Source organism: Molossus molossus, unplaced genomic scaffold (genome assembly GCF_014108415.1).
Source record: "Molossus molossus isolate mMolMol1 unplaced genomic scaffold, mMolMol1.p scaffold_m16_p_13, whole genome shotgun sequence".
Lineage (NCBI taxonomy): Eukaryota > Metazoa > Chordata > Mammalia > Chiroptera > Molossidae > Molossus > Molossus molossus.
The window spans coordinates 44,600,264-44,672,352 of NW_023425348.1; the positions used below are offsets into that span (position 1 = coordinate 44,600,264).

At 39.7% G+C, this 72,089-nt stretch overlaps 1 protein-coding gene and 1 pseudogene across 3 annotated transcripts; one reads left to right on the forward strand and one right to left on the reverse strand.

The window, feature by feature from the left end:
• Nucleotides 1–1,193: 1,193 nt before the first annotated feature.
• On the reverse strand, nt 1,194–57,678 carry POLD3 (DNA polymerase delta 3, accessory subunit). Of its 3 annotated transcripts, none has more exons than XM_036258848.1 (12): nt 57,544–57,678; nt 56,207–56,262; nt 45,704–45,806; nt 39,604–39,643; nt 37,999–38,131; nt 32,505–32,769; nt 31,677–31,749; nt 27,298–27,463; nt 24,418–24,524; nt 9,013–9,125; nt 7,039–7,117; nt 1,194–1,738 (listed from the first exon to the last, which is right to left on the reverse strand). In XM_036258848.1, the coding sequence occupies exons 1-12, from the start codon at nt 57,601–57,603 to the stop codon at nt 1,536–1,538; spliced, it is 1,398 nt and encodes a 465-aa protein (XP_036114741.1). In that variant the 5' UTR covers nt 57,604–57,678; the 3' UTR covers nt 1,194–1,535. The 3 variants fall into 3 exon arrangements, with proteins under 3 accessions (XP_036114741.1, XP_036114742.1, XP_036114744.1); XM_036258849.1 differs by having other exon boundaries at nt 1,501–1,738; nt 32,514–32,769; nt 57,544–57,635; XM_036258851.1 differs by lacking the exons at nt 45,704–45,806; nt 56,207–56,262; nt 57,544–57,678 and adding an exon at nt 41,601–41,673 and having other exon boundaries at nt 1,520–1,738.
• LOC118628112 lies at nt 17,355–18,323 on the forward strand (annotated as a pseudogene).
• Nucleotides 57,679–72,089: the final 14,411 nt, after the last annotated feature.

Below are 72,089 nucleotides of genomic sequence, written 5' to 3' on the forward strand. Positions count from 1 at the left end.
GCTTGCTACACAAAACCTCTGCCTTTGTAAGTCCTAGATGTAATGCCTAGACTTATCCCCAAACCTCTGGGCTTAATCAAGCCCATGGGTGCCTGGCCAGAGAGCCCTAGGTGACAGCTGCTCTTAATTCAAGGTCTGTCACAGTACTAACTTTAAACGGTAGATGGCTGACCGTATCACTTAGGACATACACCAGGCTAAGATGGAAAGAAGTCAGGCATCCTTTATCTGTTCATAGTGAATCACACCAGCAGCCAAGCCTGTGCTCCTTTCCCCAGAGCTCACTGTGCAGATCACTGCCTCACCACCTCCATCCACTCACTGAGCTCACTGTCCAGCCATAATGGAAGTTGCTTAAAAGTTATCACTGGGATAGATGATTTTCCTTAAATAGCGAATGAAAGTATTTTATTTAATAGCAGTTTAGACCTACTAACATCTGTCTCCATCTCTTCTTGGGGAGTCTATACTTTCAGGCAAATGGGAGGACTAAAAATACAGAGGAGCATTATCTGCATTGTAGATGTGCGCTCTGCTCTCTTCCTCATGGCCTTCTTGGAAAATTGCAGTTTCTGAATGTTCAGTTTCCTTAAGAAGTTTTACGTAACCGTTACATACTACATGTAGGAAAATATTTCTCTTTCTGGCATTCATTTCATTGTCTGGGTTTCACTCTCTAGGTACAGAAAGCAGGAAAGGGAGAGAGGGGAGGAGACAGAAATCACCACGAGCAGCGTAAAGCACGCCCTGTGTCAGCAACATGACAAGTCCTCTAATACTGTCAATGCTGACTCTAAGTAATTTCTGGTGGAACTGAATACATCATTACATTTCTATTTGTGCACCGCCTGAGGCTTTTCCTAACCACTAATTGCGAGTGAAGGTCTAGAGAGCTTTTGTGAAAGGAGTAAAACACAAGTAACGTGCTGGTATGCAGCCAGGTGTCAGTGTACTTTATAATGGAGGAAAAGAGGATTACAGGGAGATTTTTTGTTTCAGCCTTAGTCCAACCAAGACTTAAAAGCCTTATAGAAAACAGCTTTACACAGAACTGTGTTAGTGGGGAAGGGAATGATAAGGGGAGTGTAAACACAGCCAGTATAATTCAGGGATAAAAAAAAATACCCACACAAGTCCATAGAATACAAAGGAACAAGGAAGAATACTCCCTGAGCCTCAAAGTGTATCAGGGCACAGGGCAGGTAGGGTGCAGCGGATTAGCCACTAAATGGCTTCAGTGATAATTCTGAAACCTGTTCCAATTTTTTTGGATAAATTCTTCTGGGACAGGTCAAAGATTGTGCTTTAAAAATGTCATTTGAAGGTAACAGTTTTTCAAATATTCTTTTGCCTCTTGCTTCCAGGTGATTTCTTTTTGGTTAAAAACCGGTAGTATAAACCTTACAAGATGGAAGAACAGTCTTCTGATATGGGTGAGGTGAGGCGCTGGATGAACTTACACAGTAAGTGAGAGTCTGTATGTCCTGGTCTTCTCCTTGACCACTCCACATCTCTGACCTAACAGAGATGGCAGTTCATTTCCTCTGGAAGAAGCCAGTAATGGACACTTGTCTATTGGCTTTGCCCAGAGCAGCAGTCCCTTTCTTGGGGCCCTTTCGTTCCTCTTTTGGTTCTTTTTTCACAGTCATTGCTGGGGGCCTGTGTATGGAAGATGTCTTCATCTTAGGTTCTTCTTCGCTATCTGTGCAGGATTCACTCTCATAGACTTTTTCGGTCACTGGTAGAATAAGGAGAAAAATGGAACATGAGTGGGTTGAGTCATTTAGAATACTATTCTATCAAGAGAATGAGATGTCTTGTTCACCCAGTTCCCCTCAGACCCTCTGATCAAGGACAGCATGCTCATCCACTACCAGAGTTTTCTCCCATTGGGAGATCATATCCAGCCTCAGGTAGAGGGTATGTGGTATCTTGAGCTCATAGTCCTAGTTGGGGCTCAGAATCAACATGCACCTTTATTTCCTCACTGCTATGTCCCATGCCTTTAAATGGGCCTTTATCATTTGACTGCCCAAATCCTGCATTTGGGTCTTGATCTATGCTAACCAATTTTCTGAGCTCTGATTGGTGCCTGCCTATTTCTACTGCTCGTTTCCCGGGTCTTAATTTCTGCTCTATTTGCCAGTTTCAATCCTGTGTAGCCAGGCTCACTGCCATGGACTCTGACTAGTTCTATCCTGATGTCACTCACTCTCTGCACATCCTAAGTACAGAGATTTGGAGATTACTCACTCAGTTGTTCAGTTCTTAGTTTTGAATGATTGCTAATTAACCCAAGATCTACTAGTGGTCTACATCATAAAGTTAACTGTCCCAAGCAAACTCTATCAGATGATAAGCAGATAATTTTAAGGAAGGACCATGACACAATGAAAAACAGTTACCAATTCTCTTACTCCCTATCAGACAAAGGCATATTTTACTTTTTCCAGACAATAAAACTCACTGAAACCTGCCTAATGAAACCTTTGAAAAGCATTATACTAGTGAGCAGTCATTATAAGGAAGCCTCAAAGGACACAGACAATAGCTCCCAACAACGTCACAGAACTGATGAGGACGAGGATGTCTCCCCAGAAATACTACAATGCATATACCAACCACAAGAAACAGAACAATGCCACCTTCCTGTAACTCTAGAGAGCAGAAGCAGGCTGTATAACCAATGGCATCTAAATTCTTTCTCAGCCTTCCTGGTTGCAGTAAATGATGGAGAAACAGTAAAGAAAAACATCTTTTCCTAGCTGAATAGAATAACCCAATATGCATAATAAATGCTCAGATGATTAAAGTGAAAGGTATTTTTTCCCCATTTAAGAACAATGATAGTTTTAAGCTCTTATTAATCATTTCTGTCTAATAAAGTATATTAGCCAAATTGTTCTAGAGGCATAGGCACTGGAATCAAATATATCTATGTCCTAAGACCTAGTCTGCCATTTATACAATCTCAAACTTTAACATACACCAGAATCACCTGGAGGGCCTGTTAAAACACAGATTGTTGGGCTCTATTTTCAGACTTTCAAATTCAGTAGGTGTGGGTGAACCTGAGCATTTGCTTTTCTAACAAGCCTGGGGACCTCCTCTTGAGAATCACTTCTCCCTGCCTTCCATAAAATGGGGATAACACTGCCTCACAGAACGTAAAGATGTTCCTAGTAATCTTTGGCAAGCACCCTTCAATAACTGGCTACTGCCATTGGAGCATTCCTTTACCTTATTCCTTCCAATGCTATTAAAGTTGCATAATTAACAGTCCCCTCCCTAAGATTTCCCAGGATCTCTCATTACTTTCAAGAAACTAGAATTTACTTGCTGACGCCTGCCAACTTAGAGGCTAAAAACACTGATAAGCGTTAAATATATATTAAGTCTCCTCAAAGGCGTTCCTAGTCAACTTTGCTCCACAGACCAGAGGGCATTAGACTCTCCCATGAGCTCATTAAAAATGCAGAACCTCAGGTTCTACTGCAACAGAACCTGAATTTTAGCAAGATCTTCAAGTAATGCATATACTCAGCAAAGTTTGAGAAATGTTGCTCTAAAATATTTAGGGGATTTCCTTGATATACCTATTAGTTCAGCAATTACGATCCCATAACACCATCCCCATCTTGTGTGCAACTTCAAAAGCATTATGGAACTGGATTACTGCAACAAAATTATGGGCTGTTATTTACCCAGCATCTCAAAGTCTGAGAGAAGTGTAAAGAGCCAACTATAGACAGAAAAAGAAGACTGACTACTAACTAGTGGTATAGACTTGCTCCTTCATAAGCTATATTCTGTATTCAAATGGCAGCATGTCTATAATATTAAACTCCAGCATCAATTAGCTCATTATTTCATCACTTATTAATGAAACCACTGGTTGTCTCATTGCCAGTTTTGTGCAATGCATTGCAGGGGGTGGGGGTGGGGAGTAGTTAAAAACCAGTCAGGGCAGCACCAACAAAATGTCTTAAGCTGAAAAACATGCCACTTTTCTTGGAGGCCATTTAAAAACTCCCAGTTTGAAAAAAATAAAATAATAAAAAGGCCCAGTTTGCATGGGCAACATCAGAATTCTTTTCCATCCACTATTTTGCTTTAGAAATCCACCTTGTCCAGAAGTCCACTACTAACTCATCTCAGGGGCCCAGCTCCCCAGTCCCTGTAGCAAACTCACAGAAAGGAAAAGACCAGCTTTTTTTCATCCTCACCCGAGGACATTTTTCCATTTTTTGTTCAGGTAGAGTGGGAGGGAGAGAGAGGAACAGAGAGAAAGAGATAAACATCGATGTGAAAGGGACACAGAGAGTGGCTGCCACCCGCACGACTGACCAGGGCCAGGGACAAACTGCAACCGAGGTACATGCCCTTAGCGGGAACCGAACCCGGGTCTCTCCGGACCGCAGGCCGACGCTCTAACTGCTGAGCCAAACCGGCCAGGGCAAGACCAGCTTTTTAAAGCCACAGACCAACTCTGATCTAGCACAGGACAGGGCAAGACCGCTGTGCCGGTACATCTGGAACAGTCTGAGACAGGGGAAAGCAGAACTCCTTTGTTGGTAACGGGAGCCAAGATTCATTAGGTTGAGCTTGGACTAAAAACTTAAAAAAAAAAAAAAACTATGTGAGCACAGTTTTCATTGTTGCGTCCAAGGCTCTTACGAGTCCTGTCTGGAGACAGGACTACGAAAAGGTCCATGTCCCACACCTGGCCAAAACCGGAGTGCTGCGTTTTGAATAAAACAATAGGTAATTAGCCACAAATTCCCAATGAACTCTCACAAAGATATATTTGACATTTTTCTTTTGGGGTATAAGAGAAAATAACTAGCACTGATGCTTTTATCCTCTTATAGTTAAAAGAAAAACAGAATAAGAAATCCAACAGAAAATACATTATTTACCACCAACAGTCAAACTAAGAGGCTTGAAAATGCACTATTAGAAGACTCAAAACAAAACAGACTACTCCAAGTCCAGAATTCATAGGCTCACAATAAATTTGGCACTGAAAATACAGAATTTCCACATGTAAGAAATTTTATTCCCCAATCACATGCTACAATTAAAATGTCAGAGGCCTTTTCAGAGGAGTGGGAGGTAGAGAATAATGGGATAAGGCTCACAACTAATAAGATGTCTTCACTAGTTTTAATAACCACAATGCCTAGGAAAACCTGATTCTTCAGTCAATCAATATTTTTAAGACAAAAATTTGAGTAAGAAATGGAATGTCAAGAAAGGGGGAAAAATACTTCTCTAGGAGAGCCAAGCTGTGACAGGTATCACAGAAAAGGAGAAAAAATTATTATGGGCTGGCTAATCCAACTAACAAGAAGTTTAATAGGCTAAACTCACAACTCCTTCAAATATAGAAATATAGTACCAGGATCTGAGCATCCCATCAGGCCTCCAGGCCAAAGCCAAAAAGCCCCACAGAAGTCTGGTTCAATTCTGGAAAAGGTACAACAACCTAAAACGTGGCTGAAGAAGCAGCCAATGACTCAAAGCCTGAATTTATTTATTTATTTTAATCCTCACCAGAGGATATTTTTTTGTTGATTTTTAGAGAAAGTAGGAGGGAGGGGACGGGGGGAGAGAGAGAGAGAAACATCAATGTGAGAAAGACACATCAATTGGTTGCCTCCCGCACAACCCCAACCAGGACCAGAGACTGAACCCACAACCCAGCTACATGCTCTTGACCGAGAATCGGACCCATAACACTTTGGTCCACGGACCAATGCTCTAACCGCTGAGCCAAACAGGCTAGGGCCTGAATTCTTTTTTTTAGATGTTAAATATATTTTTCCAGTTTTATTGAGATATAATTGAAGTACACCACTGTCTAAGTTTAAGGTATATGGCATAATGGTTTGACTTAGATATATTGTGAAATGATAACCACTATAAGTTTAGTTAGTAGGTAGCATCCATAGCTGTAAAGAAAAAAATTTTCTTTGTGAACTCTTCAGATACACTCTTTACTTTCATATGTATCATACAACAGTGTTAACTATAGTCAACATGCTGTACATACATCTATAGCACTTATTTATCTTGTAAGTAGAGGCTTGTACCTTTTGGCCACATTTTTCCTATTTTCCTGCCTCTGGTAATCACAACTCTGATCCATTTGTCTATGAGTTGTTGTTGGTTTTTGGCAGCGGGTTCCACACGTAAAAGAGATCATACAGTATTTCTCTTTCTCTGTCTGACTTATTTCATTTAGCACAATACCCTCAAGGTCCATCCATGTTGTCACATATGGCAGGATTTTTTTTTTTTTTAATGACTGAATAATATTCTGTGTACATACACATGTACACACACCCCCACAACTTTATTTATTCATTCATCTGTCAATGGATACTTAGTTTGTTTCAAAGCCTAAATTCTGTTCTTCTAAGGCATCCGTTAAAAAAAGCACCTACTTTTACCTAATATGGTTTACAAAGAGGAAACATTAAGGAAGTAATTTGGAAGAGTCAACCCTCTCTGAAGAACAAAGGGGACAAAATATCAAAGACTCATGACACTTTCTTCAGTCTAATCATCTGTAGAAGGTCCCTTTCCACTATTCATATGTATAAAATGATCATTCTAAAAAAAACGTTTCTCAACATCTATAACATCTTAAGTTGGTATTGTGATATCCATCTTGAAAGTGTTTTTTAGATATATTACCTCACCTGAATCTTCACAACATCCCCACATGTAAACAAAATAAAAATTTTACTTCCATTCCATAGATCAACAAATTCCCCACCAGAGGTGGCAACTTTCATCCAAGATCTCAAAGCTTATATTTATAGTGGATGGCCCCAACAATAACCAGGTGTTCTAACTTTAGTTGTTCTATACTGTGCTGCTCAGAGTGTGGGCCACAGACAAGCAGCAAGGCATCACTTGGGGGTGAGTCACCGGCACAATAAAGGCTGAGGCACGCTGCTCTTTAAGGGATTATGGTATCTCTCTATGGTAGTAACTATTTCTGGATTTGGAGCCCCCAATTTTTCTTACCCATGCAGCCTTCATCATCCACAAAGGTTTTCGATTTCAACACGCGCTTTCGTTTTCTTTTGTTTTCTCCACTTAAGCTCTAAAAGATCAAAGAAAGATCAGAGGTTATAACATTAAGGTGACTAATAAAACTACAGAAAAAAAGAAAGCTTTTTAATTTATAACAATCAACCTCCAATATTCCATGATGATATAAACTGAATGAAGAATTCTACACATTTCCTGTTAGAGGGCCAGCCCTACTACAGAGATAAATTATGCTCATTGTATGTGTAGGCTTGACATTTCATTGTTTATGAAAAGAAAAATAACATGTTGAGCCCTGGCTGGTTTGGCTCAGCGGTTAGAGCGTCGGCCTGCGGTCCAGAGAGACCCGGGTTCGGTTCCCGCTAAGGGCACGTACCTCGGTTGCAGTTTGTCCCCGGCCCTGGTCGGTCATGCGTGTGGCAGCCACTCGATGTGTTCCTTTCACGTCGATGTTTCTCTCTCTCTCTCAGTTCCTCTCTCTCCCTTCCACTCTACCTGAACAAAAAATGGAAAAATGTCCTCGGGTGAGGATAAAAAAAAAAAGAAAAATAACATGTTGAGCAAAAATCTGTGTTCAGCCCGGCCAGTGTGGCTCAATGGTTGAGCATCAACCTATGCACCAAGAGGCTGCTGGTTCGATTCCTGGTCAGAGCACTTGCCCAGGTTGTGGGCCCAATCCCCAGTCAGGAGGCATGCTGGAGGCGGCCAGTCGATGTTCTCTCTCATTGATGTTTCTATCTCTCTCTCTCTTCCTCTCTCTCTAAAATCAATAAAGAAAAAAAAAAATCTGTGTTCATTCAGCAACATACTTTCATTGAGCAGCACAGGCACCAAGGGTTTTATTTATTTATTTTATTTTTTTATCCTCACCCAAGGACATTTTTGCATTTATCTTCAGATAGAGCGGGAGGGGGAGAGAGAGAAACACCAAGTGGTTGCCACCCACACAACCCCAACCGGGGCTGGGGACAAAATGCAACTGAGGTACATGCCCTTAGCGGGAACCAAACCTGGGACTCGCCGGTCCATGGGCCAACGCTCTAACCGCTGAGCCAAACAGGCCAGGGCAGGCACCAAGGGTTTTAAAGATCAACAGGACAAGAACCTTAGTGGAGAAGACAGAAAGGAAAACAGACCATTTAGATAACGGCTTTACTGAAGGGCCGAGGCAGGTATTATGGGAGCACACAGAGAAGGCCCTGAAACAGATCAGAAGTTTCCACGACATCTGCCCTTGCTGTAGATACTTGCTATTTCAGCCTCAACACTGCAACATATGTCCATCTAATAATTTAGTCCCAGACTGGTATTACTTTCCTTTTATCCCCACTGGTCTTTAATCCCATTTGCTGTTCAGCTAATGAAGATATCAATGCAAAATTTAAATGACAGTCTTTTAATACAATGAATTAAGGAAAAATGATAGTCATAAAGGAAAAAGAAACTTGTCAGCACCTCTCTTCTCAACACTTCATTATCTACACTAACAGATGTAGACAAGATGCAGCTAGAGATCACTCAAAAAAAACATTTCCCCATTTGTTGCCAGCTCTTCTCATCCACCCTTTTCCGGAAGAGTAACCAACATGCATAAGTTGTTTGTCCTCTTTCATACACTTTGCTCTGATGCAGGCACGACTTCATTTTTCATAATTCAAATGGGAGTTGGGCAGCACAGCAGCTCTGATGCTGGAGGTCATGGAAAACAAGAGCTCCCAGACTCCACCTCTGTAACCTTCCTGGAACTTGGACCTACAGCTGAAATCTCACTTCAGGTGAGAAGACAGGGAATGTCCATTCTTACCACCTATAGAAGAGCAGAATGAGACAAGAGCCATCTACTGGCATTTGTGAAGTATACAGCAGAGAATGGATTCAACATAGCAGTTTTCGGTCCTTAGGTGAAAAAGAACACACAGCAAGGGAACCATCCCAGCAAAGCTGTACCTTGACAGGAGGTGGCTCTGGCTCAGTCTTCAGCGCTGGTTCAGGAGGTGGAGACGCAGGAGGAGGTGGGGATGGTGACTCAGCTTCATAAACCCCAGGAGAATCTGGTATGACTGAAATTATGAAACAAGCTTAGATAAGAGAACTATGGCACTATCTGGTACATCGCCTTCTCCACTGGCTGAGTTTCCATGTCCAGTAAAGGACATTCTGCAGGCAGTAATTCATGACAACCAAGGACTCTGCAGCTATATATCTCTATACATATATATCTTTAAAATATACATCATATTTATTTTATGCAATGAAGATAGAGAAGCAAGAATTATTAGAGCTGGCATGTACTTTAGAGATTACCTTTTATTTTATAGATAAGTCAGGGTATGAAGTTGTTTTATAAATATCCACTGATCACCTAATGAGTCATGTATATCACTTACACTGTCTCACTTCATCCTCACAACAACCCTGAGAGACAAATATTATTATTCATATACTAGAATTGAGTAAACAGAGGCTAACTTGACAAGGTCACAGAGCTTGCCACAAGGCAGAAGGTTTTAAACCCAAGTCAGTCTGATTCCTCAGCCTTACTACTAAACTACCCATGCTGCCTTACCATTCAAGACCAGACATTTTCTCTTAAGATCAAGTAAGTGAAGATAATCTCAGGTTATACCAAATGTTCCATGCCAGAGTCTTTATGACTGTGGTCTGAGGATTAAATTAAAGTATTTACAATCACCTGAGATATTTGTTAGACTGAAACTTTCCAGCTGATATTAAGAGCATGAACTTTGGGGTGGGGGAGATCATCTTTGAAATGATCATAATTATAGTTCTAACAACTAAGACGTGCTTAATATGTTGTATGGGAACTGTTTCTAGTGACTGCCCCACTGATGAGGCTTGTTTTGCTACAGTGAGAACACTTTTGGGAAAGAAACATTGCTATAGAAGTGATATCACCCGAGAAGAGAGCACCACCAGAGGGACCCCATCGACTCTGAATAGTTTAGGAAATAGTGGTCTTAGTATAAGGCCCATGAGAGGGGAAGTACAAATCCTCAGCTGACCTACTGCTTAATCACCACAAAGAAACTGCTGGTCAAAGACTGGGTAGCTGCTTAGCCACACCTGCTCCTTGAATCTCTTGGCTGTATTCAAATTCTTAGCACAAGTCTTGGATCTGAAATCCTCCCAACTGATTAGGTCAGTGCTAAAAATTATGACAGTGGAGAGAGGGTTCAAGGCCAAATGACCTAAAGAGGTGAAGCAGAACAAAAGCCAGAACGAAACAGTAAATTATACATTTCAAGTATGAAATGAGCCCCAAAACTTTATAAGCTCTGGGACACAAGAGACAGACACATAAAAAGAAAGTTGTCCAGCTATTAACCTAGCTCTGAGAGGCTAGAACCTGATATGTACTCAAGCAAGCAAAAGAAAAGTTAAACCACAGAACCACGCACCCATTTTTCTGATAGTATAGCTATTAAGAAAGCTGTGTCCTAATGTGTTACAGTGGTAGGAGGAAGGCTTATGCAGCAAGGAAGCCAAAGAAGGAATTCTGAGTATTCACAGTAATAAACTCAAGAGTACTTCTCTATTTCCAGTTCTGTAACCACCTGACTTAACCAAGGAAAACACTCAATCCTGGTGGCACCCTCTAAGACCTCCTTTTCCACAGCACTATATGAAACTATTTATCTAGGTCCCCCCTCCAGACTCTAAGCACCACAGAGGTATAGTTACCATGATTTACCTGGCACTGAACACATAGTACTTTTCTTTTTAAATAAAGGAAAACATGGCCCTGGCCAGGTAGCTCAGTTGGTTAGAGTGTTGTCCTGATATGCCAAGGTTGCAGGTTTGATCCCTGGTCAGGGCACACACAAGAATCAACCAATGAATGCATTAATAAGTGGAACAACAAGTTGATGTTTCTCCTTCTCTCTCTCTAAAATAAATAAATAAATAAAAAAGAAAGACAATTATTTTCTGAACTAAATTTGGGATGAGGGGCTTCTTGGTCAAGGAAGATTCAGCATATACCTCCCTCTCCACACACCCCCAGAGAGAAACATTATAATGATAAAGGAGTGAAATTAAATCCTCGGCTCCCACATGCCAAGGAAGAGAACAGAAGAGGGGCCAAGGGCTCTTAATGAATAAGCAATTTCAACAACTCCCCAGAAGACGGAAGGCAGATGGGAGAAAGCTGACAACAGAAGCACCGATCAATTAGATGAGTCGGATAGGAGAGGTCACTATCTATTATAAAACTTCTGTTTTATCTGATTTTTGAAATTGTACATAAGTACTACTTTGTTTCAAATAAAACATTTTAAGAAAGAATGGATAGGGAAAACAACTAGAATTTCCTGGACTTCACAAACCTTAACCATTCATTCTCATAATAATCCCACGAAGTCATTATTACTACACTATTATTTCTGTTTTAAACAACTGAAGTTCATTAATAGACATTTTAAAAAAAACAAATATGCCCACAATTCATATGCTAGAATCCATGTCTATCTGCCTTAGTCTTTATTATCAATGCATGCACTCTTCTCTCTATATATACTTTTAGTGGCATAAGCATATGGAATGTTTGATGCACTAGTATACTTTATCTATTTTAAAAATATTTATTTATGTATCTATTTATTTATAATCCTCACCCGAGGGAATTCTCTTACAGATTTTAGAGAGAGAGAAAGAGAATCATCGAACAGCTGCCTCCAGTACACACCCCAACCAGATCAAACCCGCAACATGGGTATGTGCCCTGACCAGGAATCAAATCCTTGACCTTTCAGTGTACAGGACGACGCTCCAACTAACTGAGCCACACCAGCCAGTTGTGGTATAATTTAAATACAGGGTGGGGCAAAAGTAGGTTTACAGTTGTGAGTACTTGAAACACAGAGTTTATTCTTGTATTATTTATTACTGTATTATTTTCCATACAAACAACTCTAACCTACTTTTGCTAACAAATTTGCAGGTTTTCAGAAGAAAAACACTCAAGCAGTGAATCATCACTTACCCCAGGATAACACCCTTTGTTGAGAGAATAAGACCGTGGCAAAACTAATTTCAGGGATCCAGCAAGGTAACCACTGTTTATCAGAGTTTTCTGATAAACTCTGCATTGCATAGATTGGCAATTAGAATTCCTGGAAATCATAGCTTCCTAGGAAATTTTTTTTACTACCTATCTTAACCTTTCAAAAGGGTCATTTGCTTAACATTCTCCATAAGCAATCTGCAAGGGCTGAAAATGTTAGCAAAAGGCCCTGGCCAGTTTGGCTCAGCAGTTAGAGCATCGGCCTGCGGTCCAGAGAGACCTGGGTTCAGTTCCCGCTAAGGGTATGTACCTCAGCTGCAGTTTGTCCTCAGCCCTGGTTGGGTCGTGTGGGTGACAGCCACTTGATGTGTCCCTTTCACGTCGATGTTTCTCCCTCTCTCCCTCCCACTCTACCTGGACAAAAAATGTCCTCAGGTGAGGATTAAAAAAAAAAAAAGTTAGCAAAAGACAAACATATTGGTTAAAACTATTTCTTCATAGCAACGCAGATCTTAATGTTACTTCTTTCTGGGTTCAGCCTTTTCTTGCTTTACAAAGAGAGTATCTAGAATTGTTAAAGATGCTTATGACTCGGCCAGGGAGAGAAGAAAGGAATAGTCCCTTAAATAGAGTTAAAAATATGAAGTTGAGGGGAATTTTCTGAGAGAAGGCACTACTAATATATTTACTACTGTTACTTATTGAACACCTCAACAAGAAAAGAGGAGGGATAATAAAAAAATCTAGTCTGTGTTAAGCTCTGTCCTGCAGGCACTTTTGACATATCGTCATATTTGATGTTCATAAAAAGTTTACACAGTTTCTAATAACATCCCCATTTCAGAGATGAGAAAACAAGGAATTGATGAAGTAATCTGTCTAAAGTGTCACACAGTAAGTGGTGGAGGTAAGATTTAAGCTCAGTCTGTCTGACTCCGAAGTCTCTGCCATTAAGTCCACTCCTGCTGCTCATTTGCTAACTTCAAGCTTAAAACGGTATACTAAACTAAACGCACACAGTCAGTGTAACAGAAATAAAATAATAGGTTAGAGACTGTGGAAAGGTTTAAAATAAAATCCCACTGGCTTTGAGACAAAGAAATTTAGAAGTAAAATGGCCAAGGTTTATAAATTTAGTCAGATGCCAAAAATTATCTTTGCCAGAGAAAAAATCTGAGAGCCTCTGCTTTATATCATCTGTTACTATAGGTTGTCCATCTCTATCACATTTTTTCTCCTTTCCAAACTAAATAACCCCACTCACATGTCTAATCACCCATGGGTAAATTTTTGTGGGCTAAGGGTCAGAATCACAGAGATTATTTCAAAGGTATGTAATGAGTGCTCAATCAACCACAGTAATTCCCTGACTTAGAGCTGACTCCTTCACTAACACTAGAGTATCTAGTTTCCATTTTTAATGTACATTAGGCTCATGGCTTCAAAGACTTTTCCAGAATCTTCCCCAAGTTTTTTTGATTGGAAATAGGGAAGACTGTTCCAATTAACACATATTCCTAAGCTACTTCCTAATTATTTTCCCATGTGTTTGCATAGAGGTACCTCTATTTTCTCAACTCTTAACTGGTCAGAATGTTCTTTGATGGTTGTTTCAACACACTTGAGAATTTTCCTTTAAGTACCTGTGGTCAAAGCATTTTGACAAATGACATGGAATGATATATAGCAACTGCCATTCCAAGGAGTCATTTAAAACTATGGCTCTGGTGGGCACCGTACCTCTCACAGGGTATCAGAGGCCATAAACTTGAACATGTAAGCATGACAGGGAGGACCTAAATCCATGGAAGAGTCAAAGATGTACTTTTGTCATAAGCAGATTCAACCTCTTGTACAATTTCTTAGTTCTATTCCTTTCTTTTGCATTATAGTCATCAATATATAAAATTTTTCACTCAAGAACAGGGGGTATGTTTGAGCTAATACCACCCTTTGAAGAACTTCTGTTACCATTTTCAGTTCATATAGGTGTTTCTGGTAAAGGTAGTCTAACTAGTTTTGTCCTTCAACAGCATAGAAGGTTCTTCATCTCTGATTTTCACTTATTCTTCTTTAATCTCTCTTAGGATCAATTTGTTTGTTTTTGTCTATGTACTTTTATGTGATACTGAATTCTTTTGGACTAGTGCTCCTCCCTCCCCTCCTATTACTTAAAATGTTTTATACCCATTATGGCATGAACTCATGGAGAATCAATTACAGCAACATAAGCTTTTCACCATTGGTTCTCAAAGCAGGCTTTTTTTTTTATCCTCACCCGAAAACATTTTTCCATTTTTTGTTCAGACAGAATGGGAGAGAGAGAGAGCGAGCAAGAAAGAGACAGAGTGAAACATCGATGCGAAAGGGACACATCAAGTGGCTGCCACTCACACGACCCAACCAGAGCTGGGGACAAACTGCAACCAAGGTACATGTCCTTAGTGGGAACTGAACCCGGATCTCTCTGGACCGCAGGCCAATGCTCTAACCACTGAGCCAAACTGGCCAGGGCTCAAAGCAGGTTTTTCAAGGTAGAAGTCATCTGGCATATCAGTTCAAACCAAGGATCTTTCTCTTAAGCCTCCTTCTCATTCTATACACTTTCCTTTACACAATTTGGAAAGAGATTTTGGCTTTTAGAATATTTAATATTCCTTTAAAAGGCACATTAATTTTCTATGTGAGAATCTTGCCCTTATTCTGTTTATCTTACAACAGTGCCCACAACCTAAAAATAGAAGGGCCCATGATGGCATCCTCTTTCAATGATGACACTAGATTCTTCATCTTAGCCTACAATATAACCTGTTTGTTTGTTTGTTTATTGTTGAAAGTATTACAGATGTCCCCCCCTTTCTTCCCCATTGACCCCCTCCTGTTTTTATAGATGCACAAAAACGGAACATCTCTGGTTTATTTCTTGAAAAGAAAAGCTCTTTGGCTGGTCTTGGTGTACCCTGAGACTTTTGCTGAGTGGCCTCAGACCTAGCACTCATACCAAGTTTGAATATTTACCATCCTGCCTGGTGTGAACACCACATATCCCTATCTTGTGTGACTGAGAACATGCCTCACATAACTTGTGCCCCGCCAGGTAGAACAGGACCACAGGGTACACTGGGCCTTTTTCTGACCTGCCCCAGTCCTCAGTATGAAGTCTGGACCCTCCCACATGCACCTAGGCCCAGCAGAGGATCACTTTGTAGCTCCTAACAGGTAGTCCAGGGCCATTCACAGGCAGTGTCTGACATTGACCTGCACTGGAGTCCCTCCCAAGAAGCCTCAGAACCAACACATATAGTGGCTGGCTTCAGAAAACATCAGAGCACTACCCAGTTTGTTTCACAAGCATCATACTGTTAAGGAGATCTCAGCAAGCCCTGATGAGGCATATTCTACTTCATGGGGTCAGTCCCCAAACACCTGCTCATACACTGTGGTCAGGGTCAATCCTCACAGCCAGCCAGCCAGCCAGCCAGCCTGAAGGCCAACCCCACCCACAGACAAGCAAACAGCAATCAAAACTAAATTGCAACAGAAGGGTTCACATAACCTACACAAGGGACATTCCTGGAGCACCTAGCTCAGGTGATTAGGGAGACTGCAAAAATGAGCCCCACAGGACACCTACTACATGAGGTCACCCTACTAAGACTGGGAGGCATAACAGATCTACCTAACACACAACACAAATACATAGAAGCAGCTAAAATACATAAAGCAGCTAAAATGGGAAAGAAGCATGCCCCAAATGAAAGAATAGGGGAAATCCCCAGAAAAAGAACTAAATAAAATGGAAGCAAGCAATAACTTTACAATGGTTATTAGCATGCTCAAAGATCTTAGGGAACAAATAGATGAACACAGTGAGAACTTTAACAAAGAGATAGTAAGCATAAAAAAGGACATAGAAACCATAAAAAAAAGAAAAAAAAGAGCAAGTCAGAATTGCAGAACGCAATGAACTGAAATGAAGACTACATAGAAGTAATCGACAGCAGATTAGTTGAAGCAGAGGATCAAATCAGCAATTTGGAAGACATGGTAGCAGAAAACACAATCAGAGCAGGGGGAAAAAAATTTTTTTAAATGAGTTTAAGGAACCTCCAGGACAACATCAAGCATAACAACATCTGCATCATAGAGGTACCAGAGGAGAAGAGAGACAAAGGAATTGAGAACCTATTTGAAGAAATAATCACTGAAAACTTTCCTAATGTGGTGAAAAAAAAAGGCACCCAAATCTAGGAAGTCCAGAGTCCAAACAAAAAGAACCCAAAGAGACCCACACCAAGACACATCATAATTAAAATGGCAAAGGTTAAAGACAAAGAGAAATCTTAAAAACTGCAAGAGAAAGACAGTTACCTACAAGTGAGCTCCCATAAGTCTGTCAGCTGATTTCTCAACAGAAGCACTACAGGCCAAAAGGTAATGGCATAAAAAGCATTCAAAGTAATGAAAAGCAAGACCTGCATCCAAGACTACTCTATCCATCAAGGCTATCATTTAAAATTTAAGGTGAAATAAAAAGATTCGCAAACAACAACAACAAAAGGTTAAAGAAGTTTATTACTACCAACCCAATATTACAAGAATTGTTAAAGAGACATCTTTAAGGAAAAGAAAGAAACATATGAATAATAAAATGGCAATAAATATACACCTATAATCACTTTAAATATAAATAGATGAAATGATATAATCAAAAGACACAGCCCTGGCCGGTTTGGCTCAGCGGTTAGAGCGTCGGCCTGCGGTCTGGAGAGACCCGGGTTCGGTTCCCGCTAAGGGCACGTACTTCGGTTGCAGTTTGTCCCCGGCCCTGGTTGGTCGTGCGGGTGGCAGCCACTCGATGTGTCCCTTCACGTCGATGTTTCTCTCTCTCTCTCCCTCCCATTCTATCTGTACAAAAAATGGAAAAATATCCTTGGGTGAGGATTAAAAAAAAAAAAAAAGACACAGGGTAACTGAATGGATAATAAAACAAGGCACATATATATGCTGTCTACAAGAGACTCATTTCAGATCAAAAGACACACACACACTGAAAGTAAAGGAACAGAAAAAGATATTTCATGCAAATAAAAAAAAAAAAAAAGCTGGTGTAGCAATACTTATATCAGACAAAATAGACTTTATACAAAAGGCTATAGGGGCGGGCCAAGGTGTCCTGCAGGGTCAGCAGTATGCTGAGGCTGAGGCGCTTCCTGGTCTTCTCCCACTCGGGCTGCAGCTCCTGCCTTGCCTACCCAGCCCGACCATGGCTTCAGCAGTGGAGGAGTTACAGAAAGATCTAGAAGAGGTTAAAGTGCTGCTGGAAAAAGCCACTAGAAAGAGAATACAGCTGAAAAATCCAAGATTGAGCCAGAAATGAAGAACAAGATGCAGCAGAAATCATCAAGGAAAGCAGAACCTCTTAACAACGAAAAGCCAACTGCCATGGTTTCCCCCATATGACAAGATACACAGTGAAAATCAGTAATTATGGATGGGATCAGTCAGATAAGTTTGTGAAGATCTATATTACCTTAACTGGAGTTCATCAGGTCCCCATGGAAAACGTGCAGGTGCACTTCACAGACAGGTCATTTGACCTTCTGGTAAAGAATCTAAATGGGGCCCTGGCCGGTTTGGCTCAGCGGTTAGAGCGTCGGCCTGCGGTCCAGAGAGACCCGGGTTCGGTTCCCGCTAAGGGCGCGTACCTCGGTTGCAGTTTGTCCCCGGCCCTGGTCGGTTGTGCAGGTGGCAGCCACTCGATGTGTTCCTTTCGCATCGATGTTTCTCTCTCTCTCTCTGTTCCTCTCTCTCCCTCTCACTCTACCTGAACAAAAAATGGAAAAATGTCCTCGGGTGAGGATTAAAAAAAAACAAACAAAAACAAACAAACAAAAAAAGAATCTAAATGGGAAGAATCACTCCACGTTTGTGAACAATCTTTTGAAACCCATCTCTGTGGAAGGCAGTTCAAAAAAAGTCAAGACAAATACAGTAATTATCTTATGGTAGAAAGAAAGCAGAAAACACACGGTGGGACCACCTGACTCAGGTGGAGAAAGAGTGCAAAGAGAAAGAAAAGCCCTCCTATGACACTGAGACAGACCCCAGTGAGGGCCTGATGAACGTTCTGAAGAAGATCTATGAAGATGGAGATGATGATATGAAGCGAACCATCAATAAAGCCTGGGTACAGTCAAGAGAGAAGCAAGCCAAAGGAGAGACAGAATTTTGAGACTTGAAAGTCCTTTTGGGAACTGTGATGTGAAAATAGTGATGTTTCCAAGAACATGGTGAGCTGCACATATGATTTTAACAATAATTTTACAGAGCCTTCTCCTCAGTAAAGGCAACGAATTCTCCTATTGGAGGATTTACTTAAATAAAATATGCTTATTGAACACTTCTTCTAAAGATGGTTTCCTCAGTAAACTAGTCATTTTGTTCAAGGAAGGGTAACATTGCATTGTCATGTTTAATGTCAAGCAGCAAGTCTTGCCTAATGAAAAAGCCATATTGTGTGTATTTTTGTTCAGCTAAGAGGTAGAAAAAAATGTTATTGCTTGTTAAGTTCATAATATTAGTTCTCAAAAATGTAACATACAAGTAAATAAAACTTGAATTTTTACAGAAAAAAAAAAAGGCTATAGTTAGAGACAAAGAAGAATATTCCATAATGATAAAAGGATCAATCCAACAAGAGGATATAACCCTTGTAAACATTTATGCATTCAACATAGGAGCACCTAAATATATATAAAGCAAATATTGGACATAAAGGGAAAGACTGACAGTAATAGAAGGGGACTTTAACACCCCATTGACATCAAGGAATAGATCTTCCAGACAGAAAATCAACAAAGAAACAGCAGCCTTAAATGACACAGTAGACCAGATGGACTTAATTGATATTTTTCAGAGCATTTCACACCAAAGCAGTAAAGCATACATTCTTTTTTTTGGTACGTGCCCCTAGCGAGAACCAAACCCGGGACTCTCTGGTCCGCAGGCCGATGCTCCAACCGCTGAGTCAAACTGGCCAGGGCAAGCATACATTCTTTTAAAATGCACACGAAACATTTCCAGGATAGACCACATGTTAGGACACAAAACAAATCTCAGTAAATTTAAGAAGACTGAAATCATATCAGTTGTTTCCTCCATGACCATGATGGTATGAAACTAGAAAGCAATTACAAGGAAAAAAACCCTGAAAAACACACAAACATGTGGAAGCTAAATAAGAAGTGACTAAATGATGAATGGGTTAACAATGAGATTAAGGAAAAAATCAAAAGAAACCATGAGACTAAATGAAAATGAAAACACAACCACCCTAAGTCTATGGGACACAGTGAAAGTAGTCCTAAGAAGGAAAGTCATAGCACTACAGGCCTACCTCAAGAAACATGAAAAACCTCAAGTAAACAATTTTACCTTCTACCTAAAGGGGCCAGAAAAAGAACAGCAAAGCCCAAAGTAGGTAGAAGGAAGGAAATAATAAAGATCCAAGTGAAAATAAACAAAATAGAGTCTGAAAAAGCAATACAAAATATCAATGAAACCAAATGCTGGTTCTTTGAAAAGATAAACAAGGCTGATAAACCTTTAACTAGATTTATCAAGAAAACAAGAGAGAGGGCCCCAAAAATGAAATCAGAAATGAACGAAGAGAAGTAACAACTGACACCATAAGGATTATGAGAAAATATTATAAACTATATGCCAACAAATTGGACAATCTAGAAGAAATAAATTCCCAGAAAAACACAATCTTCCAACATTGAATCAAGAAGAAACAGAAGCCCTGGCCAGTTTGGCTCAGCGGTAGAGCGTCGGCCTGCGGTCCAGAGAGACCCGGGTTCGGTTCCCGCTAAGGGCATGTACCTCGGTTGCAGTTTGTCCCCGGCCCTGGTTGGTCGTGCGGGTGGCAGCCACTCGATGTGTCCCTTTCACGTCGATGTTTCTCTCTCTCTCTTCCTCTCTCTCTCTCTCCCTCCCCACTCTATCTGAACAAAAAATAGAAAAATGTCCTCGGGTGAGGATTTAAAAAAAAAAAAAAAAAAAAAGAAGAAACAGAAAATCTAAACAGACTAATTTTAACCAGTGCAATAGAAACATAAAAAAAACACACACACACAAAAAAACTCCAAAGCAAACAAAGTCCTGGACCAGATAATTTCACAGGTAAATTTTACCAAACGTTCAAAGAACTAATACCTATCCTTCTCAAATTATTTCAGAAAATTCAAGAGGAGGAAAACTCCCAACCTCGTTTTATTAGACCCATTATCTTAATTCCAAAACTAGAAAAAGACACTAAAAGAAAGAAAATTACAGGCTAATATCACTAATGAACATAGATGCAAAAAATACTCTACAAAATATCAGCAATCTGAAGTCAGCAATAATTAAAAAGATCGTACAGTGAAATTTATTTCTGGGATGCAAGGTTGGTACAATATCCACAAATCAATTAACGTGATACACCACATAAACAAACTGAAGAATAAAAATCACATGATGGTATCAATCACGCAGAAAATGCATTTGGCAAAATCCAGCATCCACTTATGATAAAAACTCTCAGCAAAGTGAAAATAGAGGAACATACCTCAACATAATAAAGGCCATATATGACAAACCCACAGCTAAAATCGCACTCAGTGGGGAAAAACTAAGTGTTTCCCTTAAGATCAGGAATAAGACACCACTTTTATTCAGCATAGTACTGGAGGTCACAGCAATCAGGCAAGAACAAGAAATAAAAGGCATCCAAATTGGAAAGGAAGACGGTTAAAACTGACATTATTTGCAGGTGACATGATACTATAAATAGAGAATACTAAAAATTCCACCAAAAAACTAGAACTGATAAATAAATTCAGTAAAACAGCAGGATACAAATAAATATTCAGAATCAGTAGCATTTTTATATACCAATAATAAACCATCACAGCAATTTTCAACTGACATGCCACAGATTTTTAAAATATGCAATACCTGACTATTTAGTAAGCGTCACTGAACTCTTTTTCCCTTAGATTGTCAAATTAAAAAAATGACAACAGCCAACACAACAAAAGCTGCCCATTGTGAATGAATAAAAATTACACTTTTTTTTGTCAGATTGGCAAAAAATATATTTTTTGCTGTGCTGCTGAATTTTAATAATTAGTTAATGTGTGTCATGAGATGAAAAAGATGAAAATTGCCAAACTATCAGAAAGGAAACCGAAGAAAACAATCCCATTTACAATTGCATCAAAATAAAATAAAATACCTAGCAATAAATTTAACCAAGGTGGTAAAAGACCTGTACTCAGAAAATTATAAGACACTAAAGAAAGAAACTGAAGAAGATACAAATAGATGGAAACATATACCATGCTCGTAGATAGGAAGAATTAACATAGTTAATATGCCCATAATACCTAAAACAATCTAAAGATTCTACACAATCCTTATCAAAATACCAATGGCATTTTTCACAGAACTAGAAATAATAATCCAACAATTTATATAAAAGAACAAAAGACACTGAATAGCCAGAGCAATCTTGAGAAAGAACATTGCTGATATCAAACAATACTACAAGGCTATAATAATCAAAATGGCATGATTCTGGTATAAAAACAAACACACAGATTAATGGAACAGAATAGAGAAACAGAAAAAAACTCATGCCTATATGGTCAATTATTGTAACAAGAACATACAATGGGGTAAAGACAGTCTATTCAATAGATTGTGTTGGGAAAATTGGACAGATATGTACAATGAATAAAACTAGACCACCTTCTTACATCATGACAAGAATAAACCCAAAATGGATTAAGTACTTTAATGTAAAACTCCTAGAAGAAACAGAGGCAATAAAATCTCTGATATTTCTCTTAGCAATATATATTTTTTTCTGATATATCTCCTAAGGCAAGGAAAACAAACAAACAAAAACAAACAAATGGAGCCCTGGCCGGTTTGGCTCAGCAGTTACAACATCGGTCTGTGGTCCAGAGAGACCTGGGTTCGGTTCCCGCTGGGGGCACGTGCCTTGGTTGCAGTTTGTCCCCAGCTCTGGCTGGGTTGTGCGGGTGGCAACTACTCGATGTGTCCCTTTCACGTCAATGTTTCTCTCTCTCTCTCCCCCTCCCACTCTATCTGAACAAGAAATGGAAAAATGTCCTTGGATGAGGATAAAAACAAAAAACAAAACAAACAAAAAAAAAACAAATGGAACTACATGAAACTAAAAAGTTTTTGCACAGTGAAGAAAACCATCAACAAGATGAAGAGACAACCTATTGAATGGGAGAAGTTATTCACCAATTATATATCCAATAAGAGGTTAATATCTAAAATTTATAAAAAACTCATACAACTCAACACCAAAAATACCCCCAAATAATCCAATAAAAAATATGGGTAGAGGACCTGAATAGACACTTCTCAAAAAAAGGACATACAGATGGCCAATAGACATAGGAAAAGATGCTCAGCATCATTAATCATTAGAGAAATGCAAATTAAAACCACAATGAAATATCACCTCACACCTGGTAAGAAAGGCTATCATCATAAATCAACAAACAAGTGTTGGCGAAGATGTGGATTAAAAAAACCCTCTTGCCCTGGCCAGTTTGGCTCAGCGGTTAGAGTGTCGGCCTGTGGTCTAGAGAGACCCGGGTTCAGTTCCTGCTAAGGGCACATGCCTCATTTGCAGTTTGTTCCCAGCGCTGGTTGGGTCGTGTAGGCAGCAGCCACTCAATGTGTCCCTTTCACGTTGATGTTTCCCTCTCTCTCTCCCTCCCACTCTATCTGAACAACAAATGGAAAAATGTCCTCGAGTGAGGATAAAAAAAAAAGGGAGAGAACCCTCTTAACACTATCGGTGGGAATGCAGATTGGTGCAGCCACTATGGAAACAGTAAGGAGGTTCTTCGAAAAATTAAAAATGGAACTGCCTTATGACCCAGAGACTCCACTCTGGATTATACATACAAAGAAATCCAAAATACTAATTTGAAAGAATACGTGCACCCCTATGTTCACTGCAGCGTTATTTACAATAGCCAAGATATGGAAGCAACCCAAGTGCTCATCAACAGACAAGTGGGTAAAATAGGTTACGATATATGTATGTATGTATGTATGTATGTATGTATGTATGTATGTGTGTGTGTGTGTGTGTGTGTGTATATATATATATAATGGAATATTACTTGGCCATAAAAAAGAATGAAATCTTACCATTTGCAATAGCATGGGTGGACCTGGAGGGTATTATCTAAGTTAAATAAGTCAGACAGAGAAAGACAAATACCATATGATTTCACTTATATGTGGAACCTAAAGAGCAAAATAAACAAACAAAATAGAAATAGACTCATAGATACAGAGAACAAAAAGATGGCTGGGGGTTGGGGGTGGCATCAGGGGCAGTGGTGGCATCGGGGATGGTGGTGGTGTGTTTGTGGAGCTGGGTGAAAAAGGTGAAGGGATTAATAGCTACAAATTGGTAGTCACAAAATTGTCCCGGGGATGTAAAGTTCAGTATAGGGAATATAGTCAACATTGTAATAACTATGTACAGTGTCAGGTGGGTACTTGGAAATATCGAGGGACCACTTTGTAAACTATATTGTTGTCTAACCACTATACTGTACATCTAAAACTAATACAAAGTAATACTGAACGTAAACTGTAATTGAAAAATAAAATTTAAAAACAAATAAAAAGTCTTTGATATATATCTTAATAATCCTTATTCTCTTTACCATTGTATCTGTTATTTTGGCAAATTACAAGAAAATGATAGTTCTGGTCAAAAGGCTAAAGTATACTTTAAACAGAAATAGGTACTACATATGTCTCAACCTTAGGATTACTAGTGTAGTTATGACCCACAATAAAGTACTATTTAGCTCTATGAGCATCAAAAGAATAGACACCTGCTGTGGACTAAATGTTTCCCCCAAATTCATATGTTGAAGCTCCAATCCCCAATGTGATAGTCCTTGGAAGTGGAGATTTTGGGAAGTAATTGAGTCAAGAGACTGGAGCCCTAATGAATGAAATTAGTGCCTTCATTAGAAAGACGCTTTCTCTTCCTGCCATGTGAGGATAAAGCAAAAAAGGTGTTCTTCTCCAAACCAGGAAGAGAGCTCTCATCAGGAAATCAGCCAATGCCTTGATTTTGGAGTTCTCAGTCTTCAAAACTGTGAGGAATAAATTTCTGTTGTGTAAGCCACCCAGTCTATGGTATTTTTGCTATAGCAGCCTGAAGTGACAGACAGTCCCACTAGCCAAAAATTAATAGCAATGCCCACCTTCATCTTCACTGCTATCAGACTCAGGAAGTTTGAGTCTTCTCCTCTTTTTCTTCATGTTTATAGTTTCTTTTGTCTCATCATCAGAGAACTCCACTCGCTTCCCCCTGTGGCCATCCAGGAAAAATTTAAGCATGTTACACAAAATAAAATTATAAGTACTCATATGTTACTATGAGTCTTGCTTTATAACTCATGGTCTTAATTCTAGAGGTCAGAAAAGTCAAAAGAGACTAAGAAGGATTCTTTTTAACGTTAACTGACCACAAATAGGTTACTTCATGGGGTGACCAGAATAAAAATTTTCTCTAGCTCTCTAAAGACCACTGGAAATTACTACCAGACTATTGAGAATCTTCCTAAATCCTTACTTCCCCTATTGGCCTTTTAATAGTTCAATAGGCATTAAATAAGCAGCTATTATCTACATATACGAGGCTCTTTGCTAAACTATGAAGATGTAAGATTAATAAAACACTGTTCTCAAGAAGCTTTGACTGGAAAAACAGATATAAACACTAACTATAATACGATGTGATCATTTTACTGGACAAACGTTATGGAACACGAGTCTTACTAAAAGCTAAGTAGAAGTTCGTCAGATAGAAAAGGGATACATATTTTACTTTATTTTTTTTGTTAATCCTCACCTGGGGATATTTTTTCCATTGACTTTTAGAGAGAGTAGAAGAGTGGGAGGGAAGGGGAGAGAGAAATGGAGGGGGGGAGACAGAGAGAGAGAGAGAGAGAGAGAGAAAAGAGAGAGAGAGAGAGAGAGAGAGAAACATCGATATGACAGAGACACATCGATTAGTTGCCTCCCACATGAGCCTTAATCAGGGCCAGGGAACGGACCTGCAATCCAGGTACGCGCCCTTGACCCGAAATCAAATCCATGACCCTTCAGTGCATGGGCCAACACTCTAACCACTGAGCAACACCAGTCAGGGCTAAAAAGGGATACATATTTTAAAGAGAAAAAAAACCCCAATATAATCAAAGGCATAGACATAAGACCTCAAGGTGATTCTAATGACATAATAAAAAACCTACACTCCATCTTGACATTTATTTAGCTCCTCTGGATACTCCATCACACTACTCATTCGATCAACAATATATCAATGGTCAACAGTGTGTTAGAGACATAATTTTTATCTTCAAGTATTTTATTTCTTATGTTACTTTAAGTATCAACTTATTTTTCTACCTTAAGCCACAAAAAGACAAATTCAACCCAAAATAAGCAGAAGGAAATAATAAAGATAAGAACAGAAATCAATGAAGAAAATTAACAAAGTTATTATTTTGAGGGAAAATATTAATAAAATTAATAAGCCTTGTTAAGACTGAGTAAAAAAAGACAAAAAAAATATGTTACCAATATTAGGAATGAAAGAATGAAGGAATTTACAGTGGTAACTACAGATACTCAGAGAATAAGACTATGGTATGCATAACTTTAAGCCAATAAACTCAACAACTTAGATGAAGTAGATAAGTTCCTTTAAAAACACAACCAAATTGACCCAAAAAGAACAAGAAAATGTGAACAGATTTATTTAAAGAAATAAAATTCATAAAAAAAAAAAAACCTTTCCCACAAAGAAAACTCCAGGCCCAGATTCACTTGTGAATTTTATCAAACGTTTAAGAAAGAAATAATACATATCATACACAAACAGAAAACAGAGGAGTAAACTTTTCCCAACTAATTTTAAGAAGTCAGCATAACTCTAACACTGAAATCTGATTAATATGATACTAGAAAAGAAAAAAAAAATTGATCCATAGCCCTTGTAAATGTAGAGGCAAAAAAATATTTATAATATTAACAAATAGAATCCAGCAATATATAAAAAGGATAATACATCCCAACCAAGTGGGGGTTTATCCCAAGAATGCAAGGTTGGTTTAACATTTGAAAACTAATCAGTATAATTCACTACATTAACAGAAACACTGTCTGATCATTTCAATAAATGCAGAAAAAGCATTTATCAAAATTCAACACCCACTGATAATAAAACCTCTCAGCAAACTAGGAATAGAACTTCCTCCATCTGGTAAAGGGCATCTACTAAACTATATAGTTAATATTATACTTGGTGCTGAAATACTGAATGCATTCCTAGCAATAACCATCAACAATGAGTGTTGTACCCATGGTTGGGACATTTTAATCCATCCATATCACATGTTCCTAGGAGATGAGGCCCACTGGACATTGCCTTGACCCTCTGAGACTTCAGCATTTTGTTGATGTTTTCTATTAGAGTATCCCCAACCTTGCCACAAAAGTGAAGTATTTCTGGGCCTATCAGTGCTGACAGTGTCCTTTAGAATTTCTTTCAACAGACTAATTCCTACCAACTATGAGGTAGTGTCTCAAATTCCTGGATCCATTTTTAACAGCTTGTGTGCTTTTTATTTTCTTTTCTAATTACATTTTACCACTTGAAAAATAAACTCATTGATATAAAAAGAAAACAAAGAACTTTTTCTCTTAAATTTGTCTGGGAAGAGTAACCTTTCATTTGCGATCTGAAGTGAAAAACAGACACACAATCAGGCACACTTATGCCATGTCCACAAATTCAAAATAAAGGAGAAAAGACAATTGATTTAGATCAATGGGACCCAAAAAATAGACTCTGGGCTTTAAATGATCTAAAATGCAGATTCCAGGTCCACTTCACTATATGAGATATTGAGCTTCTCTCCTCACTTTGGTTTATATAGCTATATATAGCTATATATTGAAAGCATTAAGTAGAATTTAGTGCTCAACCAAAAACTGCCTGCTGTCAATAAGCCCAAACAGACCTTCTCAATCCCAGCAGAAACACTCTTCCCCAACAAGTGACAAAATTTTCCTACCTTTTTTTCTCCTGCTGCTGCATCTTAACAGGCTCTGCTTTTTTGCTGGATTTCTTCAGGACTGCAGGGGCTGCCAGCTTTGGTTCAGTGACAGACAGTAGAGGTTGTTCCACTACTTTTTCTTCTTTCACTGCTTGCTCCGAATCCAAATTGCCTTTAAGTTTATCTACAAATAAAGCATAACAGACCATGCATAATCCCATCATGCAGTATTAATCTATCATTTCTTTGACCATTCCTTTGACGGTCTACTAAGTGCCAGGTAATGTAAGTATCAGGGACTAAAGAGGTTAAAAACACACACACAAAAACAGTTCTTGTCCTAACAGAGCTCATGGTCTAGTCAGAGAACATCCCTCCTGTCCAACTACCACCCTAGCTATAACTGTTTTCATTTCTGCCTCCTGTTAATCCCTCATAATATTACACCCCCAGGGCAAATGATAATAAATGCAAGGCTCAGAAAAAAACAAATACAATTTTATGAGGTATCACCATTCTCATTTGCTAGATAAGGAAACTAAGAGCCAGAGGGATTAAAAGATGTTTCCCAAGAGTACACAGCTTACAAATAGTGACAACAGAAATTTGTACTAAGATCTTATTTTCTATTATATTCTATCTTTTTAAGCCTGGATACTTTTATATACTACTACCTTAATGATGTAATTGAAAGACTATTTTGAATCAGAAAAGTTTGGTTCAAATCTTGCATCATTCTGGGCAATTTATCTAAACATCAGTCTTTTCTGTAAAAACTGGAGTAATATTTACAAGATTATCATAAACATTAAAAGAGATCAGTATGTGAGGTTAAGTGATTTACTTCAAGGTAACACTGATGGAAAAGGAAGAGCCAGGATCTGAACTTCAATCAGTTTAATTCCTCGAAGTCTTTACCCCTTTCCCTACATCAGGCTGAAAAACACAAAAACAACTACAGGGTAGTGCAAAGGACTAAGAATTTTAAGCAGGATGGGCCTTGCCATCTGAGAAATTATACAAAGAATATATAGAAATTATATGCTATACCTAGTGATAGTTTTTGTTTAGTTTTTTTCAAGAAGTCACACAATACTCTTAGAAAGTTGCAAACAGCATGAAGCACTTCAATAAGTAGTTTTGGCTATATGTCATAAAATAGCTTAAACCATCTACAGTACAGGAAAAAAAATGACTGCTATCTTAGTTTTTGGCTGTTACACATAGTTTAGTAAAACAGTTTATAAATAAAGTATATTATTTGAAAGAACAGATGATGGATAAAAGTGTAACATACAATCTGTTTATGCTTTATTTTTTGAAAACTTAAATGGGAAATCTGAATGGTTGAATCCACCAGCCCTATGGTGGCATTCTCTCTTGCATTTTCACTACTGCTGTTCTCAATTATCAGTACTTCTCAAACTTTCCCACCTAACTATATAGGAGAGTAAACATGTATCTCCAAGGGGTCCAAGAGTCAGTGACTGATGCAAAAAAAAAAAAGTTTCCTGAAGTTGCATGTGTATCCTTAAAGTTTTTGCAAATTCTGCATTCTGTTACATAATTTACATCATTTTGTTAGCATCTATTTCAAAATTACATCATTAGGAAGAAAACCTCCAAATATTTCCAACCTACCTCATGGGTTAAGGAAAGAGAGACTACATATCTAGTCTATCAATTTCAGAAAACTGATCTAAATTAAAATACCACTGATCAATCAGATTTAACATCCAGAGTTGTAGTCTCTGCCTTGGTTTCACAGCATTTTGGGAACCCCAATTTATACATATATGAAATTACAATTGGCCTATCAGCTGGTAAAGAGGTAGTTTATTTTAACAATTTCAGGCAACTGTTAAGGAAAATTTAACATGATGACTTTAATTGTCACTAATGTTGCAATTTTTTTAACATAAAAAAGCATTGCCCTGGCAGGTTTGGCTCAACGATTAGAGCATTGCCCCACGGACTGAATAGTAACAGGTTCAGTGCCTTGGTTCCTGGGTCTCCAGCCCCAGTAGGGGTTGTGCAGGAGCCAACCAATTGATGTATTTCTCTCACACTGATGTTTCTCTCTCTCTCTCTGTCCCTCCCACACTATCTAAAACTCAATGAAAAATATCCTCCTTGGGTGAGGAAGAAAAAAAAAAAGCAAGGTTTCTGTTATTGAGATATAATTCACACATCATAAAATACTTTTTGTCTCTATATATTTGCCTATTGTGGACATTTTGTATAAATGTAAATCAAACAATACTTGGCCTTTTGTTCTGGGCTTCTTTCATTTCTATGTTTCAAGGTTCTTCTTTATTGTAGCATGTATCAGTACTTCATTCTTTTAATTTATTTATTTTCTTTTATTGATTGAGAGAGAAAGGAAGGGAGAGAGACAGAGAGATAGAAACATTGACGAGACAGAACATCGATTGGCAGCCTCCTGCATGCCCCACACTGGGAATGGGCCCACAAGTTGGGAATGTGCCCTGACTGGGAATTGAACTGGTGACCTCTTGGTGCATGGGTCAATGCTCAACCACTGAGCCACACTGGCCGGGCATGTCATTCTTTTTAGATTGAATAATATTGCATTATGTGGATATACCACATTTGCTTATTATATTCATCAGATGATGGAACTTTTTAGCTGCTATTAACATTTTTGTATAAGTTTTGTGTGTACATACAGTTTTAATACTTTTTTTGGTAAAGAAAAATTTTATTTTTATTTATTTATTTTTAAATTTAATTTAATTTATTTATTTACAGTTTTAATTCTTGAGTAGATACCTGGGAATGGAACTGCAAGGTACCTCTAGATTTAACTTTTTGTAGTATTACCACTTTTATTTTTTAAGTGGGCATATCATTTTCATTCCCTACAGAAATATATAAAAGTTCAACTTTTCCACATTCTTGCCAATGCATTAAAAAAATAATAAAATACACACACACAAACACACACCTGTGAACCTCACTGAAGTTGCCAAGAAACCACACAATTTGATTGGGTACAGTGGAGCAGAGCAGTACCAGCCACATAGGCCAGTAATATTAGCACAATCTATTTTCACAGAAGTAGGAAGCTGTCCTTGTTCACTGTACTTGCAAGAATTGTGGCCCTGGCCAGTTTGGCTCAGCGGTTAGAGCGTCAGCTTGTGGTCCAGAGAGACCCGGGTTCAGTGCCCGCTGAGAGCACGTACCTCAGTTGCAGTTTGTCCCTGGCCCTCCTTGGGTTGTGCGGGTGGCAACCACTCAATGTGTCCCTTTCACATCGATGTTTCTCTCTCCCTCCCTCCCACTCTATCTGAACAAAAAATGAAAAGGTGTCCTCGAGTGAGGATAAAAAAAAGAATGCAATTGTGTTTCCCAACAACCTGAAAGTATCAAATTTTCCATATGCTTTCAGAACAAAAATATGTCCTCTGATAGCTTTTATGGCAAATAAAAAACTATCACCCAACCTCTCTCCCAACCACCAATTTGACCATCACAGAGAAGCAGAATTCTGACTATTTTGCTTGCATAGGCATGCAATAAAGTGCCTCCCCACAAAATCTTTATAAAACTGATGCTCCAAAAAAGTGTGCTATAATTATCCTGTGGCTCTACATTCTTCCTGGTATTCTGCCACATACCCTCAGGGGATGTTTATTTGATATGAGAAGTATGAAAATATGTGACTATTGGTTCCTTCCATATGAAAGAATTCTTATTTAAATTTTATTTTTTTAAAAAGGAGGTATTTTTTAAATGGCCAGTACTATCTGGGCACATCTAATTCACACTGAGGTCTAGTTCATTACTATGAGTAATCTGCAAGAATAACTGAAGAAAGGCAAGAGCTTTGTTTTTGCACCTCCTTGGGAAATGGGGTAATAACGGTCACACCAGACAAACTGACCCCAGCATCCAAGATATTAACCTCTGAGAGGGGTGGGAGTGGGTCAATGGGGGAAAAAGGAGGGACATCTGTTATACTTTCAACAATAAAGATAAAAAAATAAAAATTAAAAAGAAAATAAAATTAAGAGCTAACAAAAAAAGATATTAAACTCAACACTGTACTGCTTTAACCAGGCAGCCTCCCTTTTGTTTTAATCCCCATTTTCAAGAGTTCTACAAAACAAATATTTCTCTTTTCAAGGCAAGGGGTAAAATAGGAATAGTAAACTTATACTCCAAGGGATCTGAACTGAACCCAGCTCACCCATAAAATCCACTGTTCCAGTTGGGTTACTTTCATCAATATACTAAAAATCGATGTTAAGATTCAGGACCGCTACATGGTAGTGTCCTAGATGGGTAAAATAGGCTTTCACCTCAGGTATATAATAAGTTATTATAATAACATTCATGTATTAGTAAACAAAAGAAGGTAAGAACATGCTTACTCATAGCAGCTTTTCCAAAAAAATTGCTCATCACATTCCCTTTCCCTGGTGCCTTGTTGCCTGCTGAAGATGCCTAAAAGCATAGAAAAGAGATGTCATGATGGTTCAGTATTTATATAATCATGCCAAAATGTGTATGCATCAGATATAAGAACAAATCCAGACCTGCCAGCATCGGGTGTTAATCTCCAAAGCTTAGATTCTCAGAGTTCTTATAAAATTATTATCCATAAATATGTTTAAACTTTTCTTGTATTTAAAAACTACTTAGTTTGACAGAATTAAAATAGATCAGAGGCAGTATGATACACGATGGGGAAAAACCTCCAAAACATTACATTTGCAATCATCAGAAGTGGATTTGATGCTGGTTCCACCACCTAACAGCTCAAGGCTTGGTGAGGAGCACTATCAAAAGAAAAAGGCCTATTTCAGATAAAAGCATCAAGTTAAATTAAAGAATTCAAACTGAAGTATAAAAATTAGAACTAAATATCAGAACATTATATAATTAAACTACTTCCACTGGTACTATTAATGCTTTTCTAGTTACCCATTCTGAGTTAAAAAAGCTTATCTTTATTCATTTATTTTTAAATCCTCACCCAAGGATATTTTCCCATTTATCTTCAGATAGAATGGGAGGTGGGAGAGAGAGAAACATTGATGTGAGACAGACACATCAATTGGTTGCCACCTGCATAACCCCGATCAGGGCTAGGGACTGCAACCAAGATACATGACCTTGGCTGGAACTGCAGACCGACGCTCTAACTGCTGAGCCAAACTGGCCAGAGCATGAAAGGCGTATCTTTAAAGCAAACTTACATTTGTTACCTCTTTAGCTTCTGTTTTGGTTTCTTTGTTGGTATCTTGGGTTTTAGAAGCAGCTTTAGAGGCAAACATTCCCATAATTCCTTTAGGTTGGTGGGAAATCTGTTTGGAGATAGGAGGGCCATGACCATTGGTGGTCAACTCATTATTGGCTTGTGACTCATTTGACACCTGAAGATTTGACTGCTCAAACTTTTCAGAAGATGAGGTTTCAGCAGAAGATCTAGGGACTGCAGCTGCACACTGTATGGCACTAAACCTGAGACAGAAATGTTAATGTCAGTATCAAACCTTACTTTCAAACTCTTGCTCTTCAATATAATACTTTCTAAGTCTAATACTATAAAAGGAGAACATTTAGAACTAGAATGAATTTTAGAAATTAATCTGTACACAACTCTCATTCAGATAAACAAGTATTGGAGAGAAGTAGGTTAGTAAAAAAAAGACTAGGATTGGAATCAAAACTAGGATATGGAGAGCATTTGAGATCTTGATCCCAGAATGTCATCAATTTGGCTCAAATAAATTCTTATAAAAATTAAGAAAAAAGAACCTATGATATGGAATCTACCATACCATGTTGAATATTGTTTTGAATAAAGCATCCTAATTCTAAATAGTAAGAATTCACCAAACAATAATAAAAGATCAGTTATTTCATCATACTTGGGAAACCAAATGATTATCCTCTTGTAGGGCTAGATATTAAGAGCTTTAAATATTAACAAATTTCCTGCCCTGGCCAGTTTGGCTCAGTGGTTAAGTGTCGCCCACAGACCAGAGTGTCCCAGGTCCGATTCTGGCCAAGGGCATGTACCTTGGTTATGGTTCGTCCCCAGCCCCGGTTAGGGTGGGTGGCAACCAATCAATGTGTCTCTCTCACATCAATGTCTGTCTGTCTGTCTGTCTGTCTGTCTCTCTCTCTCTCTTCCTCCTTCCCTCCCTCCTGCTCTATCTGAAGATAAATGGAAAAATATCCTCAAGTGAGGATTAAAAAGAAAAGAAAAATGGCTAAAATGGTAAATTTTATGTTATACTTATTCTACCACAATAAAGTTTTAAAAATAAATAAAAAAAAATGTTAACAAATTTTCTGGCAAATCTCCTGGCCAGAGTGGATCATGATAAAACATGGAAGAAGCAATGGAAAAATAACCTTGGGTTATGATTAACAAAAATAAATAAATAAATTAATTAATTAATAAAAAACACGGAAGAAGTGTCCCGCCTGGGTAGGTAGCTAAGCTGATTGGAGCGTCATCCTGATACGCCAAGGTTGCAGGTTCAATCTCCAGTCCGGGCACTTACAAGAAACTACTGCAACAATTTGTTGTTCCATCAATAGGTGGAACAAGTTGTCGTTTCTCTCTCCCCCTTCCTCTTAAAAAAAGCAATAAATAATATATTAAAAAAAATAAAACATGGAAGAAGCTGGGAACACAGCCACTGGCTCCTATAACCATGGTCCTTAACAGTTGTTTTCTAATAATTCCTAATAATACCAACTAACAGCTCCAGAAAAGCATGTCCAAAGCCAAATGAAGAAATTTGGAACTGTGTGCATGGATATTAAAGGGAACATTCACTGTAGATATGCCCGTTTCACTCAAGTCCATAATGTAATGTTCCACATTGTGAATGGATAACTGATCCAGTTTTCTCAAATGGCTATACTTAAAGCAAAGCTCCCCAACTTCCTCCCCTAGTCTTTTCTTACTGGGAGTATGTGAAAGCTCCTTGAAGGTAGGAACATGTACTATTCATTATTTGTATTTCAGGTACTCAGTAGAAGACCTGGCATAAGAGTATCAAGAAATATACATTGAAAGAATGATTATTTAAGTCACTGAAAGTGAGGCTTCTGGCTTCTCTCCCATCTTCAGTGTATCACCTCAACTTGGGGTGGGGGAAGATGGAAGTTAAGAAACTATGTGGTAAAAGCAATTATCTTATGATCAACCAGGCACAAATTCAAGATTAGCTGCTAGAATAACTGGCCTAAGGAAGGAAAAAAAAAACCCTGATAAATCATTTAATTTCAAAAGTAATTTCAGACTGAACAGCCCCAAAGCTAGACTTTACAGCTCCAAAAATCTTCCACTGATTTATTGTGGTCCACATTAGAAAACCCTACATTAACACAACTATTTTGTGCATCAGAATTAAGAACAGACGGAAATCATTTCCTTTCGCCCACCACTCTACCTCTCTGGCCTTGCAATGCTTCCATGTTCAAGGAAAAGAGCAGTGTTTTATTTCATTGTCAACATCTAAAGTTGGCCCCAGGACAACTCTTTCTCCATTTGGTCTACATTCCACACCTTAGGGTCAGGACCACGAATTGGCAGTGAGGAAGAGACCAAGCCAGGCTGGGAACTTGTCCGAAGAAAGAAGAATCTGCTCAATCCTAAAATTTCAACTTTCTTCCTGTCACAGCACTTCTTAAAAACACATGAAGCAATGAGTCAGATCTCAGTTGGCTCATAATTCTCAGGACCAAATACAAGTTTCTTTATTGGAGATAAATTCTTCACATTTTTACCAAGGCTACTTTAAGTATTTAAGTAAAGTTTCATTAAAGTGCTTCCTATTACCAGATTTCTACTTGCCATATTTATTTTAGAGGTCCCTGTGCAAATTTTTTGAACCTTTGAGTCACTTTTATTCTCATTTGCTTACTTGCTAGATATAACAGAAGAAATAATTTTTAGAGCTCGACATACCATGACTAGATTTTAATATACTATTTTTGAAATCTAATAATTTACATAAATGTATCAGGTATTGTTTCCTGTAATCTTTCCCTAAAAGACACCAGACTTACAAGTTATTACTCTTTAGTTATATAATTATATTTACTTAATATCTGTATGCCGATTACACTCAAGGTTTTAAACTAAAGAAAAAGAACTAATGTCTAACATTAGTTCATTCAACAATTATTTATTGAATGCTTACCATCTGCCAAGCACCATTATGGATATAGAGTAGTTAACAAAATAGACACGATTCCTATTTTCATGGAACTTACAGAAATTATGTTTGGAAATTCTATATCTATTTGTCCTCTATCAGTTATCTCACCTCCTCAGTATCTTCAATCATTTCCTCTTTTTTTTTTTGCTCTTTCTTAACAGTACAAGTTCAAGGCACTTTCAACTTGAAAAATGTAGATATCTTCCCTTAGTCTCAAGTTCTCCTTAGCTACCTCCCTCTTTTTTCTCCATTGTATAGTCATATTTCCTGGAGTTATCTATATTAATTCAGCTGACCAGAATCTGGTACTCCACTAAAAACGCTCTTACCAAGGTCATCACTAAATCCAAAGGACACTTCAGTTCCTTTTTACTTAGCTTCTCAGCAAGGTTGGATATTATCAACCAGTCCCTCCTTCTTAAAGCTCTTCCCTTAGCTTTTAGAACTCCACATACTCTTGTAATCTTCCTCTTATCTCTGGCTGATCCTTCTCAGGCCCCTCTTTTTCTGACCATCCTTTAAAAATGGTTATCATTTAAATAGTGCTTACTATGTGCCAAGCACAGTGCTAAGCACTTTACATACTTTAATTCATTTAATGCTCTACAGCCCTGTGAGGTTTTTACTATTGTTGGCTTCATTTTACTGATGAGGAAACTAAAGCGAAGAGGTTAATTTGCCCAAGGTAACACAGCTAACAATCATGGTGTGGAGTTTTACTTTCTGTCCTCCTTTCATTCTATACATTTCCTCTGTATGACTATGTCTACCCAATTAATTACCTATTTTCTCTGATTCCAAAATCCTTATCTTCACCCCAAATGATCAGAGTATTAAGCAGGCCCTGAACCATAGTCACTCTACAGTGTGGCACATCGTAGGTACTCATCATCTAAATGCGCCTGTCTACTGCAATGGACATCTATCTCTACTTGGACTCCCCACAGGTTTCTCAAATTCAACATGTCCAAACCCAATTCATCATTTTTCCCTCACACAAAGACTGCTCCCCCTTACACATTCCCTTTCTTAGTGATGGTCATCTATTCAGTCACCCAAGCCAAAAACATGGCCATAATTATTAATACCACAAACACAAGACCCATCCCCACACCTGGCCCCAACTACCACCACAGCATCCAGGATTTGATGGCATGACTCTTTAACCTTCATACCGTCCATCCCCAACACCATTCCTGTACTTTAGATAACTGTCATCTCTACCCTGGATCACTGTAACAGTTCTCCTCCCTGATGGCCTTGTTTCCAGATTATTCTCTTCTGATCTGACTTCACCATCACAGCCAGAGTCATCTTTCTCAAATGCAATTATTTCACTCATCTGCTTAAAAATCTTCAGTCTTCAGTGCTTTGGAATAAAGTCTAAATCTTTAATAGGCAAAGCAAAGAATCTGATTCCTACTTGAATTTTATCTCATTACTTCCGACCTCTCACTCTAAGTTCCAGCCATACAAACGACTGTGGTTCTGCACAAGCACCAGGTTTTTTCCTAGCTCTGTCCTTACTCTCCAACTTCTCCTTTGATTGGCTACTTCCACTGGGCCTTCACACTTTGACTTAGATGTCATTCCGATCAAGCCTTCCCTATCTTGCCTCCACACTCCACCCCACCCAAAAATGGGAGATGAATGCCCCCCCTAACATCTTCCCACACTATTACTCCTATTAAAACACTGCCACACTGTGCTGTAATTGCCTCCCACAGGACCATCAGTGCCAATGCAGGCACTGGGTCATATTCACTCTATAGAGTGTGGCATGTCATAGATACACATCAGATTTTTGTTGAATGAATTCAAGTTATCTTGCTTAGTATCTGTTAAAGTAGTAGGCATTCAACCTGTATCTGGGGAACTGACCTGAACCTTCCATACAACCCCACAAAATAGGAATTATTATATCTAATTTAAAGATTCAGAAACCAAATCTCAAAGACTTTAAGTAATTTGTCCAAAGCCAGGGGTATTAAGCATCAAAGCCACAACTCAAGCTCAGGACCAACAATTCCCCAAATCCACATGCATTATAGTCCATCACTTCCCCTTATTGTAAAAGATACCAAAGATGAACAAGATCTGATCCTGGTTGTGAAAGATCAACTACTTTCAGATGCAAGGTAGAGGGTATCAAATTAGGAATAGTTTTTGAAGGACAACATTTGAACTAGTTCTTAAAGGATGGGCAGAATTTAGACAAGCAGAGACTGGGGTAAGGGAGTAATGAGGGGGCACAACAAACATTTCTGGTGGCAGTGACAGGATAAATACATGAGAAAAAGATTTATGGGGAGTCCACTGGGGTTTTCAATATGGGTTGTGGCTGCTATTTTTCACCTTATGATGTACTAATAAAACCAGGCATGTGTCTTACTGCAAGATAAATGGGGTTTTACTAGACTTGGCATTCACTCTTAAGAGGCAGCCACTGTGTAAACATCTTACAAAATCAATTCGTAAAGAAGCCCACAAGGAACATTAAGGAGCTCACTTGCTGCAGTTCTGCAAGTTGCTTTTAAGGATGTCATAGTCGGTATTGAACAGAGGCCCACTGTCCTTTAGCATGGCTTTCTGGATGCTGTACACATGGATGCTGGCAGTCACAGCTAGCTTGGACTTCACTGCTACAAGTCAACAGGAAAAGCAGTCTGTTAATACACAAACTTCATAGCATGTGGGGACTTTAACAAGAAACCCTTCTGCATTAAAACCATTTGCAATCTGTGGTGGTCCAAAAAGTTCTAAAAGGCCAAATAGCCACATATACAGTATAACATCACCTCTTCTGTCTCCAATGGGACGTTATGACAAGGTAGGTGGTGGTGAGTCAGTTCTAAGTACAGCACCTGTGAGGGTTATCACTCATCCAGTGGACACTCAGTAAATACTAATGAATGATTAATGATGACTGTGATCTTTTTTTTCAGTCAGGAAAGATTCTTACACTCTAGCATATAATTGAGGAATAAGCAATTTTTATCTGATAAGAAGACTCACTTATGTAATTCAACTTTAGAGCAAGCAACTCTGTAACAAAATATTACAAACCAGTTGGGTCTGCAGAGGAAAAAACACAAAAGAACATCATAGGAACAAATTTTAGGTTCCATGATGGGGAGGACTGTGCCTAACTTGTTCCAAGTCTCTAGTGCCTAGCCCAGAGCTTGACAGAGTAAATACTCACTATGTATTGACTGAATGAATAAATCTTGCTTGGCCTACCAATGTGGGAACTCAGGAAGAAAAAAGTAGACAACTCCACCACCTTGAATACATCAAAGTTAATTTGTTATAAAATGACTCCACCGGCAGGAGTCTTTCTTTATAAAGTACAACTGTGCAGATTTTGTCTTATGACATCAGTCCAAGATCACATGGAGTCTGCTGCTATACAATTCCTTTAAATTGAGTTTTTAAAAAATAGAACAGTTGTCCGGCCAGTGTAACTCGGTGGGTATCGACCCATGCACCAAGAGGTCGCCGGTTTGATTCCCAGTCAGGGCACATTCCCAGGTTGTGGGCCAAATCCCCAATGAGGGGCATGCAGAAGGCGGCCAATCGATGTTCTCTCTCATTGATATTTCTGTCTCTCTCTCTCCCCCTCTCCCTTCCTCTCTAAAATAAATAAAGGAAAAAACATTTTTTTTAAAAATAGAACAGTAGCATAAATAGTCTTGAAACAGGTGAACAAATTTAATTTAGACATTTTATTAAGTCTTTCTGACTTTAGAAAAGCATTCATTAATTCTCTTCCTAAAAACCTGTTATGAAACACATGATAGAGACTCCTGTCTTTTTAGTTGAGGAGCTGCTCCATATGGTATTCATCATAGTGTTTTGTATGTCTGTCACGAGTTTTGAAATCCTGTGATCAAAGTGCTTTATACATGTTAGCAGCTATTGACCTTAAAAATGGGAAATTAGGCAGATGTAGTATCATATTTTAATGTTTCAGAAACTACTAATAAAAAGAATTTACAGCTCTTTAGTTAAACAGCAAACTATATTGTATGCAGATGTTAGGGGCAGATTTTTTTTATTGTACCTACATTGATGCCATAAGAGGAAAAACTTGTTAAATTGCTAAAACACTTACCTTCCAATTTATCTTCTCTCACTACTGCAACCTTGTGGCACTGTAAGGAAATAACACTTCATTAACGTTTAAAGTAGTACAACTTTCTAACTTAAATTTTCCTAGCCAATAATTTCAGTTGCACTAGAATGTAAAATTAGGAACATAACCCCTGAAAAGATATGTTACAGTTTAATAGTCACACTCATTTTTAACTTACTTACATTAAAACCTCTTAGTGAGGTTAAGGAAAGTGACAGAGTATAGATATCAATACAATTTTTTAAAAAAGCCCTGGCCAGTTTGGCTCAGCGGTTACAGTCATCAGCCTGCGGACCAGAGAGTCCCAGGTTCGGTTCCTGCTAAGGGCACGTACCTTGGTTGCAGTTTGTCCCTGGCCCCCTTTGGGGTTGTGTGGGCGGCAACCAGTTGGTGTGTCTCTCTCGCATCAATGTTTCTCTCTCTCTCTTCCCCCCTCTCTCCCTCCCGCTCTGAGGATAAATGTAAAAATGTCCTCGGGTGAGGATAAAAAAATGATAATAAAAATAAATAAATAAATAAAACCGCCCTGGCCAGTTTGGCTCAGTAATTAGAGTGTCGGCCAGGGAACCACGTACCTCCGTTGCGGTTTGATCACCGGCCCTGGTCGGGATTGTGTGGAAGGCAACCAATCACTGTGTCTCTCTCACATCGACATTTTACTCTTTCTTTCTCTTCTTTCTTCCCTCCCTCCCACTCTATCTGAAGATAAATGGAAAAATATGCTTGGGTGAGGATTAAAAACAAACAAAAAAACTCACAGCATGTTAAACCATTGTGAGGAAAAGTGGTCTTTGTAATAGGTAATGTAATGAGGATTACTGTATAATCATATGGAACCCAATAAAAATTGGATGTCTCTCACACCATAGACTAAATTCTTAATGAATCTGAGATCTAAATGCAAAGAATGAAACCATATAAGCACTAGAAGAAAATATGTGTGAATTCTTTGATACACTGATATAATCTAAGAATGAAGAAGGTTCCTAACTATAACTCAAAATTCAAAAATAATTAAAATCCATAAAAACTGACAACTTTTAGATGATAAAATAAAAACTCTAACCAAAGTACAAAGATAAATGATTAATTTTTTAAAAGTCTGCAAGTTATATCATTACTGTATAGCTTCTAAAACAGAAAACAAAGTCTAGCAATTCTTTAAAAACATGACCAAGATGTATGAACGATCATACAGTTCACAGAAAAAGAAATGCAAATAACCCTGAAGCATATGACAAGTGCTGTGTGAAAACAGAAATTAACATACATTACTTCTGGGAATGAAAAATGGAAAGATATTTGGCGATACCCAACAAAGTACATAAACATCCCACTTCTACAAATGTAACTTTATAACACACTAGCAAAAATATACAGAACACATATACACACTGAGCCATTCGCTGTAGCACTATTAGGAATAGCCAAAGATTATAAATAACTAAAATGACTATCAGTAACGGACTGCTGAATAAACTGAGGTATATCTATTAATGTAGGACTATGTGACTGTAAAAAAAGGCAGAATATTTCTATAATGACTATGCACTGATGCTCAGGATCTAATGTTAAGTAAAGAAAGCAAAGTGCAAAATAGGCCGTAATGTATGAAAATTTTTATCTAAGAAAGGGGGATAATATGAATATATATTTGCTTATATTAAAAAATATAGCCCTGGCCAGTTTGGCTCAGCGGTTAGTGCATTGGCCTGCAGTCCAGAGAAACCCAGGTTCGGTTCCCGCTAAGGGCATGTACCTCGGTTGCAGTTTTTCCCCGGCCCTGGTTGGGTTGTGCGGGTGGCAGCCACTCGATGTGTCCCTATCAGGTCGATGTTTCTCTCTCTCTCTTCCTCTCCCTCCCTCCCACTCTGTCTGAACAAAAAATGGAAAAATGTCCTCAGGTAAAAATAAATATATATATATACACACACACACACACACACACACACACACACACACACACATATACAGACCTGAACTGCTTGGCTTAGCAGTAAGGGCATCCGCCATCTTGGGTTCGACTCTGGTCAAGGGCACATATTGATGTTTCTCTCTCCCCCACCCTCCACTCTCTAAAATTCAATGGGAAAATATCCTCAGGTGAGGATTAACAACAAAAAAAATTTTTTTAAATATATATATATTGTATACACACATGCCCTAGCCATTTTGGCTCAGTGGTCAGAGCATTGGCCCTTGAACCAAAGGGTCATGGGTTTGATTTCCTGTCAAGGGCACATACCTGGGTTGCAGGTTCGATCCCTGGCCCTGGTCTGGGTCATGTGAGAGGCAACCCAATCAGTGTGTCTCTCTCACATCAATGTTTCTCTCTCTCTCTCCCTTCCCCTCCCTCTCTTCCACTCTATCTAAAAATCAAATAACCTTTAAAAAAAAAATGTAATTGTAGCCCTGGCCGGGTTTGCTCAGTGGTTAGAGCATTGGCCCTCCGACCTAAGAGTTATAGGTTCAATTCCCAGTCAAAGGCCCGTACCTGGGTTGACGGTTAGATCCCTGGCCCTGGTCAGGGTCACGCAGGATGCAACCAATCGATCTGTTTCTCTCACATCACTGCTTTTCTCTCTCATTCTCTCTCTCTCTCTCTCCCTCTCCTTCCCTAACTCTCTCCCTTCCACTCTAAAAATCAATGGAAAAATATCGCACTGGCCAGTTTTGCTCAGTGGTTAGAGCATCAGCCTGCAGACCAGAATCCCGGGTTCGGTTCCCACTAAAGGCACATAACTTGGTTGCAGTTTCCCCATGGCCCCTGTTGGGACTGTGTGGGTGGCAACCAGTCAATGTATGTTTCTCTCTCACAGCGATGTTTCTCTCTCTTGCCCCCTCTCTTCCTCCCGCTCTGTCTGAGATAAATGCAAAAATGCCCTCAGGTGATGATTTAAAAAAAGAAAGAAAAAGAAAAATATCCTCGGGTGAGGATTCTCTCTCTCACACACACACAAATGTAATTGTTCATCTGAACTGAGGATATTGTATGTTTTCATAATGTGTTTTCTCTTAAAAAAACAAAACAGGCATTCTTTAAAATGTCATATTCTGCAAAGCTGTACAATAAAAATTACAGAGCTTAAGATTAAAAAAAGCATTAGGAACTAACCACTCAAACCTATACAATTTTGTAATAAGAGCCCTAAAAATAACAATTGGTACTCTTAGGAGAAAATCTGGGCAACCCAGAAAGTTCAGGGTGGCTATATGCTGCCTCAGAAGACATTGAAAATGCATAAAAAGAACTTGGTAGAAATGCCAGCTTGCAGGTGCTACAACAACATATACCAGAGTAGAGCTCCAACTGAGTGGGTTCCTATGAAAAGGAATAAGTTCAGTATCCACAAACCCAGAACCTGGCTGAGTTAGGTAAGCACCCTGAGCTTTTTAGCAGTTAAAGAAAAAGAAAAAAATATGGCTAGTTAATGAGAGCAAGTTCTTTACAGAAAAAGTCTAGCCAATAATATGCAGGAAGAATGACAGAAGTAGGACATCACCATTTTGTAACTCCTCATGAATTATATCTAGGCAATAATAAAAATCAATCTCAGCTAAAATCATTTGATGAAAAAATGCTAATGGGGAACTTCATAGGATGGACCAGGCTAACAACCTCAAACAACACAAAAAGAATCAAATGTCCCCTTGAAATCTGCAAATAATTCTTTAGAAGATCATTGGAAAAATAAAAAGTATAGTATTTAAAAAAAAAACACAGACAGCCTACAATGTATCTTTTTTTTCTTTCTAGAAACACTTAAAGCTTGAAGAAGAAATTAAAAAGAACAAAATCTGAAATTACACTTCATATTCTGCCTTTCCATAGGAGGACTCTCTTTAAGGAAAAAAAAACCATGGGTAACATCCACACTTGGACATTCTACAGCAGCAGTTCTCAACCTGTGAGTTGGGACCCCTTTTGGGATCCAACGACCCTTTCACAGGGATCGCCTAAGACATAACAGTAGCAAAATTACAGTTATGAAGTAGCAACAAAAATAATTTTATGGTTGGGGGTCACCACAACATGAGGAACTGTATTAAAGGGTCACGGCATTAGGAAGGTTGAGAACCACTGTTTTACAGGGTTCCACAGAGCCACCCTGTAGGGCTGTGAGGAGGCAACCAATTGATGTGTCTCTCTCATGTTTATGTTTCTTTCTCTTTCTCTCTCTCTCTCTCTCTCTCTCTCTCTCTCTCTCTCTCTCTCTAAATCAATGGAGTCCAGCCAGTGTGGCTCAGTGGTTGACCGTCGACCCATGCACCAAGAGGTCGCCAGTTGGATTCCCAGTTAGGACACATGCCCAGGTTGTGGGCCTGATCCCCAGTTGGGGGCATGCAGAAGGCGGCCAATCGATGTTCTCTCTCATTTATGTTTCTCTCTTTCTCCCTCTCCCTTCCTCTCTCTCTAAAGTCAAAAAAGGGGGAGAAAAAAAAAATCAATGGAAAAATATGGGGTGAGGATTAAAAAAAAAACAACACAATGATTCCCCAGTGAAGAATTGACTGTGACTAGACTGAAGGAATTGACTAAAGAAAGACAGAAGAGAGATAGTTAACCTTGGAAATGAAGGGAAAAGAGACATTCAGATGCAAACTGACAATATCCATTCAAGAGCCATACAAAGAGAGGATTCTGGAGCTCGGTTTGTTTCTGAGAGTAAATAAATCAGGTCTGCTTAATTTTGTGTTTCTGATATACAATGACATCTGACTCTACACTTACAAATATCTTGATTATCACCTGGTTTGCCAACAAGGAAAGAAATTGCTGGTCAGAGAATATAAAGATCGGATACTCATTAATTACTAAATTGCCATTCTAGTTTTAAAACTCACATGCTTGGGACTCTATTGCTATTAGACAAATCCATTCAGTATTTTTATAAATCAGGCTTCTGAACTTATGAGTCTGAAGGAAAGTCAAAGGGAAGAGGAACATAATTATTAATAGATCTCTGAGGAGCCCCGATCCTTGGGGCTAAGTTTTATAGGATTGGTGGTAGGGGTAGGAGCAAAAGAACCTTCAGATTGGAGGTTTGGGGAAGTAAGAACAGAGGAAATGTGCCTTACTTTGGGAGGAAGCCAGAGAGAAGGAATTATCAAAGTTCCCAAGGATCAGTCTGGTATAGAAGGAACGAGTTATAGCAGAGCTTCCCAAGTCATAGGAGTAGGAGAATGATCCCTTTGCCCCCAAGAAGGACATGGAAGTAGCTAAGAGAAAGTAAGCAGACTGGAGAAAGTGTTGTGGTCAGGATGATGAAAATGCAGCAGTGACCTGAATTGAGGGGTGACCACATACCAGACTGGAAAAAAATGCATGAGAATATATTCCCAACCCATGCCTCCGCATTCTCAGGCCCCTGCCAACACCCCCATCCTTCAGCCACTTAGACATAAGCCTACTGAAATGAATGCTCAAATGAAAATCAACTCCAGTTTAAAAAAATAATAAAATTATACTTTGTGAACACCTGTGTGACTTGATATTTGAATAGGATGGAAACTAAACCATCATTTTCCCTAATGCATCTTCAAAAGGAAGAAAAATAACAGAAGCAGTCTCTTAATGTCTTGCTTCTAGGAAAATTGCATAATAATGATATAGTCTCTGCATCATAGCCAACATATATCAAAACTTCTGAGTTTTAGGTTTAGTCTAAAATTCAAAAGAATCACCTTCAGATAGCTTTTTAAAAACTTCCATAATACTAAATCTTGTGTTCCTCCTCCCCCTGCTCCATGTTATTTAACAGTTTATACCTCAAATATACATATGTATTTTTTTTAATCCTCATCCGAGGACAATTTTTCCATTCATCTTTAGATAGAGTGGAGGAGAGAGTGGGAGAGAGAGAGAGAAAAAAGGACGTGAGAGAGACATATTGACCGGTCACCTCTCGCACAACCCCGACCAGGGCTGGGGACAAATTGCAACTGAGGTACGTGCCCTAGGCTGGAATCGAACCCTCGACTCCGTGGTCTGCAGGCCGACCCTCTAACCACTGAGCCAAACTGGCCAGGGCTATAGCTCAAACATATTTACACTCATTATAAGATTCTGAGAACTCACCAAATGTCCATTCTGAACAAGACTGCCAGACACTAAGTAGGTGACATGCAGCTGGGCTCCTGAATTTTCCTTTCGCTTCCGTTCAACATAATCATACAGCATTCTGTTCCAAAGGCACAAGAAAGTCATTAGTAAGACATTTTACCTCATCAACTCTTAATTTGTGACTTAAAAGTTAGGTATATTAAATCTGGCAGTTCACCAAATTTGTTTTTGTTTTTGTTTTTGGTATGTGCCCCCAGCCACTAGGGCCTAGCAGAAACTGAATGCGGGACTCTCTGGTCCACAGGCCGATGCTCCAACTGCTGAGCCAAACCGGCCAGGGCGTTCATCAAATTTTCTACAGAATTTTTGCTCAGTCCATGGACACAGAGTTAAGCTGGGGTCAACTTACTGAGATGGCACAGTGACCCAATTCATAAATGAAATTTTAAAAATCTAATAATAAGCCCAGAGGGATTGAACCTGCAATAAAACAGTAACATATAATGAATAGAACACTCAACCAAGTATACGTTCATTACTATGTGATCCTAGATAAGTTAATTTTTCTAGGCCTCTTAATAACATGAGGTATAAAACAGGAGGGTTGTACTAGGTAGACTATTGATTCTTTTACCATGGGATTCATGTGGCCATCTATAACCCTCCACTCTCAAAATTGAAGGTAAAATGTGCTTTTTTTATAGAAAGACAGTTCAGGGTTTTCAATAGTTTCTCAAAAGTGTTCCAAAACATTAAGAAGTGCTAATTATATGATCACAAATGTCCAGTTTTGAAACTCCAGTTTTATAATCACTCAGCTTCAATGCTATTTCAGAACTACAGAATTTAACAGTTTACTCCCACTGCCTAGTGTTCAGTGTCCATTAATTCCAGACTGCCAAACACCCAATGCAGAAAGGACGCTGCTTTTAGTAACGTCCCTAAAATCCTATGATCCAGGAAATATCAGAGGTTAGCTCCCCTCCCTCAATAACTTACAGATGAACAAAAACAACAAGAGACATATCATTTGTCTTTTATTTAAAATATATATATATACGGAGTCTCTATAACACGTCATACTTCTGCCAAGGACAGCCAGAAACTCAAACTCAAAAATTCCAAGGGAAACTCAACCTACATTGTTGACCATTCTGTTCTTGAAGCATTTGCTCTCTTAGCATCCATGATCCTGAGCCCCACTGAGTCCCCCTGCTATCCACCCCTCTAACTGCACCTGCTCCATTTCCTGCAGACTTGATTACCTCCTCCTTTTCTCTAACAGGGTTTTGTCTTGAGTTATCTTTTCACTCTATATATTAGTGACAAGCCACCTGGGTTTGCCTGAATTTGGGAGGTTTCCTGAAACATGGACTTCTGGTGCTAAAATCGACAGTCCTGGGCCAACCAAGATGGTTGGGCTATTTCATTCATCCCATGGCTTCACTTATTCCTGACAACAACATCTGCCCAAACCACCCAAGCCAGAAATCTGGGAGTCATTATCCTTCAGTTCTCCCTATTCAGTGAGTTGCCAAATCTAGTCAGGTCTCTCTCCCAAGTAATTCTTGACTCCATGCCCTCCAAATCTCTTGATTGGACTATTTCAATTCCAAGTGTCAATTCTGCACCCCCACCCCTTCATTATCCACAAGGCTGCCAGAAGAAAATGCAAATCAAGTCATTAGGTCAACAAAATTTTACTGAGTGGCTACTTCATATTCTATGCTTGAGAGAGAAAGAGAGAGAGAGAGAGAGCGAGCATGCACGCAATGAACAAAGTAAAGTTCCTAACCTTTTAGAGCTTATATTGCAGAAAAGAGACAAACAAATACGTAAAGATATGTTAAATGGTAGCAAACCTATGGGGGGGGGTGGAGAAAGTGAGAAATGTTGCTATTTTATATAAGGTGTTAGAAAAGGCCTCATAAACAGAACCCTGCAGGAAGTATGGAAGCCACCACTGTGGTTATCTTGAGAAATAATATTCCAGGCAGAGAGAACAGCAAATGCAAATGTCCTGAGGCCAGAATGTAGGCAAGGTACAAAGAACAGAAAGGAGGCAAGTGTGCTGAAGCAGAATGAAGAAGAATAGTGGTAGCAGAGACAGCCAAGCACCAGACATGTAGGGCTTTGTGGCCCTATGTAGAACTTGAAGTGAAGTCATCAGAAGGTTCAGAGCAGAAATACCACGATCTCACCTTTTAGAAGGGTCCCTGACTGCTGTGTGTAAACTATACAGCCAGGCAGTAAGGGAGGAAGCAGGGAGACTAGTTAGGAGGCTACTGCAGTACTCTAGGCTAGAGATGATGGTGGCTCTGACTAGTGTGGTCACAATGGAGGTAATAAATTAGTGGATGAATTCTGGGAGGGTTTAAAGGAAGAAACAACATTTCCTGATAAATATAAGAGAAAAAGGAGTTATGGATGATTGAACTAACCCACTCAGAGAATAAAGTTGTCCTTCACTGAGATAGAGAAAAGCAGAAGTAGGTGTTGTGGGCAGAAATCAGGAGTTAGCTTTGGGGGCATGTTAAGTCTAAGATGCCTATTAGTCTTTAAGTTATAATGAAAAGGTAGTTGGATATTCTTGTCTAATAAATTATTTTTTATTTTTTTTAATCCTCACCCGAAGATATTTTCTACTTATCTTCAGATACAGTGGGAAGGAGAGAAAGGGAGAGAGAGAAACATCTATGTGAGATGGACACATCGACTGGTTGCTTCCCACACGACCCCAACCAGGGCCGGGGACAAAGTGCAACCGAGATACATGCCCTTGACCGGAATTGAACCCAGGACTCATTGGTCCGCACGCCGACGCTCTACCGCTGAGCCAAACTGGCCAGGGCTGACATGTTATTCTTTATTCAGAATTTTTCAATAGTTCTCCATCCACTAAGGATCAACTCCAACTTCCTAGTAATGATATGCAAGACCCTTCTTGTTCTGGTCCCCGGTATCTCTCACCATTCTCTCACACACACACTATTTTTAGCCTTATTAAGGCAGGATATAAAAAACTAGGAAAATTCCTTGGCAAGTGGAATGGGGAAACTGAGATAGCTGAACAAACTGGCCAAACCATTTACAGCCAGATACAAAAGGTCACCTCCCTAGGGATAACATCTAGGCCTCAGTTGTATTTCATCTCCAAGCCCAGAAAAGCAGCAAAACCAGGTGGGCAATGCCAGGACCAGCTGCAATGATGACTCCCTGCCCTGACACTGACCAATCAGTAGAGACCATGACCCTGAAAAAGCATACCTGGAAAACTAGTGAATATTCTGCTGAAACCCTCCTGAGACCTCCCCTAAGATTCCTGCCTGCAAAAGAGAGATAAAAAACCCTCAAGACAAAGAACCCAGATCGTGCTCTCCCTCTGTGAAGCAGGCCTGTGCTTTCCCCTTCCCCCTCTTCTTCCCCTACAGGCATGCATCTCCTAAACTCTAAAGGTCCCCAAGAGACTTGAAAACCAGGGCAGCAGCAGTTCGTCCCAGGCTAAGCCCCTGAACCTGTCTCCAAGGCCCCCTGACTTCCCAGTAAACTAAAGCAGCCCAGCCTGAGTTTTCCTGCTGCTTTTTCTATGCTAAGTCCCTCCTTATTTCACTGTCCCCAGTTTTTTTGTTTTTTTCAATCCTCACCCAAACATATTTTTCTATTTATCATCAGATAGAGGGAGAGAGAGAGAAAGAGAAACATCAGTGTGAGAGAGATACATTGACCGGTTGCTTCCTGCACGACCCAACCAGGGCATGGAATGAACCACAACCGAGGTACGTGCCCTTGACCAGAACCAAACCCATGACTCACTGGTCCGAGGGCCAACACTCTAACCACTGAGCCAAACCAGCTAGGGCGCCAGTTTTAATAAACATACCCTCATAGTCACCTGGACTCATGTTGTGAAATCTTTCCTGCACAAAATCAAGAACCCACACACTACCATCTGGCCCTAGGAAGACATGTTCAGGGACAGGTCCTCTGTCCAGTAACATCATGAAACATTCTGCCGTTCCCCTTGCTCCTTTGCATTCCCCTCCTTCTGCCTGGAATGCTCTCCTGAGGCCTCATCTACCTCATCCCTCATCCAGATAGCAGTTCAGTTATCACCTGCTATGTGAAACTTTCCCTAAAACCAAAGGCCAGCAGACACCCCTGCCTTCTAAGCTCTAACAGAGCCTATCCCAAATCTGTTATTAGAGCACTTACCACACTGTATTCTAATTACTTAGTTTATATATCTGCCATCCCCAGTAGACTATAAGCTCTGTAAAGACAAAAATGTGCCCTAGTTAGCATTTTTGTTGAGTACTCTATCTTGTTCTCTGCAGTGTTTCCTTCTATCCGGCTATTGCATTAGGAAAGATGAGGTAACACAAATTTATGAACATTTTGGTTTACTTATGCTAGTTAGGACCAAGCTAGTAGAAGAAATGATAGACAGGAACCATGCCCAAGATGTTCTCAAGCTAGCTGGCTAAATCTTTCATCTACAACTCATGTATCATCACAGACAACTTCTATGTACATATTTCCCCAAATCAACAGGGAGGTCAAAACTGCCCAAACTGTTTTTGAAAAAAACTAATTTATGCATACCTTTAGAGTCTCTAAGACAAGTTTACCTAATTTGTTTTTTTAATCCTCACCCGAGGACATTTTTGCATTTATCTTCAGATAGAACAGGAGGGAGGGAAGGAGAGGGAGAAAGAAATAGAGAGAAACATCAATTGGCTGTCTCCTGCACATCTCCTACTGGGGATCAAGCCCGCAACCCGGGCATGTGCCCTGATCAGGAATCTGAACCAGTGACCTCTTGGTGCATGGGACGACACTCAATCCACTGAGCCACACCGGCCAGGCAAAATGTTCTTAAATATGAATGACAACATATATGAATTCTTATAAGATGCACTTCCTACAAACATGATTAACTATACCTTCTCATTTTAATTAATTAATTTTCCAACCTGATCAGTTCCACCCATAAATTTTCCCATTACAATGTATACGGTATATTACTGCCTTCCCTAACCCAATTTAATTCCTTCACAGCATTTTTACAACCTGAAATTATCTTGTATATATTGATGATGGGAAGGACCTTGTCTATCAGGTTTGCTGTTTTATGACAGAGCCTAAAATAATGCTAAATATATAGTAAAAAAATACTTCTTTAATGAATCCAAGCAAATAATACCAATCATGCCCAGTCACCACCCTCAGTGCCAACAGTGATACTTTAAATGCTTCTACTATAGCCCTGGCAGGTTTGGCTCAGCGGTTGGCGCGTCGGCCTGCGGTACAGAGAGACCCCGGTTCGGTTCCCGCTAAGGGCACGTACCTCGGTTGCAGTTTGTCCCCGGCCCTGGTTGGTCGTGTGGGTGGCAGCCACTCGATGTGTCTCTGCACATCGATGTTTCTCTCTTTCTCTCTTCCTCTCTCTCCCTCCCGCTCTATCTGAACAAAAAAATGGAAAAATGTCCTCGGGTGAGGATAAAAAAAATAAATAAACAGATAAAAATAAATGCTTCCACTATAGAAATAACCCAGTCAGAGAAAAACAAATACCATATGATTTCACTTATATGTGGAATCTAATGAACAAAATAAACTAACAAACAAAACAGAAACAGACTCATAGATACAGAGAACAGACTGACAACTGTCAAAGGGGAGGGGAATTGGGGGACTGGGTGAAAAGGTGAAGAGGATTAAGCAAAAAAGAAAAGAAAAGCAACCAAACAAACAAAAAACGAATAGTCAGAGACAACAGTATGGTAATTACCAGAGGGAAAGCAGAGTAGGGGGAGATAGTAGAAGGTATAGGGGGTATAAATGGTGACGGAAGGAGACTTGACTTTGGGTGGTGACACACAATACAATATACAAATGATGTATTATAGAATTGTACACTTAAAACCTATATTATTTTATTAACCAATGTCACTCCAATAAATTCAAAATGAAAATTTAAAAAAATAAAATCAGAATATTTCAAATGTTAAAATAAATATATAAATACATGCTTAAACTAGAGGTAAAATAAGAAGAGGTTACATGACACTCGAGTCTCAATTTTCTCACCTGTTAAAGAGGCTGATAACACCCATCACATTGGATTGTTAAAAAGATTATGTGAGATAAATGTTTGGAAAAATATCTACCACACCGCTTAGTATTCAACAAATATTTATTGGCACCTATTATGTGCCAAGCACTAAAGATTCAATGTGGCATACTGTTTTTTTCCCCAAAAAAATGGCTGTAACAATGTCGCCCATATGACAAGCCTTTCTATGTCTACCCAAAAAGAAGTGGACTCCATCCTCTCCCCTTGAATCTGGGAGGGCTAGTGATTCATTTTAACCAAAACAATAAAACAGACATGATACTGCTTGGCTTTTGATACAATCAGCCTGTACCTTTGGAGCACTAGCCTTTGAAGTCCTGAGCTGCTGTGTAAGAAGTCCAACTACCCAGAGACACCATGCTCTGATGGAAGCCCAGGCCATACAGATAGACCACATGCAATATATGATCAACAGTCCCAGCCAAAGTCCCAGTCAATGGCCAGCATCAACTGCCAGACGTGCACAAAGAAGCCTGCAGATGACAGGGCTCCAGCCATTGAGGTGTCTCAGCTAAGACACCAGACATCATGGAGCAGAGATAAGTTATTCTCACTGTGCACCACCTAATTTGAAAGCTATAGTGTAATCTTACTGTGAAGACTGAGGTATTTTTAACATGTTAATAAGCACTTGATATGCAGAAGCCTTAAATATAGTGAAAATTATTGGTATAAGAACTAAACTCTTAGAATAAAACACAGAAGTGAATCTTCTTGACCTTGGTTAGGTAAAGCCTTCTTAGACATAAAAAAACACAAGCAACTGAAAGAAAAAAAAAAAATATATATATATATATAGTACCTCAACAATAAAAACTTTATTGTTTCAAAGGACATCATCAACAAAGTACAAAGATAACCCACAGAATGGGAAATTTTTTTTGCAAATCATATATCTGATCAGGGTCTAGCATCCAGAATATATAAAAAACTTTTACAACTCAACAATAAAAAAGACAAATAACCCAACGAAAACCTGGGCAAAGGATCAGAATAAATATTTCTCCAAAGAAGATATACAAATGGCTAATAAGAACATGAAAAGATGATCAACACCATTAGTCATCAGGGAATTGCAAATCAAAACCATAATGATACCACTTTGTACCCATTAGGATGGCTTAAAAAAAGAAAGACAAGAGTTGAAAAGAATATGAAGAAATTGGAACCCTCAAATATTGCTGGTAGGATTGTAAAATAGCATAGCCACTTTGAAAACAGTTTATCAGTTCCTCAAAATGTTAAATATAGATTTGTCACCTGACCTAGGAATTCCAATCCTAAGTATATACCCAGGAGAACTGAGAATACATGTCTGTGTAAAAACTTGTACTTAAATGTTCACAGTAGCATTATTTGTAACACCCAAAGTGGAAACAACCTAAATGTTCACCAGTTGATGAATGGATAAACAAAATATGGTTCATCCATATGTTCTGGGTTGAACTGTATCCCCGCAAAAGATATGTTGACCTCCTAACCACCAGTACCTCAGAATGTAACCTTACTTGGAAATGGGATCTCTGCACATATAATTGGTTAAGATAAGGTCATAGTGGAGGAGGGTGGACTCCTAATCCAGTATAATTGGTATCCTTATAAAATGGCCATGTGGCCCTGGCCGGTTTGGCTTAGCAGTTAGAGTCTCAGCTCGGCTACAGGTTCAATTCCGGTCAAGGGCACATACCTTGGTTGCAGTTCAATCCCTGGCCCTGGTCAGGGTCATGCAGGAGGCAACCAATCAATGTGTCCTTCTCACATTGATGTTTCTCTTTCTCTCTCTCTCTCCCTTCCTCCCTCCCACTCTATCTATAAAAAAAAAAAAAAAAAAAAAAAATCAATAGAAAAATATTCTCAGGTGAAGATGAAAAAAAAAAAAACAACTTTTAAAAAAAATGCCCACACAGACAACAAATGCCACGTGACAACAAAGGCAGAGACAGAGGTCATGCAGCCAAGGAATGCTAAATATTGCTGGCAAACCACCAAAAGCTAGGAAGAGGCAAGGAAAGATTCTTCTCTACAGGTTTTAGAGGGGTCATGGCCCTGCTGATACCTTAATTTCGAACTTCTAGCCTCCAGAACTGTGAGACAATATACTTCTGTGATTTTAAATCACCAAGCTTGTAGTACTTTGCTATGGCAGCCCTAAGAAACTAACACCATGTAATGGAATAATTCAGCCATAGAAAGGAATGAAGTACAGCAGGTCCAGAAATAAGATTATTTCATTATAATATTGATGAGATACTATAGGAACTTAACTCTTATTTATTTTAGCGATTAGCCTATAGTTATGGTTTCATTAGAAGCCAGTTCAGATGATGTTAAGTGAGAATTTACTATCCTGATCCATGCTACAACACCGTCAAACCTTGAAAACATTATGCTAAGTGAAAGAAACCAGGCATACAAGTTTACATATTACATGATTCTACTTACATGAAATGTTCAGAATAAGCAAATCTCCAGACAGAGAATATATTAGTGGTTGCCTAGGGCTGGGGGAAGAGGAGGCAGGATTGCGGGAAAATGGTGAATGACTACCAAATAGATACAGGGTTCCATCTGGGATTGATGAAAATGTTCTAAAATTAGTTGTAGCTATAGCTGCACAACTCTTTGAATACACTAAAAACCACTAAATTATACATTTTCAGTGGGTGAATTGTATGGTATGTGAATTCTATCTCAATAAAGTTTGTGTTTTTTCAATATGAAAGAAATACATATGACAGAGTTAGAGAGAGGTGAGGCTAGCTGAAATAGAGCATTGGGGGAGGGCTATTCCAAGAAGTAACATGTGAAATTTGAGCTGAAACCTGAAGGATGTTAACAAGTAGGAGAGCATTCCAGACAGAGGGAATGGTTCAAATGTCCTAGGGTGAGAATGGGCTTAGCATATTTGAGGAACAGAAAGGCAAACATGGCTAGAGTATAAGAGAAGTAGAGAGTGGTATGGGATGAAGTTGGTAGACAGGGAGGAGCAAGACACTATGTTAATTCTATAACACTTATCGGTAATAGGGTAGCTATAAGAAAATCACAGGCAACTTTATTTCATCTCCAACATATACCTTTAAACCCCAACAAACTTATATAGTAATAGCTACCTCATTACATATTTAAACATCCCTAACCACAACAAATAATGACTCTTTACAGGTGTCCATTCCCAAAGTTACCTGAACCTCTTGGTTTGGGACAGGACTGGTCTTAGCAACAGCAATCTTAGATAGTCAAAATCAGTCAAAATCCATCCCTGGGCCAAGAGTTTTAGGTCTTGAAGACATAAACACACAGTCAAAATCAGACTCCTAAAACTGTCAAACAGTAACTCAAAGCCAAATCAACCCATTGTAGAGATCAGGGAAATTCTAAGACTCATGGAACATGCCTACCAATTCAAGAAAGTTCCATGACTCAAAATAGGAAAAAAATCAGAACAACTTTAGGGATAAAATAAACTAAATGAGTATTTAACTCAGTGTATGTGTCCTCAGCCCATTCACACATTCTTCCACTTGGGACATAGACACATGCACATTTACAGGTCAAGAAATTCAGAAGTTAATTCAAAAGCCTGTTTTTTGCCCTGGCCGGTTTGGCTCAGCAGTTAGAGCGTCGGCCTGAGGACCAGAGAGTCCCGGGTTCAGATCCCACTAAGGGCATGTACCTCAGTTACAATTTGTCCCTGGCCCCAGTTGGAGTCATGTGGGTGGCAGCCAGTCGATGTGTCTCTCTCACATTGATGTTTCTCTCTCTCTTTCTCCTTCCCTCCCTCTGCTCTATCTGAAGATAAATGTAAAAATGTCCTCGAGTGAGAATAAAACTAAAAAGCTTGTTTTTTTTCCTTTTCAGCAAGGAAAGACGATATGGCAAAATTCAAGAAGGGCAATGCTCTGCACCACCCTAAGCATTTCTGCTTTAGTTTCACTTAAGAGGTTCTCTTCTGAGTTATATTGTTACACAGCTTGTGTCAAACACCTGTTGACCTCATTATGGGGTATCTCAATAACTCCCAGAGATGGGCCTAGGGAGCATGTGTGAAATTATAATGAAGATGTAAGATAATAGACATGTAACTCTGAAATGTAAACAGAATTGGCTAGCCCATTTAATCCATCTGAAATAAAAAGTGATGTTAACCAGAGAGCAATACCAGAAATAAATCCAGTAAATGTATTACTACACATTTGTATATAAGTCTACCTATCTACCAAGTCATAGACAAAAGTAGTAAAAATAGTATTCTTTTCCCATTTCCCAGAAAAAAAAAAAAACAAGTTCTGACCTAGAGGCTATCCAGAAGGCTATCAACAAAGCAAAACAACAAACAAAAAACTCCAACATAATTAAAATTAGTAGTAAATAGGACTTACTGTTTGGCCTGGTTAACATGAACTCCTAGTGTATAGCTCAGCCATTTGTATGTCACCTGAAATAAAAAGGAATTTTTAAAACATTTTATTAGAACTCTAAGAGCTCCTAAAGATTCCTAGTCTCAGATGATTATGCCTTATATATTGTAACAGATGCCACCCCCGTTTTGCTAAGAACCATTCATCTGATCAGGCCGGACTGAGATATTTATCTTACAAATAGTAAGAATTTTGTTTCACAAACCAATTAATGCAAAGGATCAAAAAGGAAGGCTGAATATACATTTTTAAAAAGCTTTCATTTTCTTCACAATGCTTGTTTTACAAACGGCCCTTTTTTCACATTCGTCCTTTTTGAGGGCCACCACCAAAAACTATACTAAAACTCACCCAGAAGCTAAATTACTTTGAAGCGTACAACTCATTAAAACTTCTAAGGAAAGTTGTGGCCATACAAACATCAAAGGGCACAGGTGGTGCAGGTGTCAGGGAATGAATGAGGTGGATGAATACTGTATCACAGGTTAGATTGGGAACTCCTGGATCAAGACTACATCTTCCATCCTTCCCTGAACTCTATCACTCTTCTCTCAAAGTCCTCCAATTCTAAATGCTGACTTTCCAATAATCAGAAGTGTTACAGAGGTTAGGCAAAGACAGTGTGATTTATAAGAAAACATTAGCAAAAGAGACTGACCTAGATTGGAAAACTACCTGTCCCTTACCACAAATAAGTTACTTGGCACCTTTGTATGCTTCAACTGCCTTTTCTACCCACCTTTGGATGGATCACTGAAAGGAGCAAATGCAATAATGTGCATCCAAACGTCACTGTTGGCAATCATCATGATTTGCAAATTGCATTCACATCCATTGCCTCACCTGATGTTTACTCCATCCCTGTGAGGCAGGTCAAGCGTGTATCAATACCAAATTTCCAGTAAGAGGAAACCGAGACGGTCGGAAGGTTAATCACCTTGTCACTTAAACCCGGTTACAATTTCCTCAACTGTAAATTTGGAGCTTTAAACGCCAAGCACCTTATCAGACAGGTGTAGAGACGCCTTAGAAATATTAACAACCAATGGCCCTCCTTCCGTGGCCCCTAGTCGGTGCGCAGTGCCCAGCGCGCCCACCCAAGGACTAGGGCTTGCGGGCGCGCCAGAACCCCTCTCCCGCGAGCTCTCGCTCGCCTTGAAGCACAAAGCGTGGGGACCTATCTCCCTTATCTGGTCCCCCACCAGACCACATGCAGAGGGGTCAAGGACCCCGCCGCCGTCCTCGCCGGGCCCAGCACCCCAATCGCAAGCCCGCGTTCCCCAGTCCTAGCTCCTCACGATCTTGTTCTGGTCCATGACGAACTCGTCTATATTTTCCAGATAAAGCTGGTCCGCCATGGTGCTACAGCGTCGGGCCCCGCAGCCTCCGAGCTCCCCACGCCGCCACAACCGCAGCTCCCGCCGGCGGGAAACGTCTTTCCCCCACCCAGGTCCCGGGTCGTTTCCCACAGCAACGGAAGCGACGCGCTACGGCGGCCGTCGGAGGGTCAAACTAGTCTCAGAGATGGCGCAGGCCGAAATAGGCGGAGCTAGTGGGAGCGGGCGGAAGAGAGGAACCAGGAGAGCGGGCGTGGTCTGGAGGGCTGTGCGTGGGGCCCTGGCTTCAAGTCTCACCTTGGCCGCTTTGTAACTGACCCAGGGCGAAATACCTGACCTCTGGGATCCACAGTCTTTTCACCTAAAATTTATAAAATAATCCTTGACCTTCATATCTTTATTAAACAAATACTCATCAAGTACTGTACCTGTTCTATTTCAGGCACTTCTTAGTCACTGGGGACTAAGAAGAAAGAAATAAACAAGTAATTTTAGTAGAGTGATGCCAGCTGGGATAAAGTACTGCTTGTTATAATCCCTCAGAATTGAGAAATTAGGGAAGGTTTTGCAGAACAGTTGGAAGAGGGGCAGTGGGTGGGTAGAGGCAGGAGCAATTGCAGGGAAGAGAAAAGAGTTCATTATGGCTGAAATGTTGAGAGGAGGCCAATGAGGAGAGATGAGACTTGGGAGAAGCCTACAAGGCTGTGTGAAGGAACACATGAACTTTATTCTAAGAAAAGTTTTTAGGTTGGGGAATTTCAACTAAAATATCTCTTAACATCAGCCAAAAATCCCTTAATAATTGACATCAGCATAAGCCAGTGTAGTTCAATACAACCATATAGTGGAAAATCCAGCAGGCTCTAGAGTTAGACCATGGAATTGAAACCTGGTTTTGATATTTATTGTTGTGACCTTAAGTAAATTATTTAACCACTGCAACCTATTTTTCCCATCTATAAGATGAAAATAATAGTAGTACCTACTTTAAAGTTTTGTTGCAATATGTATTCATTCAAGACATAGCTAGCAAAAGCCTAAGAACCAAGCACTGTTCTGGGTACTGGAGTGCTGGGCATACAGCTGTGATCAATAACACAAGGAGCCTGTTCATATGTTGCTTACATTCTTGTGAAGATATTAAGTGAAGGATGATAGTGGCTTAAAATAGGATAATGGTGATACACTCCTGACCAGGGATCAAGCCCACAACCCCAGCATGTGCCCTGACCAGGAATTGAAACACCAACCTTTCGGTATACCGGAGGACACCAAACCAATTGAGCCACACTGGCCAGGTGTGTGAAAATGATTTCAATTGTACGCTTCTGATATGTATAGTGTTCTGTATGTATGTTCACACCAATAAAAAGTTTAAGAAAAGTGATCATTTAAGTAATCTTTACTACTGTAACAAACCTTCTCAAACCAGGAAAATAGAGAACAGGTACAAGTGTTAGAAAGAATGGGTTTAATCTTAACCTTGGACAAAAGAAAATAAATTCTGGGAAGAAGGAATAATGAGCAAAAATGGACCCCAGGCAAGACAGAAATGGGATTATCAAATTAAGGTAAATGATCAAAGGCATCTCCAAGTCTGGGTTGAGTAGTGGGACTAGAAAAATAATATATAGTTGTGTATCAATATATGTTTAGCAACCATTTAGCCAAAATAAAAGCCCTGATTTGTAGTGGTTGCCAACTTCTGTGGTGTAAATACTCCCATCACAGCAGATTTCAAGCTACTGATATTGATGTCACAGAATGCAGCTAGGTAGAGATGCACAACATCACACCATTATATCCGCCATACAAGTACAATAAACATGGGGATGTAAAGAACAGCATAGGGAATATAGTCAGTAATATTGTAATAACTATGTATGACACAGGTGGGTACAAGGCTTATCAGGGGATCACTTCATAAATTATATAAATGTCTAAATGAAACTAATATAATGTTGAATGTCAACTGTAATTGAAAAAAAAAATAATTTTAAAAAGTACAATAAACAAATAACCACAAGAGCATAGATGGTAGTACAATGTAGTAAAATAATTAGAAAGTGATGCGATTTGAATATTTATTGTCTTAGTTTTTAACATAAGTTATTTAATGGTAAATTTATATAACCTTATTTTTATTTATTTTATTTGTTTTTTTCTTTATTGATTTTAGAGAGAGAGGAAGGGAGAGGGAGAGAGAGATAGAAACATAGATGAGAGAGAACATTGATTGGCTGACTGACTCCTGCATGCCCCCCAATGGAGATTTGGCCCACAACCTGGGCATGTGCCCTGACTGGGAATCAAACCACGGACCTCTTGGTGCATGGGCAATGCTCAACCATTGAGCCACACTGGCCAGGCTATTATCTTATTTTTAGTAATGGCTCTGTTTAACAACTGACTTGCAAACTTTCTGAAACCGTAACGTTCAACTCTCATAAACAGGTACGGCCAGCTCTAGCACACCACTACAAATAATATCCGCTTTGCATGATTGAGGGGATTGAAAGTAACATGTTCTGTACCTGGCAGGTAACTAAGTGTGCTATAAATTATAACTATTACATAACTAACACATATCTACCACTAACTCTATGCCAGGCTCTGTTCCAAGTGCTTTACAAATATTAACCCACCTAATCTCCGTAAGAACCCTAGAAAGTAAGGCTGTTATTATCTCCTTTTTCAAGATAAGTAAACATTAGCATAGAGAGGTTAAGTAATTTGGCCAAGAACACAAAACAATTGGCAGAGCCAGAATAATAACCCAAGCAGTCTGGCTCCAGCATCCATGATCTTAAACATTGTTTTTTTGTCTCATAATTAGTTTATAACCAATAGGAAAACCAATAATAAGTACAGGAACTCTAGTACATTTTATTGTAGAACTTTGGAATCCTTGAGAATATCAGTAAAATGAGAATTGCTTTCAATGGAAGCCAAGTAACCAAGGGTATGTATTGAATATCTACAGGATGTGGGAACAAACTCCAGGTAAACAGGAATTAACCTTGGAAGTTGTCAGAGCCAGCTGTGGGGTGAGGGTGGGGGTGGGGAGACATGGGGAAGGAAAGTTAGGGAGGACAGATCTTTGATAAGGTTTGTGAAGGGAACAACAACTAGCAAATGCATAGTAAACAATCCTAGACTGTGTCCAGAATATTAGTGTTTTATCTAGATAATGCCTGAAAACTTAGTTCTAGGATAGAAAGTAAACAAGAAAAGAAGATCCCTCTGCATTTTCACTCCCATAAACCATTGGTGTGAAAGTCCTATACATTGCTGGGGTGATAATAACTACATGTATTGAGCACCTATCACATTGTGGGTACCTTCCTAAAATGATTCATTTGATACTCAAACAATCCTGTTAAATTCTATTATTCCTTCACCAATAAAGGACCCAAATTTGTATCAATTTTATGTTAATGGGAAGATTGAATAGGAAATGAGTCCATATAGGTTCAAAGACAGGATTTTCTTAAACTAATAACTAAGTAGGCTTTTAGAACTGGCCTCATTCTAACATAACAACTATCACACCAGCATCTTATAGGCTCTCAGTAAATGTTTATTGACTTAAGTTCAATTACACTGAAGGTAGTGAGACTTGAGGGGGGAAAGTACTGGATTAAGAAACAAGAAAATTTGAAATACTGTTCACTCTTACTTATTCACTGAGTATGAAAGTGGGCAAGCACCATGCTAGCCCTAAGCCTTTTACTTGAATATTCTTATTTAATCTTTAAAAAAATTCTATAAACTAAGTAAATATTATTACTGATCTTCTATTATCCCTGTTTACAGATGAGGAAACTGGAGCTCATGAAGGTTAAGTAGCTTGCCCCAAATCATAAGGGTAGTAAGTGGTGGTGGGCCATGTGTTTATGCCCAGGTGTGCCCAAAGCTCATGCTCAAATACCATCATTGGCTTTAGGGGAAAGCATTTGGCTGATTTTTATTCTCTTTTTCTTTTGGATGTTTGAACTTTTATAAGAGTCCATGTCATTTTTATCATAAAAAAAAATAAGCGTTTTTATTTTGAAAAATATTGGGGCATAAAAAATAATAAATAAGTAAATTTTAAAAAGAAAAAATATTGGGGCCTTTAGCAATGTAAAATTAATTCATCTACCTATTCCAAGTGTCTGTGATGTTTTTCCTATTTGAAATGTAAAGGATAAATCTCCAAAAGGCAAAAGTATCACCATTCCTACCTATACTTTAAATGCTGCTGCTTAAAAAAAAAAAAGACAACTCACTCCTTGTTTCTGAAGGATGAGGCCTAACATCAATGTTAAGAATAAGAGCAGTTCTTCAGAAACCAGAACAACTAATCAACCAAAGCATTTGCTCAGCAAAGGAGGCCAGACAAAACTGTTGAGGATGGTGGTGTCAGCTGATACCTGCAACGAGAGCCATCGAATCAAGATTCTTTAGCCTCCATGTCTCAAAAGAGTAGCTAGGGCTGATGTTAGAAATAGAAGGCTGACTCTCCTCTTTCCTCCTTTTCACCCCTACTTCATCCCAGAAATGACTGACATCAGAGAGTCGAAGGATTCTGACAGGACATGGGGTGGGAAATCTAGATGGGACTCAATATTGGGGAGAGGGTGAGGTCAACCCATATAGGCAGGATTTCCAGACTTAGAGTAGGGGAAGGGAGCCAGACCTCTGACCAGGAGAGGAGGCCTGCAGGAGCAGCTCAGGAACTCCACAGGTCTCTGGGAGATAACATTCCGGGCAGGGGAACAGGTCAGAACCAAGGAGTACAAGATTAAGAATTATGACTTGGGAGCCACATAACTGTCCAAGGGTCATCCCAGAGTCTCAGGGGCTCCAGACTTATTAACACCAGGTATTTAGCACCAGATCATTCATACATTCATTCATCAAACGTTACTCAAGGCCTCCTGTCTACCAGTCCCTATGTAACCGACTGTTGAAAATACAGCACGATCTTCAGCCCTGGGAATTTAGTCTGTGGGGAGTAAACAGCAACACAGTGTGGGAGGAGCACAGGGTACATGGGAACCCGGCAGAGGTAACTAACCCAGTCTGAGGAGCAGAGGAAATGTGGGGAAAGACTGGACTTAGGTCTCCAGAATTAGATCCCGTGTAATCCCTTCTTTCACTTGAAGCAAAATATATAAAAAAGGAAATCAGTGTGCTGTCATTGTTATAGCTTTTAATAACGTACATAAGCTACTATTCCCTCTTTTAAAAAAAACTTTACACAGCCCTGGCCGTTTTGGTTCAGCGGTTAGAGCGTCGACCTGCGGTCCTGAGAGACCCGGGTTCGGTTCCCGCTAAGGGCGCGTACCTCGGTTGCAGTTTGTCCCCGGCCCTGGTCGGTTGTGCGGGTGGCAGCCACTCGATGTGTTCCTTTCACGTCGATTTTTCTCTCTCTCTCTCTGTTCCTCTCTCTCCCTCCCACTCTACCTGAACAAAAAATGGAAAAATGTCCTCGGGTGAGGATAAAAAAAAAAAACAACTTTACACATATATGTGTAAACAAGGACATAGACAATAATGCTGGTGGGGGCGGCGGGAGTAGGAGGAGGGTGTCAATGGGGGGAAAAGAGAAATATCTGTAACAAAAACATACATTTAAAAAGCTGTTTTATGAGAACATGTGTATCTTGTGCAGACATTTGTAGACACAAAGTATGCTGTCTTGTGAAATGTATAGCCACAAAGGCCAGGACACATCAACCTTCCTGACAGCTGGGGAGATAGGAGAACAAGGGGTTGTGAGGTAAGCCTCCAAGTGCTGTTCTAAAACACGATCAGTTCTATAAAAAATAGTGTAAAACAGTTACCAAAACAAAGTGGGTGAGCCAGGGGGGCACTCAGACCGCTTCCCCTGTTTCACACCCACCACCACCCCATTGCGACCCAAGCTCACACTCCACCCCAGCTTGTCTGTGCCTCAGCTCAATCACCAGAGGTTCACACTGCTACCTTTGTTGCCTTGGACATTCAGGAAAAGAGCAGGAGGACATCTGCCCCCATACTGCAGTTGCTTTGTATATTGTTCTCTTTCTCCATTCCCTTGGGGGTGGGAAGGGTGGTTCAGAGGGGTGGAGGTAAAAGGGAAGATAACTGGAAATTGGTTAATGAGAAGTTTTATCTTAAGTAAGCACATCATTTCTGAATTATTAAAATTGAGGGTTGGGGTTGGGGTGCTGGCACTAGGGCTGGAAAGAAGCATGTGATCCTTTTCTCAGAGATGGGTGCTCTCTGGTTGCCAGCACAGCTGGTTGGGAAGACTTCCTGAGGACATGTCATGTGGCCTCGGCTTTAGTGTCTTATAAAGAAGGGGCAAAATGCCCTGGCCGGTTTGGCTCAGCGGTTGGAGTGTTGGCCAGCGGACCAAGTACCTCAGTTGCAGTTCTCTCCCCGGCCCTGGTCAGGGTCTTGCGGGAGGCAAATCAATTGATGTTTCTCTCTCTCTCTCCCTACCACTCTATCTGAAGATAAATGGAAAAATATCCTCAGGTGAGGATTAAAAACAAAATTTTTTTTAAAAAGAAAGGGCAAAGGCCATTCCAGACATCGTCTTGATGGAGTGGGCTGCTCTTTTTGTCTCATTGTCTCTCTCCTGGCATCACTGCTTCTCTATGACTGTTCTGTTTATAACTATTCTGTTTTCTTTTGTGGCTTAACCACAGTTTCCACTTCTTCATAATTTTAGTGTAAACACAGCCATAGGTTGCCATGGCTCAATCTCTGCCACCACCTCCATCTTTTTCCCTGTCACTGCAGATTTGCTCAGTAATTCCTCATTTTGTAATTCCTAAATGGTTAAACTTGATTTGCTCAGCTTATCTCAGGTTGGGGTTGTGTTTTTTTTTTAAATCTTAGACTATCAATACTTTTTTCAGCTACTGAGCAGCCAGTGGACAGGTGCCTCATAGACAGGTGCTCTTCATTCATTCTTTAATTGTTCATGTAGTTTCTAGTTTCTTCTAACTCACTAGGTAGTGAGATACAGGAGACTACAAGATACATATGGTCCTGGTTAGAAACAGGTAAGTTAACAGATACAAGATCATGTCATAGCCCTGGCTGGTTTGGCTCAGTGGTTAGAGCGTCGGCCTGCAGTCCAGAGAGACCCGGGTTTGGTTCCCGCTAAGGACGCATGCCTCAGTTGCAGTCTGTCCCTGGTTCTGATTGGTTGGGCGGGTGGCAGCCACTAGATGTGTCCCTTTCACGTTGATGTTTCTCTCTCTCTCTCTCTCTCTCTCTCTCTCTTTCTCTCTTTCTCTCTCTCCCTCCCACTCTATCTGAACAAAAAATGGAAAAATGTCCTCGGGTGAGGATAAAAAAAAAAGATCATGTTATAAAAGAGGAAATGGACAGGGTACACCCACTAGAGATGTCCAGTAGGCTGTGGAAGCATCTGTGCTCAGATGCAAAGTTAGATTGGGGATCCACAACGTAGAGATGGTAACTGAGGCCATCGGAGAAGACTAGATCACTCAGGGCAGACTGAAGGCAGAACCCCAGGGAACCCTAGGTTTAAGGGACAAGCGAAAAAGAAAAGGCCTAAACGGGCAACTAAGAGGGAGAAGCAGCACTGGAACAGTGTGGAAACAAAAGGAGAAGGGAGTTTCACAGATGGAGTTAACTACAGTGTAAAATGCTTCCCCAAAATGGCGTTGGGTAGGGATTGAGAGAAATACATTGAATTTGGCAATTGGGAGGCCTCTAGCCCGAGGAGTGAGAGGGACAAAAGCCAGACTATAGTGAATTAAGGAGTAAGAAAGAGTGAGAAGAGGAACTGAAAATAGAGGGTAGAACCCATTAAGTGTGTGGAAATGGAGAAGTGGGTGGGAGTGAGGGTGGTGATGAACTTCACAACATGTCTGCCAAGTAATAGAGGTGGGAGGGGACAATGAGTGTTTGTTTTAGAAAACAGTGTGATAGATATTCTAGGGTCTTTTTCCTCTAGAATGCCCTCAATCAGGGATGCCTCCGAAACTGCAGGCCTGAATCAGCAGGAGGAGGGCAGGCAGCAGATCCGCAGTTCCCACGGAATGGAAACTCTTCAAAGGTCTTTTCATCCCTGGATTTCCAGCTCCCACTGTGGCCACAGCTGGCAAATATTTGTTGACTGAATATCTGAATGGCTGAATGAACTGAATGAATGGATGGATGAAATTTAATTAAATATTGTTCTGCTCTATAATCCCTTTTGTTGATCTACAGAATAGAGTTTGTAAAAGGTGTTGTCTACCTTTCATTCCACCACTGAAATTGTTACATAGCCTGTTATCAGGGTGAACATTACTGATAAGCTAAACGGGAGAAATCCAGCTTCTTTTAAAGGCCTACTGATTAATAATGGGGGAGGGAGGTGACCTTTTATGGATAAAAGTTAGGACCAAGCCCAGGTCCTAAACAGGCTTGAGAGCAGCAAAGGGCACTGGTGCTAGAGACCCCAAAGGGAGGCTTCACACACCCTATATGTATAACTTTAACACCCAGTATTTTCGCTACTAAACACTCCGTGCATTTGCGATTGACTAACTGGAAGTATCTAAACTTCGAATATTTTCTTCCAAGACTTTAGAGTAAAAGACAAAATCAAATGGTCGACTTCCCCTAAACTAGTTCTTTTCATTTCCCCTTTCTTGGTCACACAAGGAGATGCCTTCATCACCTTTCTGATCACTCTCTATTGCCCTATTTCAGATGCTCTTTATCATCAGCCTTTATAAAAACAAAACTCTCATTTTTCTGCTTATAAAGGAAATTCATGCTCGCCCTCCTCTTCTCTGTTCCAATCTGCTGCCCTCTCTCTCCACCCCCCACCCACTCATCTTTAACACCAGTTCCACGATGGTGTTTCTAAAACACAGATCTGATGATGTTACCTTCCACTTAAAACCACAATCCAACCCTGGCCCATTTGGCTCAGCAGTTTGGCTCACTGGCCCGTAGACCAATGAGTCAAGGGTTTGATTCCGGTCAAGGGCACGTACCTTGGTTACCATTCCTTCCGGCCCTGGTCAGGTTGATCTGGCTCTATTACATCGATGCTTCTGTCTCTCTCTCTCTCCCTCCCTCCCACTCTATCTGATGATAAATAGAAGAAAAAAAAAAAAAAAGTATCCTCGGGTGAGGAATAAAAAAAAACACAATCCAATTTTAGGACCCTCCATCACCCCCCAGAACTTTCTTCATGCTCTTACTCCCCATTGATACAATCAATTCCTATTCCCACTCCAGGCCCCAGGAAACCACTGATCTCTATAATTTTGTCTTTTTTAGAAATTTCATATAAATAAAATCATACATGTATTTTTTTGTGTCTGACTTCTGCTGTGGACAAAATTTTGCTCCCTAATCATATGTTGAAGTCCTAACCCTAGTACTTCAGAATATGATTGTGTTTGGAAATAGGGTCTTGAAAGACATAATTAAATTAAAATTAGGTCATTGGGTCAATATGACTGGTGTCTGTATCAGAAGAGGAAATTAAGATACACATACACACAGAGGGAAGACATGTGGAAGATGGTCATTATAAGCCAAGAAGAGAGGCCTCAGAAGATATCACCACCTTGATCTCGGACTTTTAGCCTCCAGAATTGTGAGAAAATAAATTTCTGTTGTTTCAGACACCCAGTCTGTGGTACTATATCTAGGGTAGTCCTAGCAAACTAATACAGATACAGCTTCTTTCATGTAACATGATGTTTTTGAGATTTTTTCAGGACGTGGCAAATATCATTAGTTCATCACTTTTTAGAACTTAGTAGTAGATTAAGTCTTCACTCAACATCGTTGATAGGTTCTGTGCCTTTAAGTGAAATGATGTTTAATGAAACCAATTTTACCATAGGGTAAATGATATAAACAAGAATTGAGTTTTTAAGGCATCTCATCAACTTTATTATTATTATTTTTTAATCCTCGCCTGAGGATATTTTTCCACTTATCTTCAGACAGAGTGAGAGGGACAGAAAGGGAGAGAGAGAGAAAGATCAATGTGAGAGAGACACATCCACTGCTTGCCTCCCACATGACCCCGACTGGGGCCATGGATGAACCGCAAAGAGATTCATGCCCTTGGCCAGAACTGAACCCACAACTCATTGGTCCACGGGCCGACACTCTACCGTTGAGCCAAACTGGCCAGGGCTCATCAACTTTATAATGAAGCAACATTATTTGAGATTAGACAACCTATAGAATTGTGAGCTAAATAAAATGATCATTGTTTTAAGCCATTGTGTTTAAGGGCCAGCCATTTTATAGCAAAAGCTAGCTGATACAAAGAGTCAGAGCAGCTCTGGCCAGTTTGGCTCAGCAGTTAGAGCATTGGCCCGCGGACCAGAGAGTCCCTGGTTCAGTTCCCGCTAAGTGCACATGCCTGGGTTGCGGTTTGTCCCCGGGCCCTGGATGGGGTTGTGTGGGTGGCAGCCAGTTGATGTCTCTCTCACATCGATGTTTCTCTCTCTCTTCCTCCCTTTCTCCCTCCCGCTCTATCCGAAGATAAATGGGGGAAAAAAAGAGAGAGAGAGAGAGCAATAAAGCTTTGGAGCTAAGCAGTCTGGGTTTTAATTCCAGCTCTGCCACTTACTAGCTATGTGGCTTTGGGCAAGCTACTCCATCTTTCTGAGCTTCAGTGTCCTCATCTGAATAACAGGGGTAATGAGAGTGCCCATCTCCTGGATAGATATCAGACATTAGCTCATCTGCTGTTTGGCTTAGCAGAATTGCCTCATGCAGGGAGCCACTGTTCCGATGAGTAAACTGAACTCCCAGATATTTAGTGACCTTCCCTCTCCCCGCTCTCTGCCCCCTCACCCCCCGACACACACACACACTTGGGACTCTCACTGGGACTTCTTGACCCCTACCCAGTTTAAGATTCCTAATAGAATAGCAGGGGAGATTGGCTTCGGGTGGGTAGGGGCATTCAGTGTCCATCTGGTGACAGATTGCCTTGTGTCTGGTCTCAATATGAAGCCAAAATAGGCTGGAGTTAATAAATGATCAAACTGAAGTTTTATCAAGATTAATCTGGTAGTGCAAAGTACAACTCTTTGGCAGGCACTGACAGTCTCACCCCTTCTTTCTCTGGATCCCATGTCTCCCCACATCTGTTTTTTTCTCTACTGTTTCTCAAATCCACTCTTTTCTCTCCATTTTTTTACCTTAGCCCTCGCCACGCTCCTGGAGCTCTGCGACAGCCTCCAACGGCCACTGGTGTCGCCCACTCCAACCCTTTGTCTTCTCCCCATACCCTTTTCCAGACATACTTTGGGCTTTGTGCCAGTACATTTCTGATGCTCACCTGAGGACAGATTCTGCTCATGGGTTCTGGGTATTGGGAGGAAAGATTTCCATGCGCCTCAAGGCACATAAAGCAAGGCCCAACAAGGCCTTCCAGATCTGACTCTTTCAGACAGAGGGTGGTGCCTGAACCTTAATATAGAATTGGCAGATATATACCGTCAATGAGCAGCAGATGGCAGAGTAGCCTCTCCTTTTGTCATCTCCCATTAGCAGCTGCGGGTACTCCTCAAGAAGGATAATAATGAAATAGGACCTCAACAACCAATTAGAAAACGCTCTGTGGGCCCAACTTTAATTGAATTGATTGCCTAAATTTAAAGAATAGGGGATTTCATGTTAAAATCATACTTCAGCCCTGGCCAGTTTGGCTCAGCGGTTAAAGCATCGGCCTGCGGTACAGAGAGACCCGGGTTCGGTTCCCGCTAAGGGCACGTACCTTGGTTGCAGTTTGTCCCCGGCCCTGGTTGGTCGTGCGGGTGGCAACCACTCGATGTGTCCCTTTCACATCGATGTTTCTCTCTTTCTCTCTTCCTCTCTCTCCCTCCCACTCTATCTGAACAAAAAAATGCAAAAATGTCCTCGGGTGAGGATAAAAAAATAAATTTAAAAAAAAGTTTGCTACTAAAATCATACTTCAGGCTTTATTTATTAATATAAACATTTAGCTGCCAACTTTCACCAAGGTATGTGTTGTAGCATGGACTTCAGTCCTTATCATGCCATATGGTCTCCCCAGCACATGTCTTTTGCCATTGGCCAAAGTACTTGTACAGTTATTTTTCTTAAACCTTTTTCTTATATGTGAAATATTTCTTGCCTGTGTCTTCAACAGAAGGAAATAATAAAATAAAAGATAGATTGAGAGGAATACAAGTTTTTTCAAAAGGGAGGGAGAAGAAGCCATCTTTTGTGAAAAGGAAGCACAATGTGACTGTTGAAAGAACACAGCCTAAGATGCCATTATGAAAACAGAGCACAGTAAAGACTAAGAAGAATATGGAAAAGATGTGAGATGAAAAGCAACAACATGAATGGACTAAAATCTCAACAGAATGTGTTCTTTTGAACACAGATGTTTCTGCTATAAACTGTAATTAAGTGGGAATAAATTATAAGTAAATAAAATAGAACAGAATAAGTGAAACAGTAACCCTATACAGGCATTTGAGATTCCACCATTTAACACACCCCTTTCTCCCCAGCCACCCCACCACTCCTGCTCCCAGTTTTTATGGATAACATAGCTGAGGCCAGAGATATTAGGTAACTTGTCCAAAGTTACAAAGATAAAAAGCAGCAAAGCTGGGCATAAAAATCATGTCTTTGCACTCTATATCCTCTGCTTATCCATACACCCAAACGACCATAGAGCTTGACAAACATTTGTTCAGTTGATGAAAAGAAGTACAGTGTAGAGGGAAAAATATTAAATTGTGATGGAGAATCCTAGATTCTAGTTCTAGCTGTACCACTGACTAGCTGTGTGACCTTGGGCAAGTCATTTACCTTCTTGTATCTCATTTTGAACATCAAAGTGTGGAGAAAGCTAAACTCAAGATTTTGAAGGTTAATTGGGAAGTTTATCACATTAGCCCATTATAGCCTTTTTGTTCTAGGGTGAAAAACTTGGCCCCACGGGAAAGGTGAAACGATCTTATGGTTATGAAGAACAGAAATCAACTCTGGCTGATTTGAATAAGAAATAAATTTGTTAAGATTATCTTCTGATCTCTTATCCTTTGAGACTACATGGTGGGACCTGGAAAGTATTATCCTAAGCGAAACAAGCCAAACAGAGAAAGACAAGTATCATATGACCTCACTTATTTGTGAAATATAATGAACATAACAGTCTGAGAAATGGGGTAGTCCCAGAGACGTGGAAGTGAGCTACAGACTGACAATCCCCAGAAGAGGGGGTAGTGAGGAAGAGATAAACCACAGAACTTATATGCATGTGTGCATGAACAATGGACATGGACAACAAAGCTGGGGACAGGGCAGGGAGGGAGGAAGAGGGGGGAATCAGTGAGGGGAAAAGGAGAAACATCTGTAACAAAAATAAATTAATTAATTAATTTTTAAAAAAAGATTATCTTCTGTACCTCATGGAATCACCAGAAAGCCTGAAGAATTAGGGTAATAAAGTGGGTAGAAAATGAAAAACTATATCCACACAGATACTTATACATGAATGTTACAACAATATTATTCATAATAGCCAATATGTGGAAGAGACCCAAATGCCCACCAAAAGACAAATGGATAGCCCGGGCCATGTGGCACAGTGGTTGAGCGTCGACCCATGCACTAAGAGGTCACTTGTTCAATTCCCAGTCAGGGCACATGCCCAGGTTGTGGGCCTGATTCCCAGTGGGGGGCATGCAGGAGGCAGCCAATTGATGTTCTCTCTCATTGATGTTTCCATCTCTCTCTCCCTCTCCTTTCTTCTGTCTCTCTAATATATCAATAAAGAAAAAAAATTTTTTAAAGACAAATGGATAAACAAAATTTGGTATACAATGGCATAGCATTTGGCCATAAAAAGAAATGAAGTACTGCCCTTGCAGGTTTGGCCCAGCGGTTGGAGCGTCGGCCTGCAGACCAGAGAGTCCTGGGTTTGGTTCCCGCTAAGGGCACGTACCTTGGTTGCAGTTTGTCCCAGGCCCCGCCTGGTTGGGGTTGAGTGGGTGGCAGCCACTCGATGTGTCTCTCTCACATCAATGTTTCTCTCTCTCTTCCTCCCTCTGTTTCTCCCGCTCTATCTGAAGATAAATGCAAAAAAAAGAGAAGTGAAGTACTGACACAAGCTGCAACATAGATGAACCTTAAAAACATTATGCTAAACGTAATAAGCCAGTTACTAATGATTATATACTATATGATTCTAGTCATATGTAAGTCCAGAACAGAGAAATTTATAGACAGAAAGTAGATCAGTTGTTGCTCAGGGCTGGGAACAGACCAAGGATGTAGGGGAGTAATAGTTAAAAGATACAGGATTTCTTTTAAGATAATAAAAATGTTCTAAAATTGACTATGATGATGATTGCACATACCTATGAATAAACTAAAAAAAGAAATTGTATATTTTAAATGGGTGAATGGTATGGATTGTGAATTTTATCCCAATAACGTACTTTTAAAAATTGGCAGAAACAGCCCTGGCCGGTTTGGCTCAGCAG

Bases quoted from the DNA above. Each gene is read 5' to 3' on its own strand.
- POLD3 (XM_036258848.1), bottom strand. From the start codon at position 57,603: ATGGCGGACCAGCTTTATCTGGAAAATATAGACGAGTTCGTCATGGAC. The intron at 27,464-31,676 runs GTAAGCATGTTC...CTTTATTTGTAG, and splicing joins TTTTGGAAAAGCTGCTATGA to ATAAACTTAAAGGCAATTTG. The intron at 7,118-9,012 runs GTACAGCTTTGC...TTGATCTTTTAG, and splicing joins CAGAGCCACCTCCTGTCAAG to AGCTTAAGTGGAGAAAACAA.